Here is a 72,089-nt window from a genome sequence, read left to right on the forward strand (position 1 = left end):
CAGAAATAATAGACAATCCAATGTTCAAACAAAGAGAGACAATTGTGTAATACCTACAGCCCACAAACAGAATCCAGAGATAATATTGCTTGGAAGATATATATATATATATATATTGAAAAATTAGTATTTCTCGATAAATGATCAAGATGGGGAGTCAGAGCAACAATCTCGTCCACCCCAGGTGGAGAGAAGCCCGTCCCTTTCTGGAAGTAAATGCTGTGGATGGATTTACAAGGGAATAATGTATCAATGTATTATATTTATCATGATTTTGCTGTCGCTGACAATTAGAGCTGCATTTTGTATTGGTGTACAACGCGTTCCAACCCCAGTACATCTATCTGATGTTGCATACATGAAACCTACGAAGGCACCCAGACCTTACATAGTCATTCCAGTCCCTAGAAGATCTGATAATGAAATGAGTGAACTTGAGATGGATGTGATTAGCAATGACACACACACACTTGTGGTAACAAACAAATCGAAAAGCCGGAGACAGGGTCGGCAGAGTGTGAATGTGGAAAGCTTACTGACAACCACACACATGTAAACATTGAATGCACACATGCCAGGCCTAGTGTCAATAACTGCAGAACCACAATCCGATGCATGGGAGAAGAAGAGACTGCCTACTATGAGAACTTCCACTACAAGGGAAGTGAAAAGACAAGGGGAGAAAAAGTGAACTCCCGAAGAGAAAAGAGGAGGTGGAGAATAAACACACAGAGACAACATTGCCAAACACATAGGTTCCAGTGAAGGGGACAAGTAAAAGTTCTTCAATACAGTCATATACTGGACCGATGCCAGAGTGCATATGGGCATTTCTAACCAGAAGAAAAAAGATGCAAGAGGACAAGGAAAGAACTGCCAGACTTCTGTCTACTCAAATGGCACAGATGAGAATACCTGCACCATGGACCAGGACACATGAGAATCCTCCCGAAAGAAGGAGCCATACAGATGCATTAAAAGATGTAGTTTTAGCAAACTACATGAAAACTCTAAGGATCAAGAGAAGCATACACAGAGATGACAGTGAACTAAACGATTACTTGAACATCAAAGCACATTTGGGAAACAACATCTGGTAACAACACATGAAAGAAGTGGGAAGACGAAGTTCAGAAGGGGAATGCTTTGTTTGTGCACTCCTACCGTATAGCATGGGGAAGTCCAAGATCTTCGTAGCTGTAGAAGTTGATGTCCAGACAGCACGCTGTCTCTCACATGTAGCAATATGTAAGGCCAGAGGCCAGTTCATGGGAAGGGATGCCTCATTGAAATGGGCAACTGAAGCAACTGATCCTGATGAAGATGATTATGTCCAGGACACAAACACAAGAAACAGAGCTCATACTAAGAACCATGTGATCAGGTACGAAAAACCTGGAGTGAAAGGAGCTGAAATCAGATGGGAAGTGAACAAGATGCTAAATTTCCAAGGGAAAACTCAAGAAGAGGCTTGTGGATGGAGGAACAGAGACCAAATGCAAGTTTGGGGAACAGTACTTTCACCAGATGGACGGGAAAAAGGGGTAGTGATTTGCAGAGCATGGATGGTCTCTGCAGCCTGCAAGGAAGCAATTGAAAGTTCACAAATGATATGCAAGCCGTTATGGCCAAAGATTGCAAAACTATTCACATGGGTCGAAGACAGAGGAGGACCCTTACAGAAAGTGCCACTGGAAAGCTCAAAACTATGCTACAGGAATAATGGCACAATGAAGAAGGCAGAGAATCAAAACTGTGGACAAGTTTTTGACGCTTCAGGAATGACGCATGGAACTGCAGTAATTATAGACCATCACTGCGCATGCAGATCCAAGGCTTACATCAGACTTCCGAAAAACTGGGGACGTATATGCACCATAGTGAATGTCCATGTTCCAGCTTTGGTGATCCCGAAGAGCGACCTGAATATTGACAGTTTCCCGAAAGCAGATGCTTACCTGAGAAAGAAGAGATCTGTGGAACTAATAACTCAAATGAAGAGAGAGAATTACTTTTCTGCCAAATCGGAAGAAGCCTTTCATGCAATCCCATATGAACACAGACTGTTCAGCCTTACCTCATCCGTGTTCACAACAATTTTCAGACCAAGATTCCAAGTAGGAGCAAATACTAAATGGTTGCAGATAACCAGATGGGAGTTACTGCAGACCATCAACACAACCATAAAACAATTCAACGCCATAAAGGAAGAGTTAAGGGCGGGTCGATTGATGACGCTCCAGAACAGATATGTCCTTGACATGATCAGACCTATAGAGTTTGTGCAAAAATCGGAGAATCATGTTGCACATTCATACCTTCTCACGATGAAGGAAATGGAACTCTAACAGAAGCCATAGGTATGCTGACAAAACTACAGAATCAAATGATTGATGAAACTGACGAAGTAGACGACGACAGTTGGTTAGGATCACTATTTTGATGGGTTCCACAATGGATGGCAGATGCATTCAAGTTGCTAGGAATCCTGCTAGTGATGAAATTGCTAGGATTCTGTGTTATCAAGATAATAATCTCTCAGTGCCAGAAAACTGCGAAAAAAGCTATAGGGATGAAGATCATGATTGATGTCAAGCCAGGTTGGAAGCCCAAGGACCTGACTGACGAAGAAATAAGAGACTTTGTGAAGGCCAACATTCATGCACCAGAAGGAACAAAGTTCCGATATCTCAAGAAGCACAGAAATTATGTGGGAAGGTGGGTTTACTGCAGCCCAAATGGACAGTGTCAACTGATGACATGGAACAAAGACGAACACGTGAAAACAGCAGGTATTCTAAAAGGAGTCATAAAGATATGGACCCCAAAGAGACATTTCTTCAAACCATCATGTATATATCATGAAGATGAAGAAGGAATAGACTCAATCAATGAAGCAAAAGAGAAACTGAAAGAACTGAAGAAAGAAGGGAAAGCAGTCAATGAATCCCCCAGAGGGGGGAGTGTAGAGGAGGTCCCAAGTATAGCCCGTGCTCCAACCGTCCATTTTGAAGTACCAGGAACGTTCATTCCAAAATATGTGATGAATGATGAGCAAATAAACCAGCAGAGAGCCGCAGTGGGGCTCTGCCCAGTGCTCAACAGAAGAACAATGCCTATTGAAGTACCAGTACCAAGGAAATCATGGACTGTAAGATCCCATTGAGAAAACCGTATCGACAAGTGAGACAGAATGACGATTGTTAGAATGTGATGCCTGAAGAAGCCATGAAAGTCCTAAAAGAGGATGAATGGTGATGTCACAAGAACATAGAATGATATAGTTAAAAAACAAAGACCTGAGAATGATAAAAGGAGACGTAAACGCCATGAATACAGGATATTGTGAATCTAAACTGAAAGGACGATGTCAAATGTACGAAGCTTGAGCCATAAGCAAAATGAAGATATGCAACCAGTTTACATGTTTACATATGCTCGGAACTGCAAGAAAGCTAAGAAAATCATGCAGCTTGCTATGCTTAGTAGAAAGGTAGTGCGGCAAGCGCCACATATACATATCTACCTCAAAAGGAGCACTTTATATAAGTATATTTCCACTTTATACAAGAAGCAGAATCAACCAAAAGGTTACTAAAAGGCCACGCGAGAAGAGTTTCACATGTAGCAAAACCAAGGATAGAGTGGCAGAAACTCAGCAGAGGCATCTCGTGCCTGGAGAACCAAGGTCATAGCTGTCAAGATGGATGAACAGTGGCTACAACTCATTGAAGCAAAGAACAGAATTTACTACTTTGAAGGGACAAGATAAGAAGCCGAAGGCAGGTGGTGGGTGAAACAAAAATAAGAAGAGGCAAATTCACGGTGTCTGAATCACGTGACCAGCCATGCAAGCAGAAGTAAGCCTTTCACACCTACACATGGACCCTTATCGTAACCATCCTCCTTAAACTTTCTCAGACCCAGAGGCGGACTCAAGGCCCACTACAAAACAGTAATTGACACATAGCCACTAAGGCGGTGAATGGCTGTAACATAAATTTGAGGGGGAGTGGGGGGATCCCTGCACCGGGCCTCATTATTCTGCATACTGCTAAAGCGAAGCGGAAAAATGCAGGTGAGGTGATGCCCACCCAATCACAATGGACCAAGTGATCTAGGGTCCTATAGTTAGTATAACCAATGAGACGTCATACTTTTAGAGACGTCTGCAGTAGCTAATTTGAAGGTAGGGCTTAGATGCCCCAATTGACATTGTTTACCCAATCCCCTTACTCCGTTACCATATACAGATATATTACCTATAGTAAAGTTACCTTTCCTGAACCAATAGAATTGTATGCCAACTTTTAAGCGTTACACGTCAATGGTGACTAGTTTTTAGTATATATATTATGATTTTTATGAAGTTCGTTGGAGTTGTGAAGCAAGAAGGAAGATCACGCATCCGCTGATGTTCATGAGACCGCCCGTTTTTTGTACTTGTCATTAAACAGACTCCCTTTGCCAAACTGTCGAGTTGTCAGTATTGAATTGGTGTTGGAGTATTTAATTTGCACCCCCATCCATCTCATGGGTGCTGCTATCTCGTCTTAAAGTGCTTCTGGGAAAACCCCGACTCTATGGGCCAGTTGGGGGTCTCAGAGCACATTACCATAGGGCTTTAGTAATTGAACTAAAACCACGTGGCTGCTTACGAAATGCTTAATTTGTAAAATAAATAAGTGCCAGAGCCCAAATCTTTTCTAGCACTCTTGTGACACTGTGGGTGGGTACCAGTGCGGCCACCACACATAGCTGCTTATATGTGTCGTCATATTTGGGGTTACACTACAGCTCAAACCTGCTCATTGTGGTTGATGGATGCACTGACTATCACCACTTCATAATTAAAGTGAGTGTGAGACAATAAGTGCTGTGGCTCAAAAATAAGTGCCTGGGCTGAGCTCTGGCAAACACCCCCACAAATTAGGCACTGCATCAAAGAGATGCCAGGATCTTGTACCCTGATGTATAGCAGGTCGCACCCAAAAGCTTTTTGTTGTTGAGGGGTCTATGATATAGATGGGTGGAGACGAAATTATATATATGCAAATCACATTCTACCTCTTTCTCCTGTACTCACCAAAATTGTAAACCCAAATCAGGCACACAAAGATTAGCACATTTATCAATGTGTATAAACCAAACTCAACCACTGCGTGTTTTCACCCAGGAAACTATAAATGTATTCATATTACAAATGGTTTCCTGCGTTCAAAATGTGTCATTCAAAAAATAATATAACAACATAATGGTATACAAAATCACAACCAACGAATACTCTCAGTCTGCATGGGTAAGTGTATTTATAGTTTCCTAGGTGAAAACATCCAGTGGTTGAGTTTGGTTTATACACATTGATAAATGTGCTAATCTTTGTGTGCCTGGTTTGGGTTTACAATTTTGGTGAGTACAGGAGAAGGAAGTAGTCTGCGATTCGCATATATGTGGAATCCTGTAACCTCCACTGCCAGCAGACACCAGACCTCCTTTCCCTGCTTCTGTGGGCCTTTTATAACTCACACAAAACATGTGCTGTGTACCCAGATCCCATGCCGTTGCTGTCATCTTAGTCTAAACCCATCCCTTAGATTCAGAAATGTTTTGCCCCTCTTCTATCCTGATGCACAATTGATTTGACTGACGGTTTGCAGATCTTGGATAACAGTGCACAGCGCTGTCCAACGATGTGCAGTTTGTGTCAAGAGGAGTGTCTAGTTTAGCCACAGATGTACAGATTGAGGGTATGCAGAGAGTTAATAAGGGTAATAATAGTGTATTTGTGCAGAGTATGGCTTAGAGGATACAGTGTGGGAGAGAGTGTGTTTGTGGGTACTAAACGTGTGTGTGACATAATTGTTTACAGTGCTGCAATTGCTGGATTGTTGTATGTGGAGGAGGTGATATTCTTGTTCCAAGCCAGAGCTCTGTACCTTTAATGACTGAGGAGGTGGCGTGATATCAAAAGTTAAAACCTCCAATCCCGCAAAACAGCGCAAAGTGTGGCAGAAGTGTTTACAGTGTTTCCAGAGTTGCAAGGGTGCGCTATTTCAGAGCGGGTGAGTGCAAGATTTGTGGTTTCCTTTGTGCTGCTCGAGAATGTATGACCTGCGCAGCAAACTACCATCAGGCACTGCTTCAAAAACTGTGAGATCCTCAACCACCAGAACCCACCTCTCACTCTGTGCCATGTCTGATCCAATTAATCTAGAGGATCTTACCCCAGAAACTTGTTTTCAGTAATTGGACGGGCTTCTTACTGACCCATTTGTTGTTCAGTTAAATATTAATCCTGCTAATTAAAATGAAAAACCTGCAATAGTCTTGGAGGGTAATGACAAAATCAACGCTAAATTACTCTCTAATGAAACTTATCATTCAGCAATTAGAGGAAGCAAATGTCCTACATGAAATTAATCCTGATGACTCTATTCTAAGAATTAAACAAATGATCTTAACAAAATGTGCTTTTCTCATACAACACCAAACACTTTTTTCCATGGTCGGCCCATGTTAGATACCTTCAAGGTATCAGACTATAATATAAAACAACACAGTAAATTAAGTTTGGTGGTGAAAGCGGAAATCGACCCAACATCAAGTCCCTCTACTAGTATCCATCCTAGTCTCAGGAGACCCGCTCCAGCCCTAGTAAAACAGGAAGAATTATCAGATCATATTTCTTTATTAGACAAGTGAACCAATAGAAGTAGACCCCTCTTCTGAGAAAGAAGAAGGGGTGTTTTCCTTCATTGAGCCATCAGGTAGAGACCATGATACAGTTCAGTTTGAACACAACATTTACTTATTTGAGGGAGAAGGTTCCAGAGAAGATAGGGAAATGGTGACCCTAGAAGACATTTTAGCCCAGTTTACTACCCGTCAGGTTCAGGCAGAGATTAGATACCAAGGGGGGCTGGATAGAATTGTCGCAACCTCCCACAAACCCATATTACCAAACTGGATTTTACATCTCTGTAGAGAAGGGGAGGACCTAGGGAATTTCTTTCTTAATTTTGAGCATCTGGCCTGACAATTTCATTGGGAGGATGAATTAAAAACCTGTTACCTAGCTACCTATTAAGAGGAGAAATTCAAAATTCCTATCACTTATTAAACCCTGCAATGATCAACCCCTTTTAATGAAATCAAAGAAGGGTTGTTGAAAAAGGTAGGCCAAACAGAAAATTGTTATAAACAGAAACTCACAGTATTGACAGTATTGGATTAAACACAAGTAGAGCTATCAGTTAGAATACAGAACACCGTGTCTCTATGGCTGGTAAAGAAATCCTTAACAGAGGTGTTGGAGATCTTAACCATAGAACAATTTGTAAACTCAGTAATACCACCCTACTTACAAAAAGCTATTCTACAATTGAACAAACCTAGTCTGACTTTAGTTATTGAAACAGGTCAGAATTTTGCAGAAGTCAATGTGCAAAGTCTTCATAAAGTGGAAGAATTTAAAAGGAACCCGAAATGGCTTTCTCACCCCCCCACCCCCCTCTGCCTTGTAAACAAAGATAAAACATAAGCTAGTTCATGCAAACCTCTAGCAAAATAATTAATTAAGGGGGAACGAAGGCCCATTATAGTTAAAGAAAAGAGTGAGCTAAGAACTGAAGAAGGACAAATCCTACCTCATTGGTGTGTTTTTAATGTGGCCAGCCTATGGTGGGGCAGGATTGGGAGGAAGATGATTTAGATGAAGAAGACACAGAAGATACCACAAATGTATCCCTTGCTAGTAATACTTTTAAGACTCACGATTCTGCAGTACATAACGGGGTCCCAGTTAGAGCCATAATTGATTCTGGGATTAAATAAGCCGTAAAATCTGATTTTATATCCCCAAGAAATCGGAGAAAAGGGACTCCAATTGAAGTCACCTGTGTACATAGCGATGAAGAAATTTACCTTAGAACCCCAGTCACTATTAAAGTTCAAGGAGGGGCTACTAAGATACAAGCTGCTGACTTTCCAGGGCTACCTGATGAAACAATTATTGTTATAGATTTCCCTAATTTTGAAAGAATCCATAGAAATACTTACAAAACACCCCTTCCACATTCTATAATTTATTCATGGCAAAAAGAAGAATTTCCTTTAACAGGCCGAGTTTCGGATTGGGAGATCAAAACCAAAGAACCTCTTTCTGATATGGGGGAGGTTTTCAACAAACCAATGAATCTAGAGTGGGAGGCCAGATCTTTAGGGGATGGGCATGTGATTAATCTGGTGGAGTGATCATGGATACCCAGCCAAAGATCTCCTCCCATGTGGCCAGGGGACAGCAGCCGCTACCTGATCCTGACCGTGGGGTTGGTATTACCAGGGAGAATCACATGGGAGGAGAAGGCTGTCGGAAGATGTGATGACCCCATCGAGAGAGACACTGAAATGAAGACCTCATAATTCCTCAATTCTTAATGGCTTGTTGTAACTTTTCAAGTCCCTCTCATTGAAATATCCAAAAAACCATTCTTGCAGAACAATTTGATCAAAACACTATTCATACTTCATGTGCACATAATACTCACTTAACATCTCCTGTCTCTGATGTTTTTGATTTAAACAAAGATCCAAAACAATGTAACTGTAAAAGACCCAAAATTCCTATGGACTCTAGCTCCCATAAATCCTCGAGGAAGGACTCAATGTGGATTGAAGGACACACCAAACTAAACCTGCAGACTAGTTGTTATAATGGAAATCAGGTGCACGCAACATTTAAACATGGTGAACACCTGCAATTAAAAAGTGATGGTGGAGAAGAGAGATGCAGAGCAAGCGAAGCAGGAAGCAGAACCGAAGGCAGAAGCAGATGCACAGAGACAAACCATGCTGAGAGAGACAGACGCTTCCAAGCAACCGCTTAGGAGCAAACTTTTCCGGAGAGGCGGGAGACCGGGAGAAGCGCAGCGGGTGTCTTGGAAGGACAGCTGAGACACTGGCAGCAGCAGCGAGGTTGTTGGAGACATAATGTCTTGTTTTTTTAAAACAATTTTTATTGATTTTATTTCAACAACCAACACCAAACAAACTTACAGTGCATGTTATAATATTAAATACACATCTCTTTATCCATGTCCACTGTTTCCCGTCCCTTAACACACACCCTACCGAGCCTACTCTCTTTCCTGTTCTGTTTCTTCATCTTGCAGTAGCGATTCCCTATCAATGGTTTCTGTTGGATCCCGGTCACTTGACCCGTCATGCGTGGGTCCAAATAATTCAGCTATTAGTTGTTTCCAAGCTATCAAGGTTCCAGCCTCCTCCTCCCCCCCGACATTACTTGCCTCTTGCCATACTACAGTTTCCGTCTCTGCCCATTTCTGTAGGTCCTTCCACTACACTTCTATTCTTGGTCTGTGACATGCTTTCCACCCCATTGCAATTTTCCTCTTTGCTAGTACGTATGCCAGGTCTTTCAATTTACTCACATGCTTAAGTTTATGTGGTCTGGGGAACCCTCCTATCAGGCAAGCCCAAACTTTATCTACCTCTATTTTAATCCCTTTGTCTTCCATTTTATGTGCTAATTCTCCCCAAAATATTTCTATTATTGGGCATGACCAAAACATATGTACCATTCCGGCATTTTCTTCATCACATTTGGGGCATGATTGTCGTCCTGCATTTTTAAATTGAACTATCCTTTGGGGCGTCATATATGCCTTGTGAGTGATATATAGTTGTATCTGCTGTAATTGAGCATTTCTTGACACTTTTTTGTGATATCCCTGGCCACGCTCCCACATCCCATCACTCATAGGGGCCCCCACTTCCTCTTCCCAGTCTTGTCTAAGTTGTACCACTTCCTTTCCCACTTTAGTCATCATCAGCTCATATATTCTTGATATTTCGTGCCCTCCCTCTGCTATATCATATATTGTGTCGATGGCGGCATCTGGCTCATCTGCTAGTATTACTTCAGGCCACGTTTCTTTAATTCGCTGGACCACTCTATAGTATGTGATATACTGCCCCGTATGTAACCATGTTTCCCCCATCAGTTCCTCAAAATCCTTTATGCTCCCCTCCTGCCAAATATCACCCATCGTCGCTATCCCCACCGGCTCCCAATGCTTCCTAATCATTAGTCTTAGTTGCTTTTCTTTTCCAGCCAGAGTGACCAATGGACCCTGCGGGGAACACAGGGAAGGGCTATCCATTATCTGACAGGCTCTCCGCCCATATCTCCCACCCAAGTGCCATCATTCTTGGGCGCCCCTCCATATCCGATCTAGGCAACCACATCATTTATTTTAGGAAGAATGGGGTGCAATCCAATTGGAACAGCCTGGATTCAGAGGTCAGGTCCTCAGAAAGCCATTTAGCTACATATTGTAGTTGACTTGCTATGTAGTAAATTTCATAATTTGGTAATTTTATACCCCCCTTCTCGTGTGGGTTTTGCAACTTTCAAAGAGCCACTCTGTGCCTTGTCCCCTGCCAGAGGAATTCCCTGCATATGCTATTCATCTTGGCAAAGAATTGCCTAGGTATCAAGTATGGGATGTTCCCAAAATAGTGCAGCAGTCTTGGCAGGACCACCATTTTAAGCAATGCCCCCCGTCCCACCATCGCCAAGGGAAGATTCACCCAGAACTTCATACTATTTTCGATATTCCAGATAGCTTTCTCAGTGTTGTATTGATGCTCTTCTTCCACCATATGGTATATATCTATTCCAAGATATTGAAACGTGCTGACCTCCCATGGTACCTGAAGGATCGGTAATTGTTCTGGCGGGATCCCTTTATACTTACCCAGTGGAAATATACACAACTTTTTGGGGTTCACTGCTATGCCTGAAAGCCCTGCAAATCGCTCCATCACTTCCAGAACATATTGGAGGTTTTCTTCCGGGTAGCGCAGATACAACAGCATATCATCAGCGTACAAGGAAATTAGATGCGGTTCCCCTTTTATGGTGATGCATATTGTATCATGCTTCTGTTTCAGGTATATTGCCAGAGGATCTAGAGCCAAAATGTACAGCATGGGGGACCACAGGCATCCCTGCCTAGTGCCTCTACCCAGTTGCCACATCTGTGATATAACTGCCCCTGACTTCACCCTAGCTAGCGGCGCACTATATAGTAATTTGGCCCATTTGAGATATCCCGGCCCTATTCCATAATTTGTTAGAGTCGCAATCAGCCATGGCCATCTGACCGAGTCAAAAGCCTTTATTGCGTCCAACAAAACTATTGCCATCTCACCTGTCTCCCCGTCTGCATATTCAATGACTCGGTGGAGTCGTCTGAGATTGTTAGATATGTACCTGTTGGGGACATAACCAGTTTGGTCAGGGAGTATTAATTTGTTAATGACTCTCCTCATTCTATTTGCTAGGACCGCCGTCAATATTGCTGTCCTGGTTCAACATCGACAGGGGTCTGTAGGAGCCGCACTCACAGCCTGGCTTGTTTGGTTTAGAGAGCGGTATGATGACCGCTTCTTTAAGGGACTCTGGTAGTCTTCCGACTTCATATGCCTCATTGAGCATCTTTGAGAGCGTGGGAAGTACCTCATTTTTATACATCTTATAAAATTTGCTGGGGAGTCCATCAGACCCTGGGGTTTTACTAGTCGGTAGCTGCCTCACCACTTCTTCCAATTCCTCTAGCGTGATCAGTGCATCTAGCTCCTCTCGCTCCTCAGCGCTAATCCGCGGCAATCCAATATTCTCTAGTATTTCACTAATTTCCTTGCTGTCACATTCCTCTGCATCTACATACAGGATACGGTAATAGTCTGAAAATTCTTGATTCTCTCCCTCCTGAGTATCTGCTATACTTCCATCCTCTTTCACTATCGTCCTGATCGTTGGTCTGGGATTCCCGCTTTTGTATTGCCACGCCAGAATTCTCCCTGGTTTGTCCTCCCCTGCATGCTGCCTCTCTATGTATTTTTTGTAGTTAAGGTTGCACAGCCTTTCCCAATAGCCCACACATCTTTGCTGCAGTCTAAATATTGCTTCATTATCTTCTCTAGTGTTCCCTCCCCTTTTCAATGCCACTTCTAGCTCAGTTTCCACTCCTTGCAGTTCCGCTAAGATCCTGCCTTGTAGCCCTTTGGATTTGTACTCCCGTTGACTCCACGCTGCCAGTATTAGTCTCAAAATAGCTTGTTATTTCCTCTCTCATGTCCTCGATAAAAATGCTATCTTTCAACGCCTCCGCTCGAAGGCGCCATATCGGTATCCTCGCTCTAGGGGGTCAGTATTGCCATACTAATATCAGCGGCGAATGGTCCGAAAGGACCCTCGCTTTATATTCTGTCTGCGCTATTTTTGTCATCAGTTCATGAGTGACGAACACATAATCCAGTCTAGTGTGTAGATTCTGGGGGGCTGAATAATGTGAGTATTGCCTGTCTCATACATGGTGTGACCTCCATGCGTCCTCTAACCCGAAATCCGCTAACAGAGACTGCAACGTTCTAGCAGCTGGGGTTGGTCTATCTATTTTGGTATCTGATCTATCTATTTTCAGGTCTAACACACAATTAAAGTCTTCTCCCCAAATCACTGCCCCCTCCAGGCTCACGCTAAGTTTGCTATATAGTGGTCTGAAGTATGCCGCCGTATACTGATTCGGGGCGTATGTATTCATAATACATACTTCCCTGTTTTCCACCAACCCCTTTGGTATTACCATCCTCCCATCCGGTTTGACCGTGGAGTGTAGTATCTGAAACGGCATATGATCACCCCTCTAGCATAAGATGAGTATGCTACACCCACAACAGCCCCTCTCCATTTCTTCCGGACCACCTCCAGTTTTTCTTGCGTTAGGTGAGTCTCCTGCAGAAAGGCTATGTCTATTTTCTGCCTGCGCAAATACATCATTACCTTGTTCCTTTTTAAGTAGCTATTGAGCCCTCTAACATTCCAGGTAACTACCTTAAGGTCCCCCATAATGTATCCGGTTCCCACTCCTTACTCCGCAAGTACAGGTCAAGTCTCAGGACATCCCTTCTTTCACATAGGCTCGTTCCCCATTACAAACTTCCCTTAACCATTAACTCTTTCCCTTTACCCCGCTCTCTCCCACCCCCCTCCCTTCCCAACCCCATCACACTCCCCAACTCTTCCCCAACTCCCCCCCTGTCCCTTCCCTTCCTCGTCCCAACAACTCCCTCTCCCTCCCCCCCTTCCCCAACTGTTGTCCAGCTCCATCCCTGGATCTCAGGCACCCTTGCATCTAGCCCTTTTTCGGCTATTGTGGTACTCAAGGCTCAGCAGGGATATATCGCCCTAGTGGCGGTCCCACATTTGTAAATGTCTCGTGTTACAATGTTTCATTACTAAGGCTGCTGGCCCTGCCATCATTATCTTCCCTACTATTTCCCTTCCCAACTCCCCCCGCCCACCCCTTATCATGCTTGGCTATATAATCACTTATCGTGTTCATCTCGGCCTCGCTCCTCATCTTGTTGCGGGCAGCCATTTGCGTCCAGCCATGCCACCACGGACTCCAGGGTGTTACAAAAGTACACCTTGCCTTTGTGGAAAATCTTAAGTTTTGTAGGATACAAAAGCATGTATTTAAATCCGGCTGCACGCAGTCTTCTCTTGATCGCCACATAGCTGTAGCGCTGTCTCTGCACCATCATGGTGTAATCAGGGTATGCAGTGATGGTCGCAGATGCTCTTGTTATTGTCCCTCCCTTCCGGACGTGTTCCAAGATCTTCTCTCTGTCCCTGTAATTCAGGATCTTTGCTATAATCGCCCTCGGGGGGCGGGGAGGGCTCTGGGTTGCGGTTTCCTCATCAGGGCCCTGTGCGCACGTTTGACTACGAACCCCTGAGAAAGCTTGCCTGCTCCTATTTCTTGTATAATCATATTCTCCACATAGTCTGTGGGGTCTTGGCCTTCTTCCCCCTCCGGCAGGCCGACCACGCGTATGTTGTTGCATCTCGCTCTTCCTTCGGCTTCTTCAGCTCGGTTTTCCAGGTTTGCTACTTGCTGCTTCAGTATGTGGACTTCCCTGGCATTATTTGTGCTAGTGTCCATGTTGATTTTCACTGTGCTCTCTAGGCCACTAGTTCGCTCCGCAAGCGCTCTCGCGTCTTGCCTCAAAAGATTGACTTCTATTCCCACAGCATCTATCTTCGTTTCCAGCGCAGTCCTCAGATCTGCATCGCTGTCCCCCACAAGGCCTTCAGTTCCGTGATGGCTGTTAGGATCAAATTGTTCTCGCTGGATGATGTCATCGCTGCAGATGTAACAGCCGTACTCTGCGTTGGGGTGGTGTGGGACTGTTGTGGTTTAGCAAATATATCCATTGTGGGCTGCTTGCCCTTAGTTTTGCCACCCATCACCGACATTTTCTGCTCTGGGTTTACCCCAAAATTCGTTTCGTGTGACTTGCAGGACTTGTGCCTCCTCGCTGTTTATTCTTGTGGTCGAAGACCGCTCGTGTTGCGGCTCGTGCGCTGTTCCTGTACTTCTTCGCGCCCGGTTCAGTGGCTCCGTTCCTCTGTGCAGTCACTTAGCGGCAGCTTCTCCATAACCGATCCAGGGCAACGATCCTGAGCAACTGCGCTGTCATCGTCTTGATGTTCATCTGGTGTGAGCTGCTTGCACACCTTCCATGCCCCGATAATGTACTTAGTTCCTGTATTATTTAATTCAGTCTCTGCTGTGGGGCCAGTGTATTGTTTCACTAGCCAGTGGGCTGAATGCCAGTTGTTGGCTGGGGGCCTTACAGTGTTTGCTAGCTCTCTGCCATGGGGTTATTTTCTTTTATTCCATTCTCTTTCCCCTCTCGTTTGGTCAGTATAGATCTCAGTGTTGCCTGAGACTTCTCATTCATTCCATCTTCTTCTCAATTCCGCTGTCTCCGTCCACTCTCCCTCTTACAGCTCTCGCTTATCCTGGGCCTTGTTTCCTTCAGGACAATCAGCCTGATGCCATCCAATGTGCTCCTTTTGTTCTTCAGCATTGGGCCGTGTATCGTGCATATAGATCTGCCATTTTGGCTTGTGGGCAGTGTTATCCATCTAGCTGTGTGCGCGCTTCGTTGTTGCTGTTCCCAACGCCATGGGCGCACACCTAGCTGAGCCCCCCCAGCAATTTCCCATGCTCCAGCGAGCGTCTGCCAAGTCCCTTGCAGCTGCATATTAATTGCAAACTCTATGTATGTTCCCCACGTGTCTCGTAACCGGCCCCCGCTCCTTTGTCATATGCGCTCGTCTTGTCCAAGCAATTCGCTTGCTTTTGCTTATTGCCGCATATTAAGACTACCGCTTGTGCATCTGGCTTCCTGCGTTCATTATAATATAACCGCTGGTCCCAGACTTGCCAATGCCTTTACTTCTCACTCTGCCCGCCTCAACGTGCTACGTGCAGCTGCTCATGGTGCCGGGGAGGGGGGTGACAGTCTGTATCTTGATTGTCTCTGGGGGCCGACCCCGCTACTCCCAATGTTGGGTCGGTCTCCGCACCCGACGCGTCTGCTCAATGCACTTCGCAATGAGCCTCTGTCTGCCCGATCGGCATCCCCGATCTGGCTATCTTGTCCACTGCCTTCCGTGGGCATTCATGTCCCGCTTTTCCGACCACTCTGGGGCCCGCGCTCCTGCGCTGCCACAACTGTTTATATGAATGCGGTGGCTCTCCGGCTGTCCTTCTTCCCTTTAGCAGCTCACTCCTCCGCTTCTTTCTTTGCCGCCCGGGGTCTCTTTGACTTGGGTCACCGCCATCTTGTTGTTATTGCCACGGCTTGCGACCCGAGATTCAAAGTGTCTTATCTTCTCTACTCTTAGCACGATTTGCCCGTTGATGATCATACCATGGACTCTCCTTCTTCACGCACCTTTGGTGCTATTTTGGGACTTCAATCTGCATTCTGGTAGCATACGCTTCCACGAATCATCTGTCGGATCACAGAGCCCTCTGGAGTTACAGCCTACTCCATGGTTGCCAAGACATGCTCCTACATATTGTCTTGTTAACCAGCCTCAGTTCCACTGGCAAATGAATGTAGAGCTGGTAGGGAAACTGAATGAGCACTTGTGTATAGGTGCGTTATAAATGCCATATCATATCATATCATATCATATGCAAGGCAGGCAAAGCCTTCCCAGAGTTAAAACCTCACTCCACAGCGTGCCCCAGTTCAGAAATGCCATAAAACACCAGTGAGTCTGCCCATAGTGACTCAAGACCTTCCTTTTTGCTTCCGCTTTCTCTCTTCCTCTCACCTGCTGATGCCCCTGACTGCTCCACGCACTGGTCACCTGCTTACCCTCTGAACTCGGGCCCAGACTCCTGTATGTCCAGTTGCCCTTGCACTTCCTCCAGGATCCCCAGCACTTAAGAGTCTGTATCTGCAAACCTACCGTCCCTTCTCTCAGCACTTAAGAGCCACCTGCTGGCTGCACTTCTGAGTTAACTGCACTTCCTTCTTCACCACTCCCCTGAAACTTCTCCCTTTCCCTCTTCGCCGCACTTGTGCGATCTGAATGACACAAGGCCTAGTAAGATCGTTATTTTGTCTTCCCTTGTTTCCCCTCCTTGTCTTCTTGCGCCTAGAAACACTTGTGTACAGGCGCGTTACAATAGCTAGATCATATCACAATATATCCTAGGTGTTGGGGATCCCGGGGGCGTGCCGAAAGGCATATGAACAAATGAACACTTATTTTGAAAACTGACCCAGTAAATTAGAAAGACAGAATTTACACAAATCCTCATATTAGAGAAGTCAATATGGGGAAAGTTAGAGTAAATATTATCATCAGCAAATGAACATTAATGAAGAAGTTGAAAGGCTAAATGTGTACAAGTCTCCATATATGAGATGTCAATTTGGGGAAAATTGGAACAAGCATTGCCACGAGCAAATGAGTACCAGTGTAGAAGTTAGCAGACAGAACTTGAAAAGTCTCCATATATGAGATGTCAATTTGGGGGAAGTTGGAATAAGTCATACCCCAGGCCAATGAAGTATAAACAGTGAAGGAATAAAACTGTGTTATACTGAAAGAGAATATTGTAGGAAGTCCTGATGAGAGAAGCACATCAGGCAGTGAGCCTTTGGGAGAAAGATACCTAGCAGGGGAGTATACCAGGGGTTCTTAAACACATAGAGGGGGGTTCCTGGCAGAGGAGTATACAAGGTAATCCACTATGAATATGAGAAAGAGAACCTTGTAAGAAGTCCTGCGTGAAAGAAGCACATCAGGCAATACACCTTTGGGAGAAAAAATACCTGGCAAGAGAGTATTCCAGGGGATCTGCAAAACCCAGGGTATTCCAGGAAACCATCCTTAACAAAGTGTTGTGTGAAACAGACATTTCTACTAATCTTGAGGAATCATTGTTTGAAAAGACACTTTCGCCATTCTTGAAAAGTTGTTGTGTAAAAGAGACACTTTTGCTATTCTTTAAAAAACAATTTTTGCCATCTCTAAGAAAGTGCTGTATGAAAGAGATATTTCTGATACTCTTAAGGAAGCATTATATGAAAAGGACAATGCGGGACATTACGAGGTAGAAGGTAACCATGCCGCTATTAGTGGCATGGCTACCCCCTTACCGGGTACCTGGTCCGGGGTCCTTGAATGAGGAATTACCGGGCCATTCCGACGTTGGAGGGCCCGGTATTCCCTCATTCAAGGAACCCATCCCCATTCCCATTTGAGCCCCCATAGGGCTCAATGGGAATGTGGAGGGTGCTAACAACGAGCCCGTTAATAACAGGCCCGTTGTTAGCACCCTGGTCTGCTCACGGGACCCGCTAAGGACGCCTGGTTTATTTAGGCATCCTTAGCGTGTCCCGTGAGCCGAACTCGTAATGAGGCGATAAGGGGTTGATGGCTCCGGCACCTTTACCGGCGCCGTTAACCCCTTACCGCCTACCTCGTAATGAGGCCCAATGTCACTATTCTACCTGAAACATTCCAGGGGAAGGGAACCACGTCTTGGATTCAAGGATTATTTGTTGAATTTTCATATTTGATTTGTACACACTTTTTGCTAAATCAAAACAGAGACACTTACCTTGCATCTTTGATTGTTCATTTTTAGTTTTAGGGCCAGATATATTTTGGACACAAGGACAGTTTGCATAATTTTGACGACAATACTCAGCTGATCTTTAGTTTTAGTTTCCTAGGAAGGGAAACTCTCTTTAGGATAGGGACAGAAAGGACTTTATCCAACCCCTTTTCTTTGATAAAAATGTCTGTTGTTGAAAACATTGCAACTTTGTATCTGCCTCTCATTTCTGACCCCTCACAGTAGTCGAGGATGGCCTTCTGGAGGCCTCTTGACTTTGGTCAATAATACGATTGTGAAATAAATCCACGTTATTGATAATGATTGGTATGGTTTGGCCGTGGTGAAAATTACCCTGAAAGACTTGTCTGCCCCTCTGTTTTTGCTGTGTACTGGAATGTCATAGTTCATATTTTGGACTCTTTTCTAGAGAACGTTGTTTGTGAAAGGATTATGATTGAAATAAGGGGGTCAATATAGTACTCTTAGGGGATCTGAACGCTGACAGTAGGAATAAAAACTGTGTCACAGCTGCTCGGGATTACAACACAGGTATTGGCAAGACCAATGGGAAGGAATGGATTGAGTTTTTTTAAGGTGTGGGATCTGAGACTCGCCAATGGAAATGTGGAAAGGGATATATCCTCAAGACCAACCTGGGAAGGGTGCAATGTGATCTCTTGTTTAGATTACCTTGTACTAGTCTGGGGATGTTTGGCAGTTGTATAGTGCTGAATGTTTAAGATAGGTTTTGTAGCGTCCATCATTTGATTAGGGGCAGTTTTAGAATTACATCTCAAACTGTGGATCGTGACTCCCTTGCCAATCTGACTGTTAGCACTAATGGCTCTCGGATCATTAGGCAGTTTGATAACAAAGGTGGCTTTTTGCAATGGGTGTCAGGTGCTTTCAATGTAATTACATTGTAGGAGAAAATGCTACTATACTTTCCCTCAACTTTTGCCCTCTTCTTATTTAATTTTAGCACCCCCCCAGTCTAATACTAAATTCGGTTCTGGAGCGATGAAGTGCACATTTAATTAAGAGATACAATTGAAAATGAGAAATTTGCGGCGCAAAGGTACGCATGCTGCGTCGCTTAAACCTGCCACCAAATGAATATCAGAGTGTGGTTAAGAAAGCACGCAGGTTGCATAAATCCTGTTTATAATTATGTAAGGTGGAGAGGGACTGTATTGAGGGTGAAGTAATGCTGCAGTCTGTAGTATCCAAGAATTCAAAAAAAGCTTTTATCAATAATTAATAATTCGGATTATTTACAGTGCAGCCTACAAACTAATGCAGTTAATGAGCTTGCTTGGGTTCACCATATTTCAACTTTGTATCACCCATCGAGTGACTCCGCAGAGGTGCCTTGGCCAGAGTGTGATTGGGTGTTAGGAATGACAGTGGATGATATTGAGACCTTGATCAAGAAATCTTCAAACGCCACTGCAATAGGCCTGAATGATCTGAAATTTTTTAAATGAATTCTAAATTGTTGGCAAGGATTTTATATCTTTTGTTTCAAAATATTGTCCACCTTAAAGAACTTTCTCTGTGATGAAATAAGGGTATAACCATTCCAATTAATAAAAGAGGGGATAGAGAGGACCCAGCCACTTACAGACTGATTACTCTCCTAGATCTCGAGAGTACATTGTTTGCTTTACTAGTTTTAGCCCAGCCAGAGAAATGGACATCGTTCAGCTGGTCTTTTAAGTAGTGCTCAAACCGGCTCCCGGAAAGTTATGGGCATGACGGTCAATGGCTTTTTGGTTAATTGCCTGCAAGAAGTACTAGTGAGTGGCGGTGGATCTGTGTTGTATGTGGCAGCTATAGATTTCAGTCAAGCTTTTGACACAGTGAACCACAAGCATATGTGGCAGAAGCTGTGGGACTGGGGTATACCTGATTATATGCTTGCAATTTAAATGGCTATACACTCTAATACGTCAGTTCAAGTGAAATTAAATAGCTGCAGTGTCCTGACGGATAATATAAGAACTCAGCGGGGCTTGCCCCAGGGATGAGTCTTTGCACCAAGCCTTTTTAATCTATATTTGGTGGCCTTGCGCCCAAGACTAGAGGTGTGGCCTTCACATCCCCTAAGGTTACTAATCTTGGAGTTTGCTGGCTGTCCTATGCAGACGATGTGCTCTTGATTGATCAGACTCTGGTAGGGCTTCAGAGGTTGATGAATACCACTATTCAGATTTCGGCGAGAGTGATCTGGTCATCAACAACATAAAAACCACTATTATTAGATTTTCCAGCAAGACACACAAACCCTATAGCTTCACTTGGAGAATTAAAGATACTGAGATCTCCCCATTGGATGATATGAAATATTTGGCAATGTGATTCAATTGTTATCCATCAAAGGGTACCTTGATGACAAGTCTAAAAGAAAAAGGGCTGCAGCTTGCTGCACAGTTATTATGTCTAAAACATAGATATTGCCTGTTTACAGTGATTTCCATGATAGATTTTTATAGATTGAAATTTGTAACACCGCTCTTGTATGGCCAGGAGGTATCACCTAGTTTGCATGAGGTTGATTGCGATTCAATAGAATCTTTAGTTTGGAAAAAGGCCCTCACACGGCCTGCATGTGTACCAATTGCAGCATTACGGTTCAAAGTAGGATTAACCTCATGGTGGTAGTGGAACATTGTTACTTTGTCCCTCCCTTCCGGAAGCGAAAGGTAATCCCCTGTAGGGGTCACCCCATTTGAAATGTTGAAAATGGAGCCTTCTCAGTGTGGCAATATGAATCCATTGGGCCGTTTTTGCGCATTTGCCATGGATATCCTTCTAGGGTTTAACACTGTGCCCTCTACACTGAATGCCGCTCCTAGCCTTGTTAAAAATTGCTAATCCAGAATGACTGGTGCAATATGATTGAATAAATGAGAACATATCGTTTGTACAACAGCCTATCCTGATGTGATAAACCTCTAGGTACACTGCTGAAATATCTCACCCAATTTTCTCACCATTACTGGCGGGACATTTTTTGGCATTTTAAGTTGAATTTATTACAAACTGAAGAAATGGTTTCAATCAGAAGGTGGGACAAGTCGGATTTGCAAGAGTGTACACTATGTAAGGTGAAGGGCACACTGCACAATGAGTAGCATTGCAAGCTAAAGGATTTTATTATTTTGCAAGATTTGTTCACAACATTTTAGTGGCTGTGGGCTCTGACTTCTGGGCTGGGTATCCAGCAGCCAAGAAGTGAACCTTGACCATTGCTGAATCTTATCAAGAGTCGATTTATGAAGACTTGTTTTTACTTAGATTTAATTATTTGCTATCTCGTAATGTGGTAATTCTGTTTTGATGGCATGTCTTATCATATGAAGTATGTCGTCGGCTTTTAATGTGATCAATGATGTAATTTGTATTACTTTTATTTTCATATGAATTGATATTACATGGGTAATTGTATTTAATCTAATTTATCTGAAAAGTGTTTCTATTATCTTTTATTATGGGTGTATGAAAGATTATTATTCGGTAAAACGTGTTATTGTTGTTAAGGTTAATGTTTGTTGGTTTATTCATAATGTTAAAAAAAGAAATAATAACAAAAAGAAATTCAGGACATCTGTATTTCCTCTCCCACACAAGTCACATAGACCCTAGAATTTCTACAACACACAGTTTCCTGTGCAGATGCACTATCATAACACACACCTACACAGTGACATTCATGCAGCAAACAGAACACCAGTCCGGCTATGTTCCTAAAACACATACATCCCTGTGCAGTGTGTTCTTGGCCATTACACCCATCTCGTGCATTTCAATACTGCTACAAAGAAGTTCAAGCGCCCATGCTAAGCCGTTTACCCGGGTTAGGCTACTATGCTAAGGTAATCTTAATGTGTATGCTATTTTAGGCAATGGATGAAGTTATGTTGCTAAATCTTGTTAGCTGTGCTATGGTGCCACGTGCTAGGCTTCTTTTATGTTACGCAGTGCTGTTTTGCTGCAATATGGTTGGTATTCGGTGTTATGCAATGCTTTAACATGCGATATCGTACCACGTTCAGCTAATCCATGCTATGCTAGGGGACCGTATGTGATGTTTGTTATGGTGTGAATTGTATATCAATTTGCAAGGTTTGTGTTTCATATACAGCGCTACACGGCCACGCCAATGGCTTTACAAGTAACAGTCACAGTGACAGTGTGCAATGCTACGCAGTCATGCTAGGTGGGATGTGCCAGGGCGTTCCCCCCGCAGCGCTTCGAGGTCATACCAATGGCATTAGGCGCTATACAAATGCCATATAACATAACAGGCTGTGTTTTGTTTTGGCTTATTGTGTTTCCTGTGAAAAGGGGAAATTTGAGAAATGGGGCAACATCTCCCTAATTATGGAATAGCATTCATGGTTAATGATTTTTGAAAATGCCAAAAAAAGAAAACATGCAGGGTGCAGGGGTAAGGCGTGCCAGCGGAATACTCGCTGAGTACAAGATATATGTGGATGAAGAACACATTTAGAAATTTCAAAAAAGGGTAAATATGTTACCTTTTTCGTGGCAAACACGTAGAGACACTCTGTTATGGTATGCTGTTTCCTATTGAAGTGCTATGTTGTTGACAGATTTTAGGTTGTATTGTTATGCTTCCCTGAGCTATGATATGCTGTGCTATGTTCTGCAGTGTTGCAGTGCTTGGCCTCTCAGCTGAAGTGCTTATTACCTGTGACCTTCTGACAACTATATGGAATAGGTGTGAAATGTCATGTTTTAGGTGGGTAATGATGGCCGGATGCTTGAATAAATGTTATCAAATGTTGCCCCGAGTAGTTAACCCAGTCCAATCTCTTAGCTACATTCCTGGTATTTTCTTCGAGATCAGAGAGAGAAACAAGGCCTCAGGGGGGGCTCATTTTCACTAGGACCCGAGGTCCATCCAATGAATTCATGTTGACGTCAGCACACACTGAAGGGAACAACGGGAAGGGCAGGCTGCATGCAAATGTACACCTGATTTTCCCTTTTCCCCACTGTCTGCACATCCCAGTTAGCATGTATATGTGTTGGGGTGCGGTGGATTGTGAATGCACTTGTGTTGTTTCTCTGCTGCATTTGGATACCAATGACGCAATAAAATCTCCCAACACAACTACAACTTGGATGCTGCTTTCCCCCCACACAGTTGCAATTGCTTCTCCAAACAACAGCATGCTACCCCACAAATATATGAGAACACGGTGCCCTGGAGGCACAATTCCCTTATGGAGAGAGTCCTGTGTGGGTCATGTGGTTGGTTAAATAGTGTGTTAAATTCCCTTTCTTATGTAACTGGACTGTCATGCTGCTAGTGAGTTTTGTTGCCTCACCTGGGAGGGGTTTTAATATTATTCTGCCTGTGTTTTTGAAGGGTGTTTAAGTGTGTCAGCTGCATAATTGACCACTTTTCTGCCAGCTGTGGAATGCTCCCTTCCTTTTACTGTGTTTTGAGGACATTGATTGTGTTTCGAAACATTTTCTGCTCCGTTTTTACCCATTTGAGCTTGGTTGCAGCGAACCTGGGTATTCTGTCAAATAGAGCATTCACTGTCCAGAAATTCAGTGCAATATGCAGCGCACTCAGCTTTCACCACCTCATCCAACAGCTGCACACGCAAACACACACAGAAACACACACACACACACACACACACACACACACACACTGAGCTGTTTCCTCTAAGAATCTGTGTATCATGCTTCCTCCCACCTGTTAATTTAAATTGGAAACTGAAGTTTTTACTGGATTGTGGAGTATGCACTTACTACAGTTTTACTTTGAAGCATTACCACATTTTAGGGTTAAAGAACGTCATGCAATCATGGTTAGTTGAAACATGTGAGTCTTTATGAAAACATGGACCCAATAAATGTTCTTCTACCTTTCAAATCATCACATTATTTGACCAACACGTGTTTCTCCTAAACTTGGATCGTCTGCAGGGCCTGCCTGTATATATCTTTTGTTTTAATTAATTCTGAATTTCCTAACATCCAGGCACTCATAACGACAATCAGAGCTTTCCATTAATCGCTGAGAATTACGATCATTCCCTTCAAATAGGGATTCTCTCCTTGTTGGTGCCTCTGTCCATGGATCATCAATCATCAATCAATTTCATAAATCATTACCGTCAATTAGTGTGATCTTGTCATCTGCGATTGTTTTTAATTAAAGGTGTTCTTCTTCTCTTTGTTGTTCATATTAGGCTGTTCTGATGTGAACTTGTAAGTTAATTCCCTTGTGTGCAGTGTACACTCCTAGTGGCTCTGTTGGATTGTATGAGGAGAGCACACAGAACAACGAATATACAGGTTCGCCCCAGAACACCATCATCTATTTTGAATTCCTAACTGTTACTAATTACACTTTCCAACAGATAGTGGAAAAGAAAGGCATTAAGCCACTGTCACCTCTTTTTTAAAAAAAAACATTTTTTTTATTGATTTTGAATAAGCATACAATATTAACCATAACGATCCATCCCTCCTCCCCCATCCCTTTCCTCTCTCTCCCTACCGGATGTCAGGTTTAGTCCTTGATTTTCAAGTGATATTGAGCTACAGAATGTCTATGATTCTGATCTTGTACGGACACGTTGGAGCATGTAGTCCCTCTGAAGATATTGTAGAACGGAATCCCAGTCAGTTGGAAAGGTTTCTGGTTCTCCCTGAATCTTGCAAGTCATCCATCTAATAATATACATTTCCACACTTTCTGGATCCAGTCTACTTGTGTGGGTGGGTCCTTCTGTTTCCAGCGCTGTGCTAGTGTTAGCCATGCCGCTATGATCAGCATCATTATCCCTTTTTGTTGTTGTTTCATGTGTGTTCTATGCGTCGGGCCCCACATGCCTGCCAGCCATATTTTGTCATTTAGCTCTTCAGCACCTTGTATCATGTTCCCTACTTGTTCTTTTATCGCCTTCCAGTAGGATGTTATGGCTGGGCAGTCCCACCAACTGTGTTTCCAATCTCCTATTTGTTGGCACCCTCGCCAGCAGTTCCTGCTCATGGTAGGATACATTGTGTGAAGTCTTTCGGGGGTAAAGTGCCACTGGAAAAGGATTTTTTGCCACATTTCCCTCAATTGAATGGAGTGTGTTAGTTTGGAAATTTTGCTCCATACTTCTTTCCACTGGTTTCGTGGAATTGTGTCCCCCGGGGTCTTCTCCCACCTCTTCATGTACCTCCACTGAACTTCTTCTCCCTGTTCGTTCAGGAACCCATATAGATTTGATATTAGTTTGTGAGATCCTGTGTCTGTTGTTATAAAGGTTTCAAATCGGGTTAGTTGCCGTGTGGCAGCTGCTTTATTGACTGAAGATGAAATCCAGTGTGTCAGCTGCAAGTATTGATATTTCTCTGTCTGGATTATTCCTACCTCCTGGATACATTCCTGGAGTGACCTGACCAACGGCCCCTTATATATATCTCGTATTTTTGTACATCCCCCTTGGATCCAGCTTGTGTATGCTGTAGTTCCCATTCCCGGTGGGAAGTCCGGATTCCCAAACATTGGGGTAAATGGGGACAGGTTTGTCATCACGTTCCCTCTTTTGGTTGCTGTATCCCATGCTTCTAACTCTTCCCCCATGATTTCACTGATTCTCATGTTGGGGTGTCTGCGCTTCTTGTCCTTCCATAGCAGATCCGACAGGGGTGCTCCGGCGACCAATTCATCTTGGTTTGCCCATAAATGCTGGTGCGGTTGAGACACCCACTCTTTTATTACCCGAAGTTGTGCCGCCTCGTAGTATTTTTTAAAATGGGGAAGTGTTAGGCCTCCCTTGTTCCTATGGGCTGTTGACGTAGCCATCGCTACTCTCGGCGGTTTGTGTTGCCATATGTATGCGGACAAAGTCCTGTTTAGTGCTTTAAAGAAGGATTTTGGTAGTCGTATTGGCAACGTCTGAAAATAGTATAAGAGCCTTGGCAGGACTGTCATTTTGATAGCTGTCATTCTGCCCCACCATGATATGTTTAGGGGGTTCCATTTCGTGAGGTCTGCCTTTATTTTTGAGAGCAGGCCTGGGACGTTGGCTGTATATAGATTCTTTATCGACAGTGTCAGTTTGATCCCAAAGAATGTAATGCTCCTCGCTGCCTCATTCATATGAGAGGTGCAAGCTAGCCTTCCATTTTCCGAGCGAATCTGCCGTTAGATTCAGGATCTTCGATTTGTGTATATTGAACTTCAGGCCTGATATGGAACCAAACAGGTCTACGCGTCCAGGAGTGCCGGGAGGGACTGGGTTGGTTTCCGTTAATGTCAGTAGCATGTCGTCCGCGAAGGCCATTGTTTTGTGCTCTGTTCCGCCCATCCATAATCCTCTAATTTGTTGTAGTGCTCGCATCCTTTCCAATAAGGGTTCCAAAAAGAGTGCATATAGAAGGGGGGACAACGGACACCCCTGTTTTGTACCTCTGGTCAGAGCAACTTGGGGAGACAGGAGTCCGTTCAATGAGATTCTCATTATGGGTGTATTGTAGTTTGCCTTGACGATCTTCATGTACGATTCCCCGAAGCCCATGCTTTCCATCACATTGAATACTTGTGTTCATTCGACTCTATCAAATGCTTTTTCTGCGTCCAGTGAAACCAGGATCGCTGGGGTGTGTGTGTGTCCCACCTTCTCAATAAGGTGACTCACCCTTCTTGTGTTGTCGGCGGTTTGTCTCCTCAGGATGAATCCCGCCTGATCCGGGGCTTCCAGTGTTGGTAGGAGCGTGGATAGTCTATCTGCCAGAATCTTGGTGTAAAGTTTAGCGTCCAAAGTGATTAGGGCAATTGGACGGTACGACCCCGGGAGGGTCGGATCCTTTCCTGGTTTGGGGAAGATCACCAGCTTCACTTCATTCATAGAAGGCGTTATGTTGCCCTGTGTTTTGAAGTTGTTGAATAGGGTGGTCAGTTTCGGGGCCAGTGTCTCTCGGAATCTTTTGTAGAAGTTCTCTGTGTAGCCATCTGGACCTGGAGCTTTGTTTTTTGGCAGTTTTATTTATTGCCTGCACGAACCTCTTCTTGCTGTATGCCTTTTTCTAGTATTTGTTTATCTGTTTCAGTTATTCGGGGGAGCAGGCCATTTTCCAGGTCGTTTGGTCTTCTGTTTTTGGGTTATCCGTTTGATATAGGGCCTGGTAGTATGTCCTCATTATTTCACCCATCTCTTCGTTTGTTGTTTGGATGTTTGGATGTTACCTTGTAGGTCTTTCACTCCCAGTATTGTTGTTGTCGGACCTTTGTCTTGAAGCTATCGTGCTAGGAGTTTGTCTGCTTTGTTGGCACTAATATAGTAGCGTTGCTTAGACCTCAGGAGAGTTAGTTCTGCTTTCCTGGTTTGAAGCATCTCTATGTGTTCCTGGATGTGTTTCATGGCCATTTTTGCCTTTTTGCTGCGATTGTTCACAAGTTCTCTCTGCGCTTCTGATAGTTTGCTTTCAAGGTCTTCTTCCCATTCCATGCGTTGCCTGTCTCTTTTGGCCTTCATTGATATCAATTCTCCCAGCAGGGCCGCTTTAAAAGCATCCCATAGGATCCCCTGCGGGATGGAGCTTGTATCGTTCTTGCTGAAGTAGAGGTCTATATTGTCTTGTATTGCTTGCACCGTCGTTATATCATGCAGTAATTCTGCCGGAAATCTCCATGTCCAGACCCCTCCTTTCGGGCTCTGGAAGTTGGGAGTGGTCATTATCGGAGCATGGTCCGAGAGTGAGATCGGGCCGGTCTCAATGTCAGCCACCCTCCCCACTAGGTTTGTTGAGGCCCACATGTAATCAATCCTTGATTGTGTATTGTATATGTGGGAGTAATGCATGAAACCATGTGTTTCTCCCTTCTTCACCTGCCAGAGATCGTGAAGGGCCAGCGTCTCAAAAGCCTTCTTCAGCGTCCTTGAGGGAGCAGTAGCCTCCGTCCGTGTTGTGGAATTTCTGTCCAGTGCGGGGTTCCATGCCACATTGGGATCGCCTCTGAGGATGATATCCCCTTCTGCGAAGTCCACTAGCGCCGCAAGAGTCCCTTTAAGAAAGCCCTCTTGTCCCGTGTTGGGGGCGTATACAGAAGCTAGAAGTGATCTTTTTACCTTCCAGCGTAATATTAAAAAAATTTACCTTCCTTCCTTGTCTGCGTGGTGGTTCATGATTTGAGATTTGACTCTATCTTGTATCGCGATGAGGACCCCTGCTCTCTTAATTTCTGCGTTAGCTTGGTATACGTGTGATGCGCCCCTTATCTTCACCTGTGATTTATCGCTCTTTTTTGATATATGTTTCCTGGTACATAACAATGTCCGCCTTCATTTTCCATGCTTGTCGTTCTAGTTTCATCCTTTCTGTCGGGGTGTTCATTCCTCTGATGTTATGCGACAGAATGTGTATCTGTTTCGTAGATTTCTTATCTATGGTCATTTAATTCCGATTGGTATTTCTTGTAATGTTCCCTTGGTGTTCCATGTTTCAACAGTTCAATATTTTCCTACCATCCATACCCTCCCCCCTCCCCTTTCCCTTCACCAACTCCCTTTCCCCACTTAGGGGGGGCTAGGTTCCTAGGTGTGGCTGGACGTGCTGACCCATGCTCCAGGCCCCCTATCCTCCTCAGGATTTGGTTGTGGGGGGGTCCTAAACCCCACTACTTCCATACACGCCCTTTCTTCTATGTACATGGCCTGATTTTCAGTGTTTCGGGCTAGTCTATGCCCTTCTATGGTTTTCCAGTCCTTATGTGCTATCTGTACTCCTTCTCTCCCCGTACTCCGGAGTTGGAGGGTTTGTCAGTTCTTTTGTCCTCTGTTTTTTTTTGCACTGTTTTTCTGCTCTCCGTCCTGCTGGGACCTCTCAGCCTTTGCTGCTGTCAGTCGTTGGCATCCCCCTCTCCTTGTTGTAGCCCTAGGATATGCTCTCCCTCCTCGCAAGTCGCTATCCTGTGTTGTGTGCCGTCCCAGGTGAACAGGAGGCCTAATGGGAATGTCCATTTATATTTCACTTGGTTGGCCGTTAAGTGTTGGACTAGAGGCCCATTTTCCATCTCTTCAGTAGGGTAGATTGAGCTAAGTCCTGGTATAATTTAACTTGTTGGCCATTCACTCGCATTGGGGAGGCGTACCGTGCTTTGCACAGTATATGTTCTTTTCGAGTGTACGAGGACATTGCCGCTAGGATGTCCCTTGGTCTGGTCCCTGGTGCCGCCGTCCTTTTGGGGCCCTCTCTATGTAGTCTATATATTTGTATTTGTGGTTCCGTGTCGGCAGCCAGGATTTCTGCAAAGAGTTGGATGACTGTCCCTTGTAGATCTTTGTCGCCTACTGACTCTGGTAGGTTCTTTATCCTGATATTTGATCGCCGTGACCTGTTTTCCAAGTCTTCATACTGGAGCTCCAGTGTGGAGGATGGTACGTGCCAATTGTTCTACCACCTCGTCTGATTTCTGCGTGTCTTCTTCCACCTGCTGGACCTTTTTCTCTAGGATGTAAGTTCTTTCTTCCAGCTTTGCGACATCTATCCTGACCTCTTGGAGTGATTGTTTCATATCTTCACGTAGTGTTTGGAATTGTTCTTGTATAGAGAGCAGGTATTGGTTTTGCAATTCCATGAAGTAGGTTTGCATGTCTGATTTTGTCATCGTGTCGTTTTCCATAGCTTGCTGAGGGGAGTCGCGTGGGCCTGTTGCTGGTGCGTCTCCTTTGTTTGTCAGGGTTGGTTCCTGCTGACTCCAAAGTTGTTTCAGGCTCCTATTTTGCTTCCTTTGGTGGGGGGGAGATTATGCAGGGATCTTGGCTCTGGATTTTGATATCAATGCTGTCGGCGTAGGTCCTTTGATAACCTGTGGATAACATGTGTTTGTTCCCAGTGGTGTCCCCTAGTGTGGTGGATGTGGACATCTTGGTGTGGCGGCATCGAGTGCAGCAGCAATTCTGGTGGGTGTTATCCTTTCCCTGGTCCAGCATGGGAGAGGGGGGTCATCATGGGAAGTTTTGCGGGGGGCTAGGTGAGAAATATGGGTGGCATCCTGCCGTCCCATTCCTGTTGCTTTCTTGAAGTGTCGATGTGTCTCTGCCCTCTTGCTCCTTCGTGTAACTCTGTCTCTGCTTCTGTTGTGGACTGCCTTGTATCCCCTCGCTGGTCCGTGGTCCCTGAGTTTCTATGAGTTGTCTGTCCTGCCTTGTGGGCCGCTGTATGGGTTGCGAGATGCACCAGGGGTTCTCCTACCCCTCTCCTAGGTGTAGTTTTGATCTTTTTGTTCTGTACATGGAGTACTCCCTGTTGTACAGCTTAATGTGCTTTGCGCAGGGGCTAGAAGGGATGTTTGCTGCCATTCCTGTGTCCCGCCAAGATGTTTTTGAAGGACTATTTGGCGGTATAACCTGCTCTAAGCAATGTTTGTGTTCATCATACGGGTTGTGGGGGCTTTTGAAACCTGTTTGCTACTGCTGCCCATTGTGGAGACTACGTGCCATGCCTTTGCCAGGAAGTTGGCTGCCTGATTTGATCGGGGGTTGCAGTACTCACTGTGATGAGGTGACATTGGGGACCCCTCGTGTGCACTGTGTCCCTTTCCTTTAATGCGATCTCCATTTCAGCCCGCTTCTGCTGTAACACAGCTTGTGTTGTCCCTTGGGTATCTGGGCTGTCTGGGTGGCATCCTTTTGTCGTCCTCAGCGTATCTGGTTTTCCTTCTTCAGGTGTGGAGAGGCACCTCTGTTGCAGCCGTTGCTCGAACTGCTGTGTCTCTGCACTTGCTCCAGTCCAGTGCCTTCACCGGAGCCGGTTGCAGTGTCTGGCCGGCCGGTACTATCTCTCACCCGGGCCTGCGGGGGAGTGGGGGGGGCCCGCCAGGCTGTGGGTCTTGCCACTTTCAATGTCAGCCGTCTCCGTCGCCCTGTCCGATGGACGCTGGTGCCGGCGCAGTGTGCCATGGGGTTTTTCAGCCGTTTGTGGGTGGCCCCGGCATCCCCTGTCCAGACGGTCTGTCTGCAGCGTGTGTTACCATGGCTAAGAGGGGTCCGGTGAGTTTCCGCCTTGCGCCGCCTCACGCCACCTCACGCCGTGGCTTTTGATCACCCTGCCGGCCTAGGAGTCCTATGCTCGTTCCACGAGTCATCCAAGTTTCATACACTGTGTCTCCAGATGTCGGATGCGGTGTGTGTGTCTCCGCTTCTCCGGACGTTGTATGTTAACATGCTGGTTATATTTATTAGTTCTTGGGCGCAGACCCATCGGGAATGCTTCTTTGATGAGATTGTTTGTGCGGTCCGGCGGGGAGAGACACTTAAGCACGTCCTCCTCTGCCGGCCGCCATCTTGGAATCCCACTTTCATCTCTTTTAAAACATCTTTTATTTGTTAGAAAACAATAAGAGAGATCACGTTTTGCATGATCGTGAAAATGTAAATGTTCTTCTCTGTACAATTTGTTTTACAATTTAAAAGGATCCTGCAAGTCATTTAGATTCACAAAGAAAGGCCCCTTTCTTGTTTTTAAATTGTGTACATTTTGGAAATGTGGCAAATGGATATTTCGTTTCAAACTTGACCACAGAAAAATATAACATTCATATAACATTCAAACATATCTCACTTGTTTGAGTGACTATGTAATAAATTATTGGAAGCGCTTTTGTAGATGCTTACATTTAGGCCAAACCATAGTAAAACTAAACTAAAAGAGTGCATAACAGAGCACAATTCAGATATGTAAAATCAAAAACACAAATCCGGTTTTGCCCATTACTTACACCATGAATATTATGGTGGGTTTGAAAAAAATCTAGGAAAAACTCTTCAACCAGTAATTTTGGAGTAGAAAGGTCCATGTAATCCACGGGTGCACAACTTACGACCCGCGGGCCAGTTGCAGCCCACCATGCTGTTTTTTCTCACCACCCAGCAACAAAGACTTTCCTAATGGAGTGCGGCCCGCAAGCAGCATCAGCCGCCCCTCCGTTAGGAAAAGTCTTTGTTGGTCTTCCGGGCCAGACAAAACACTGACCCTCATTGGCTCACTGCACATGCACCACATAGCTCCTACAAGGCACGTAGTACATGTACACTGCACCAATGGAGTACCTGCACTACGGCTGGTGTGGTCAATAGGTCTTGATGCCGGAAGGCATTTCAGCCTTGCCACGCCAGCCGTAGTAACACAAACCTCTCCAGCGTTCCAGCTAGCCTGCCTTCCAGCATGTCTGGTAAGTAGGGGGTCAGGTCGGGTCTGCCTGTCTGTATGTTTTTGTGTTTGTGTTGAGATGCGGTGGTGGGGGGGGGGGTCGGGTCTTCCTGCGTGTATGTTTGTTTTTGTGTGAATGTTGAGATGCGGTGGGGGGGTGTCGGTTCTGACTGCCTGTATGTATGTTTGTGTGTTTTTGTGTGTATGTTGAGATGCAGTGGTGGGGGTGGCGGGTTGTCGGGTCTGCCTGCCTGTATGTTTATTTTTGTGTTTGTGTGTGTATGTTCAGATGCAGTGGTGGGCGGTTATCGGCTCTGCCTGTATGTTTGTTTGTGTGTGTATATTAAGATGTGGTGGGGGGTCAGGTCTGTATGGCTATGTATGCAGGGTGTATGCTTGTTAGTCTGTATGCTCGGGTGGGGGTTTGGGTCTGTATGTATATGTATGCATGGTGTATGCTTGGTAGTCTGTATGGTGGGGGTTTGGGTCTGTATACAAAACGTAATATTTTCATTGTGGAAGGTGTACATGCCAACATCTCTCAACAAGGTGCAAACAGACCAAATGAAGAAAAACGCAGCCACATCTGTCTCTTGGCAATGCGATAAAAAAATACTTGTGAGTTTGGAAGTATGTCCATGACTTTCCCAAGTGCCTCCTTCCTCGCAAACTGCATAGAGATTCTGGTAACGTGTCCTAAACTGTTCCCTCCACAATGAATAAAAATAATGTCTGGATGGTGGAGCATCACCAAAGTGGCACAAAGAGGAACCATATTCAGCCACTTCATTCCACGCACTCCATACCAGTGCACATCCACATGATGGAATCCAAGATGTACAGCCACTCCACAGTGCTCTGCATTCACCTGCAACCACGTATCCAGGAGTCCACCAAAATCCATACACTATGCCTCCTGAAAGACACAGCTATAACCATAGCCATGTGCACTACTCTCAGTAAACAGACCTTCTGACAGTCTCTCCTTGCACATCACACCCAGGAAACCTTATTGGCCAATCCCCTGGCCCCCACAGTCCCATGTCTGCCATCCTCAAAAGTCCCGGATGTGGCACGCTTGATCTGCAGACTACCACAGTGTCTGTGGACATATTGTGAATTGCACAGTGGTGGGGGAACACATTTCAACCAGGGTAATGTATTTCTTCTTTAATGGTGGCTCTGAAAGGCTTTTTTTATAGGTGCTTAAAAAAACACCTTTTGCGTAGTCTATCCACAAAGAACTTCAAAACAGGAATCAAACTTTGGGCACTAATGTACCCCAAATATTCTCCTCCACAGTGCATCAACAAGATGCCTGGACTACCAAAAGTAGACACGTTTCTACAAAGAGAAACCAGTTCCTCCAAAGTGCATCCAGGCACACTCCACCACAAAACATCCATGTCTGGAAATCCAAAATCTGCAGAAACACTTCTGGATTTTGCATACCTCTCCAGATCAGCAAAACACCTATCACCAAGTAACTAGAGACAATATCATGCCATCTTCACCATACAGCCAACACAGCAATGAAAAATGTATAACCGCCCTCCTACAAAGCACACCCTTAAAACCTGATTGGATAATCCCCATAGTACACTTCCATTTTTCATGCTGACAAGCCCCGGATGCAGTACATGTGATCCGCGGACTACCGCGTTGTCCACGGATCTCAAAAGACAGGAGCAGCACTTCTTCCCTTTCCACTTCACTCTCTGCACCACTCCCTCATTGGCTTCTTTTAAGCACTCACACAACCACCCACCAATCACATACAAGAACTATACATCTAACTCTGTGATCACAGTTCAGCACTTTAGATGTACTGTTGAACACTATGAGTACAAGTCTTCTGTGATTGAGTACTGCAAAAATATCCAAGATTTCTGCTTCCAGATTCATCCACAACTCCATTCATCAACACAAAATACAGGTATGAATATCTTTTGTACAGTATATTTGCAACTCTTTTATAAATGCCTATGAACAGGGTACCTGCCACTTACCTTGCATAACCTACTCAAAAAGCATACTGCCATTTGCCCCATCACCTATCATCAAGTGGCACTTAAAATGCAATGTGCTTTGAAAGTTTTCATTTACCCATACCACCCATTGTAATGTGCAAACTGTTATTCTCTTCGTTCCTTCTGTCACTTTTAACACCACTTCCCCCACTAACACACCTGCTATAAAATTCCTAGAATGCACACAGAAAAGGAAAACTGCATGTATTTTACCAAAGTACATAGATTGCATGCATTTGAACAGGGTGCCTGCCACTTACCTTGCACAGATGACAGAATGCACCATTACTTAAAAAGCAAGGACATGCATGTGTACATTGAGAACATGTTATGTGCCGCCTCGGGTCCTGGTGCATTTAGCCACATTTCCGCATGGGAAGACGATAGATGTCCATTACGCTTCTTGCCTTAACGGTCTAGTATATCCACGCGCGTGGACAAAGGGCTTTTTAGCCATGCCCCCTTTGTCCGTGTCGCGTTGCAACCGCTTTGTCAGCTTCTCTGACTTGTTGCTGCTTGTGTTGCTGTACGCTTCTCCTATTTTTTCCTTCCCTATTTAACCGTCGGGCCGCCTATTTCCTTGCTGCCCTCTCCTCTCAGCTCACCTTCAGTTTTCCGGAGCGGATTTCTCCCTCCGCTCCTCTTCCTTCCTTACAGTCGCTGCCATTGGCTCTTCCGTTCTTTGTCTTCCCTTCTCTAGGGTTTCTCTCAGACCTATTTGCTCTGTCTTTCTCCAGTTTTCCTCTTTTTTCCCTTTGTCCGTTCTCACCATTGCTTCTTCGGATTCTGCTGGAGCGATTCTCCCGGATTGTGTCCGGTTCTAGGTAGATCTGCATTCTTTTCATCACGGAGCCCACTTGCCAGACGGATGTCACCGGCAGAACGCATCCTTGGGGTTTTTTGCAGCCACTGCTGGCTTTTCCCCCAACTTTTTCCCCTCTCGGGAGGGAGTCACCGGGAAGGCTCTTTACTAAGCCTTCGCTGTGGCTTCCATTCGAGGGAGGAGTAAACCTCGACCTAAAAAAGATAAGGATTACAGAGCTAGAAGATCCTTGAGGAGGAGGGTATCTGGGAAACTCAGGAACTACAACCATCAGAGTTTGACAGAACAGTGCCATTTGTAAATGTGGATAAATAAATCAAACAACAGAAATTATTTCTCCACTCGTATAGCAAGCGTCTATGTGCAGAAAAGTTAATGGAATTCCACACACGGACACATTCTCCTTTCCAATTTGTACATCTTTCCGAGTTTTTTTCTCACCCTACTACAACTTGCAGTAATCCATTTGCAAACTAAATAGTGCTACATCAACACACATACTTGCAAAAGTGCACCTCATAGGTCACACTTATAAATAAACCACTGACCCCCTTAGCTACGATGCTGATGCTCCCAAGTCGCCATTCATATACAAAGCTGTCCAATTTCACACACACTAACAGGCCGATTCATGGAATAAATGTGCGCCGAAAATCCCGGCGCAGAGGGGCCAATACGTGCGCTGCGCCGAAAATTAGCGAAAAGCGCAGGGAAACCAGCGCACGTCGATTCATGGAAGTCCGTGCGCAAGAAAAGCAGAGGACGTGCGCTGAAAAAGCGCGCGGCGCAGGCCGGCGCACAGGTCAACCAACGTCGTGCGCCACGGCCACTGCGCTATCACTCCGAGCGCAGCGCACAGCTCTAAAGTAGGCGGAACACAGGGCGGGACACTCGGAATGGGGAATAAAATGGGGCACAACACTCGGAATGGGGAAGAATGTGGGCGGCACGGGGAAAGTTTAGGAGGCAAGTGCGCGGAACGCCCACACGCTCGCATACAACACGTATTCATGGAATAGAATAGGGCAAAAAAGCGCACGCTCAAAGCAGCGCACAGGCACAAACAGGCACAAACACGACCGCCACAAGAAAGCAGGCGGTAGCGTCTCTGTGCCTGCAAGAAATGTGCGCTAAAAGGTGCGCCAACAAATAGCATACAGACATGACATGATCAATGTCCAATACTGTGGCCCTCCAGGACAAATGACGTACAAAGGGGTACCCACAAACACAGACACGCGCTGAGAGAAAAAATAAACGTGTGCGTGTATACCGGGGTGCGCGGGAAGTTGCACACGCGATATGGCCGGGTACGTGGATTTCAGGGGTGCGCGGGAAGTTCCACACACGATTAGTCAGGGTACGTGGATTGCAGGGGTGCGCGGGAAGTTCCACACGCGATATGGCCGGGTACGTGGATTTCAGGGGTGCGCGGGAAGTTCCACACGCGATTAGTCAGGGTACGTGGATTGCAGGGGTGCGCGGGAAGTTGCACACGCGATATGGCCGGGTACGTGGATTTCAGGGGTGCGCGGGAAGTTCCACACGCGATTAGTCAGGGTACGTGGATTGCAGGGGTGCGCGGGAAGTTGCACACGCGATATGGCCGGGTACGTGGATTTCAGGGGTGCGCGTGAAGTTCCACACGCGATATGGCCGGGTACGTGGATTTCAGGGGTGCGCGGGAAGTTCCACACGCGATATGGCCGGGTACGTGGATTCCAGGGGTGCGCGGGAAGTTCCACACGCGATTAGTCAGGGTACGTGGATTGCAGGGGTGCGCGGGAAGTTGCACACGCGATATGGCCGGGTACGTGGATTTCAGGGGTGCGCGTGAAGTTCCACACGCGATATGGCCGGGTACGTGGATTTCAGGGGTGCGCGGGAAGTTCCACACGCGATATGGCAGGGTACGTGGATTGCAGGGGTGCGCGGGAAGTTCCACACGCGATATGGCCGGCTACGTGGATTTCAGGGGTGCGCGGGAAGTTCCACACGCGATATGGCCGGGTACGTGGATTTCAGGGGTGCGCGGGAAGTTCCACGCGCGAATAGTCAGGGTACGTGGATTTCATGGGTGCGCGGGAAGTTCCACACGCGATATGGCCGGGTACGTGGATTTCAGGGGTGCACGGGAAGTTCCACACGCGAATTGGCTGTGTGCTCCCAGGCATTACCTGTACACCCTCCACGGCCCCTGCAGGCAGCACACACCACAGGGAACTACCCTGCACACCTGCTCATGTCTCCCACCACCCCCACCCCCCATCCACCAGGGACACCCTCCACCAGGCCCCCACCCATGTCTCCCACCACCCCCACCCCCCATCCACCAGGGACACCCTCCACCAGGCCCCCACCCATGTCTCCCACCACCCCCACCCCCAGCACTGTGGGGAACCTGCCAGCAGGCCCCCACCCATGTCCAACCCATGTCTCCCACCACCCCCACCCCCCATCCACCAGGGACACCCTCCACCAGGCCCCCACCCATGTCTCCCACCACCCCCACCCCCCACCCCCCAGGGACACCCTCCACCAGGCCCCCACCCATGTCTCCCACCACCCCCACCCCCCATCCACCAGGGACACCCTCCACCAGGCCCCCACCCATGTCTCCCACCACCCCCACCCCCAGCACTGTGGGGAACCTGCCAGCAGGCCCCCACCCATGTCCAACCCATGTCTCCCACCACCCCCACCCCCCATCCACCAGGGACACCCTCCGCCAGGCCCCCACCCATGTCTCCCACCACCCCCACCCCCAGCACTGTGGGGAACCTGCCAGCAGGCCCCCACCCATGTCCAACCCATGTCTCCCACCACGCCCACCCCCCATCCACCAGGGGCACCCTCCACCAGGCCCCCACCCATGTCTCCCACCACCCCCACCCCCCATCCACCAGGGACACCCTCCACCAGGCCCCCACCCATGTCTCCCACCACCCCCACCCCCAGCACTGTGGGGAACCTGCCAGCAGGCCCCCACCCATGTCCAACCCATGTCTCCCACCACCCCCACCCCCCACCCACCAGGGACACCCTCCACCAGGCCCCCACCCATGTCTCCCACCACCCCCACCCCCCACCCCCCAGGGACACCCTCCACCAGGCCCCCACCCATGTCTCCCACCACCCCCACCCCCCACCCCCCAGGGGCACCCTCCACCAGGCCCCCACCCATGTCTCCCACCACCCCCACCCCCCATCCACCAGGGACACCCTCCACCAGGCCCCCACCCATGTCTCCCACCACCCCCACCCCCAGCACTGTGGGGAACCTGCCAGCAGGCCCCCACCCATGTCCAACCCATGTCTCCCACCACCCCCACCCCCCATCCACCAGGGACACCCTCCACCAGGCCCCCACCCATGTCTCCCACCACCCCCACCCCCCATCCACCAGGGACACCCTCCACCAGGCCCCCACCCATGTCTCCCACCACCCCCACCCCCCACCCCCCAGGGGCACCCTCCACCAGGCCCCCACCCATGTCTCCCACCACCCCCACCCCCCATCCACCAGGGACACCCTCCACCAGGCCCCCACCCATGTCTCCCACCACCCCCACCCCCAGCACTGTGGGGAACCTGCCAGCAGGCCCCCACCCATGTCCAACCCATGTCTCCCACCACCCCCACCCCCCATCCACCAGGGGCACCCTCCACCAGGCCCCCACCCATGTCTCCCACCACCCCCACCCCCCATCCACCAGGGACACCCTCCACCAGGCCCCCACCCATGTCTCCCACCACCCCCAGCACTGTGGGGAACCTGCCAGCAGGCCCCCACCCATGTCCCCCTGGCCCCAGGTCCTGACGATACACAATCATGGCAGTAATGGCCAGCATACCCAGCACAAACACCCAGGCAAGGATTGCATGCACCCACATAGTGAATGCAATCACATGACACAACCCCAAAGGCAAGTATGCAAAAGAACACATGTCCGTCACACACACATACACAATGGGTGCAAGTGAATGTCAAAACCCATATCATGACATGTAAGAAACCAAAGAGAAAATAACACAAGTGTAAGATAATATAAAAATGTATTAAAAACAAAAAATAAGTAAACTAATAAAACATACAACTATGTGGCAAAGTAAATAAAAGGTCCATGTCCGAGAACAAAAATGATAAACCAAAAAACAAAGGATTAAAAAATCAATAGAATTTGTCCAAAGCAAAACCATGTAGTAGGAAATCAAAGAAAAACCATTACGTCATGGTGTAAACAATAAGAAAATAAAAAAATGTATCTCCCAAAAAATAACAATATATACAGGAATGTTCCAGGGTCCATGAGCCCAACACCACAAATGAAACCTAATACTAACTAATAAAAAAAATATGTACAAAAAAGTGGCCATTGTCCGAGCGGTCCAAAATAATAAAAATAAATAAAGGAAACCTAGCACTAACTAACTAAAAAACTATATACAAAGGCAGCGGGCTAGTCCTGCGGCTCACTTGGTGATGCTGGCCAGGGCATCCTCGAACTCCATGTCAATGTCCTGGAGGCGGGACTCTGTCCTGGCCCCGAGGTCTCGCAGGGACAACCCCATGTGCTCACCAAAATCCCTGCGAGCCTCCTCGAGGCACTCAGCCCGCCTCAATGCCCGACGCATGGAGATCTCCGCCCTGGCCATGGCGAGCCGCTCCTCTTCCGCCCGCTGCCGCTCCGCACCTATCCGCTGGCCAAACTCCTCCCACACGGAACACACCGCCATGCCAGGGTTGCCCTGCCCTCCGGCCGATGCCTGCCCCTCTGATCTTGATGGCCCTGAGCCATGATGCCTCCCACGTCGAGCCCGCTGCTGCCTCCGACGCCACTGCCTCTGCCAGCACGACGGCATCCAGGCTGATGGTAACCACCGACGCCGTCGTGCACGTGCCCTGCCCGATGATGCCGGCACATCTTCCATCTGCTGGGGTCCACTTGCTGTGTTGTCCACCCCTGCTGGACCTCCGACTCCCAACTGTGGCAGGGATGGGATCCCCATCGAGCTGGCTGCATTGGTCGGGGCAGGTCCACAGGGGGCCATGGTGGCATCTGGGCCGGAAGACGGCAAGGAGAACGACCGGTGGATAGCCTGCACAGAGGAGGAGAGGGCCGTCAGATTGGCCAACACATGCAGGAACCCCCCGAACATGGCCGATCCCAATTGGGCCACGTCGGCACGGTGCACTTCGTGATGACGTGCGTGCTCCTCCCGGGAAGCACGCACGTCATCACGAATCACAGCCGTGCGCATCGCGACCCCAATCAGGACCTGCTCCACGCGGCCAGGGGTTCCCACGGCCGCAGGTGGAGGGGAGTCAGTTGACATGGACATCCCCTCTACCTGCGGACGGGCCTGGGACGGGGCATCCCTGCTGGTGCATGGTGGTGCACTCACAGGGTCAGGGACAGCGACATGCACAGGCACCTCCACGGTGACCTGTGCTGCCTCCTGCCCCTGGCCCTGGACTGCACCACTTGCACCAGCAGGGATGCTCCCACCAGGCCCCATGTGTGCACCAGTGTCGGCCTCCTCCTCCTCTGTGCAAACCACCAACCTGGATGGCTCCTCACCGTCTCCCGCCGTAGCAGGCCCCTGTGGGGGCTCACCCACCCCTTCCGCTGCAGCCGTGGGGGCATCCCCGCCGCCTTGCTCCACAGCGCCGTCTCCGCCCTCTTCTTCACTAGCCGCTGCGTAGAGGGAGACAAAGGACACAAGCATCAGGCTACTGTACAATGGTCCCCTAGACAGGAAGCAATAGCAGATGAGCACCCCTGTCAAAGTACACTTCCATCATGTCCCTCCACAACACATGGGTCAGTCCAGGCAAAACACACACAGTAACAGGCATGGTGCATGCCATGCACATTTCCATGCATGTCCAATTGACTCTTGAAACATTCAATGATATGTAACTCACATGCATCATGGCTCATGCATATCACATGCACACACTTCACCTCAGTCACATCCATCTGGCCCCAAACACAACGAACACAGGCGAAACAAGGGTAAGTTGGGTGCGTCACTGAATCTGTGCATTGTCACACACATGTGTCATGCATCCATGGCATGCACAAGTCACAGACACGCAGGTCAGGCACACAGACATGGCTACCATATATGTACCTGGCATCAGCACCCATCCTTCACCCCCATCCATGTCCAGGTACAGAGACTGGCATGCTCTCATGTCCTAAATCTGCATAGGGCTCCCCATGCCGCATTTCAACACATGCAACAACCATGTGGGTCACACATCACTGGTCGCACATGCATTACCATGATGTCCCTGCACACATACATGCATACATGGCCCATGGCACACATACAGGCAAGTATCATAGAACCAGCACACCGCAACATGCCCTGTCTCACACAGTAATGCTTGCACACTTACTGCTCAACTCCAGACGGGCCTCCCTCTCAAGGACCTGGGCGTGGAGCGCTGGGCGTACGCGTTCCAGGACCCTCTTCTGGATGGAACTCATGCGGCCCCGGCCCCCCTCCACGAGGCGCCGGGCCTTCACAAGGGTCCTGGACCTCAAGTCCTCCCAGCGCTTCTTGATCTTCTGGACGTTGCGGGTTGCCACCCCCTCCGCGTTGATGGCAACCACATAGTCGGCCCAGATCCTCTCCCGTCCTTCCTTGCTGGCGCGGGACGATCCAAAGAGGGCATCATACTGCCCCAGGACATGCTCCACCAGGACACCAACTTCGGTGGCAGTGAAGCTGGTGCCCCTCTGCCCCTCTGGCCTGGGGTTGCCACTGGTGCCAGATGTGGAAGTGCCCGACATGGCAACCCCAGAGGCAGGTGTGGGTGGGCAACTGGGTCCTGGGGCTGGGCTGTGGAGCGATGTAATCCCAGTTGGGAGTCTTCAGTTCCAGCAGGGGTGGACACAGCAACTGGACCCCTGCAGATGGCTGATGTGCAGGCACCAAATGGCAGGGCACGGTGGCAGCAGGCAGGCAGGCAGGCAGGCAGGCAGGCAGCAGCAGATAGCACGTGGGAGGCTGCTCAGGGCACTGGGGGGGCAGTAACTCGGCCTTCTGGGCAGGAGCGTGGTGTTCCGTGTGTTTTCGGGTGGCCAGCTTGATACGGAGTGATTTGGCACGTGAAATTCCTGCACGTCAGCGTGAAATCCGAGGAAAGGCCCTTAGCGCGTAAGTGCGTCAGCACGCATACGCGATTCTATTGGACCAGAGTCCCTCACCGCGTAAGCGCGTCTGACGTGATCCGCACGGGCGTTCCCCACTCAGCACGTGATGACGGAGCACACGTGGAAATACTGCACGTCAGAGTGTCATCGCGTGTAATTGGCCAAAAGTGCGCGTACACGCGATTGGCCTATGTACGTGTATTACATCGCGTGTAATTGGCCAAAAGTGCGCGTACACGCCATTGGCCTATGTACGTGTATTTCAGGGGTGCGCGGGCACTTACACACGCAAGTACGTCAGCGCACCTGTATGCCTGCTGCGTGGGAATTTCCACACGCTATTGGAGTGGGAACTAGATTCCAGGGGTGCGAGGGTCACACGCTCGCCTAGAACACGCGCAAGGCATTAATTTGCGCACTTATCAATAAACAAGCCAGATGCCAGGATGAACATACCGTTCCTAGCAGCAGTGGCAGTGGGCTACCAAAGGAGGAGGAGGAGGAGAGTCAGGGCCAGAATATTCACACCCAGAACCAGCCTATTCGGGATGCCTGATGACCAGGTGTATGGGAGGTACAGGTTTCCAGCACACATCATACTGGACCTGGTCAGTGAGTGGGAGGATGACCTCACATCACCCACCCTGTGCTCCCAAGCACTCAGCCCCCTGCAGAAGGTCCTGAATGTACTTCACTTCTTGGCCACTGGATTCTTTCAGCGGACAAGTGCCATAGTGGGTGGTGTGTCACAGGCCACGCAGTCACGCTGCCTACACCAGGTCTTGAACATCATCACTGCACGGCCATCAGTCCGCAGGCACATATATCTCCCCAGGACTCATGCAGAAAGGCGGACGTGCATCCAGGAATTCTATGGTGTGGCTCAATTCCCCAAAGTGCTTGGTGCAATTGACTGCACACATGTGGCTCTACGTCCACCCAGGGCAACAGAGCACATCTATAGAAACCGCAAGCACTGGCATTCCATCAACGTGCAAGTTGTATGCAATGCCAAGGGAATAATCACATCAGTATATGCCAACTATCCCGGGTCCACCCACGACAGCTTCATCTACAGAATGTCTACCCTATGCCGGGACCTAGAGGCTGGCCAGCATGGAGATACATGGCTGCTTGGTGAGCATGAATGCCACTGCACATGCATGCATGTCAGATACTGGGTCATGACACAACACCACTAATGATACCCATCACCACCTCCGCAGGGGACAGTGCCTACCCTATCAGCCCCCACATGATGACCCCAATCCGGAACCCCACCACGCCACCCGAGGTAAGGTACAACACAGCCCACATTGCAACACGGGGCATAGTGGAGCGCACATTCGGAGTGCTGAAGTCACGCTTTCGCTCCCTTGACCGTTCTGGCGGGCAGCTGTTATATGCTCCCCGAATAGTGTGCAGGATCATAGTGGCAGCATGTGTCCTGCACAACGTTGCAACACGCCGGGGCCTGCCCGTGGACATGGTGGTGCCCCCACATCCACAACCACATGCACGCCCGCTGCGCATGGGAGGGGAAAGGGCACGGGGGGAGGCAGCCCGTACGCAACTGGTGGCCAACTTCTTCACCTAGGAATCACAGTGCTGGCTAGTGCACACTGCTCTGGCACATACCATCTGACAATCAATGATGACACTACCTGACAATGTCACAAAATTACTTGACAATAAACTGTCAGATACACATCAGCCTGAGATTGTTAACATGGAAGTGTCACTATGTGTGCACCCCTACCTACACATACACCAGCAATGCATCACAACGAAAAGACACAACTCCATCAATCAAATATGCATTGCCACAGGCGATTCACTACATGACAACATTGCCATGTCACCCATTCCCTTCACAGTCCCGCCACTGAGGACACCATGTCATGGTATGTGAGAGCAAACAAACTGGCCATCACAACATGACACCGGTGTCACAAATAGCAGTGCCCCAAATGGAACATAGCCGCACTTGAACAGCTAACCGCGCTGGAGCCACTGCTACACACCTGTGTAAGAGTAATTTCAATCAAATTACACACCAACCCACCCTGAAGCCCACCCAAACAAGACACAATGCATGTAATCAATGGTAGTCTCATTACCTGATTCTGCTGGTATGTCCTCACCGTCCAGATGTACAGTGATGGCGCCACGCAAAAGTGTCAGTGCACATCTACCGACATGTAGTCTGACTCCAGAGAGTATGCCCGTGTGAAGAACTGTGTGAAATACCTGCAAAACATGAGCAACATATGTAAGTAGAGGCACATATCAAACCATCATGCATAGTTAGGTGCAACAACAATGTACACTATGAATGTCTACACAGTATTGACTATGGACTGGCCAACAGCTCATGGGAGTCCAATGTCACCGTGTAATTTGCTGTCACTTGGGCACACCCTTTGCAAGCCCATGGAAACGGAAGCAGGAGGGGTGTGGATGTCTGGTACCCAAGCATCGAAACCAAACTCAGGACAAGCCTGCATGTGCCCAGCCACAATACAGTGTATGCCCAGGTACCCACACAAGGCAACACTCTTGAAAAAGAAAAAAAAATTGAGAAAAAATGGCCATGAAAGGGCCGGCGGGGGGGGGGGCCACCTATGAGGTCCGAGGACAGGATGCATGCCACAATCCACCTGTGTGGATCATGGGAAACTAAAACACCCCATAGGCTTGTGGCCCACACGGCTACTCTGTTGTGGGAGATGAGTCGCTATCGCTCTGGCCAGACCCTGCAGCTGACTCAGGAGGTGGGGGAGCTGCCTCAGAAGATGGTGTGACAATGGGAGGCAGCCCACGCAAAGCACGAGTTTGCTCCTCCATGGCTGCAAGCAGGCGGGTCTGGTAGTTCTGGTTCTGGGTTATAATCATGCGGAGGTCCCCATGCAGTAACTTCCGGGATGACCTGACCTCCGCACGAGTTGCCTGCATCTCGGCCGAGAGCGTCCGTGTCAGACGCTCCAGCTGCTCCTCTGTCCTTCTATGGGATGAAGCCTCAAGCTCTAACAGGGTCGACCTGAGGTGATGGAATTCTTCCCTCAGGCCTTCCCTGTGGCGCTGGGACTCCATGGAAAGTGATTCCCGCAGAGTCGCCAGTGCCGCCCGCCTGTCCATGTTGGATGCCAACATGTCCTCCCTGTGTGCCTGGCAGATGGACTCTGTAGCCTGCTCCAGTCGCTCCATCAGCCTTTCTGGGGGGACAATGGAAGTGGCCACCCTATCCATGGCCTGTGCAATCATCTCGGATGATGCTGCCTGTTGGGTGGCCATACCGTAGATGGATTGCTCCCAAGCGGTATTGCCAGGTGACATACGGCCACCACGTTGACGGGCACCACACCTGCCTGGGGCAAGGCGGACTGCGCCTTGCTGTGCCGGCAAGGCCTCAGGCTGCAGGACTGCATTCCCTCTCTGATCTGCAGCCCCAGGAACAGGATCAGAGATTGTGTGGTGTGGCCCTGCATCCGTAACCACCGGAGGCTGAGCTGCCGACACTGACATCCCTATTGAGGGCAATGGCCCGGCTGCAGGTGGGTCGGACAGAGGAGATTCTCTCCCAAGAACACTCACCTGCGACTGCACATAGGTGTCATCCTCCGAGTCTACACCTGAATACTGCTCGGGGGAGGAACCCCCAGAGACACCCCTCGACAGCACGACCTGCAGCACTTGTGGGTTTTCACCCACAAACACACCACGTCCCTCACTTGTGGAAGGTCGGCCCGGGTTGCCCTCCTGGGACGGCTCAACCACCACATCCCCAGCATCAACAAGTGCTTCGTCCCCTGCAAAGACATGAAAGAGAAAAATGGAAACAGGCATTAGCACCATGGCATGCAACAAGGGCTGATGAACAACAGAGGCAGTAGTTCTACGACACATGTCCCACATGACTGGGAGACCTCCTATGCATTCACCATCACTGGGTCTGTAGGGGAGGCTCAGGGCATACAATGTACAGATTGGAGAGCAACGCCTGCTCACCATGCTGCCTAGCACTGCCATCACACATTGGCCGGTGATTGCCATGTCAAAGGCACATGCCATCATACACATGGCATGTGACATAGCCACCAAGTGAAGAGGGAGAGGAGGGCAACTTTTTTGGATTTCAACCACTCTGGTCCTGACATTGCATCATCACATCAATAAGTTAACATGTTGTACATGGATCTGCTAGTCCAAATTGGCCACGATGCACAGTGCCTTGTCTACATCAACAAAATGCAGTAAACAATGAGATTCCACCTCCCCATCACCTGTAAAGGAATCATATAGCATTCGTGAAGCACCGGTCCAGAAATGTATGAAGGTACAGCGGAGCACTGAGGGGTGGTGGGGCAGAAGGGGATGCCAGTCAACAATCCTACTGGTGCTGGTGTCATTCATGTCACGCAAGTGCAGGGGTGGGTGGCACAATGAAGTGCAAGGGGAAGTGGCGGCTGGAAGTGCTGTACAAGGTAAGTAGGACTTAACGTCAAGGGCAGATGGTGTTAGGCGCAGACAAGTGCTGGGGGGGGTGGCCTATAGGGGTACAGAGACAATCATGCAGTGCTGTGGGCTCGGAGGGGACAGGGGAGGTACACACTGCATCTGGCTCGGCAAGGTCCTTGCAGATTTCTATGTGTCCTGCAGAGTTGTCACATGCCGCAGATATGTGCCCTTGGATTGGGGATCTCATCTTGGTGAAAAGGGTGAGGCGCTATTGCCTTTGGAGCATGTGGCAGGCCAGTTTGCCAGAGGATGAGCATGATGCAGGACATTCCCTCTCTGCCACCCGGCACCTGTGGTTTGGGTTCACAAGATACGAGTCATGCCAGGACTCTGCATTGGCATGGGGCTTCAGACAGGTGGTCATGACCGTGGCAAAGACATCCAGTGTACCTGACATAGAGTGGAGCATGGAGTGGGCCCTGTCAGGATGGGAGTGAGCCTAAGGGGGAGCTGGATGGGGGGGAGATTTTGGCAGCATAAGCCTCGACTGACACACACTTCATGGGTTGGAATACCAAGAAGGTGTGTGACAGTGGTGAGGGTGGCTTTGCCTGTGGGGTGGTGAGGGTGAGCTGGGAGGAGAGGAGAATGTGATCACTCCAGGAGAGAGGAGTGCAGAGATGGACGGAGAGGGGAAAGTCAGATGAGATCAGAGCATCAAGAGTGTGCCCTGCAGAATGAGTAGGGACAGACGGGAGTCTAGAGGGTGAGAGGGAGTTGCTGAGGTCACAGAAAGGTCACGTGGGGGGGTCAACAAGCATGCAGGTGGATGCGTACAGCACCAAGGAAGAGGATTTCTGTGTCTGGGGACATGAGTGAGGAGGAGAGGTGAGGACACTCAGAAAGGAAGTAGTACATTTGACCAGTTTTCCCAGACACAGTACGCACAGTTTGTGAATGTCAAGGTGTGGTAGAGAGAGACGTCACACAAGCCATTCCAGAGTGGAGTAGGTCTAAGTAGGAGTGACAGTGGCAGGAATACCCTCAGGGAAGCCAAGGGCACACCCCCCCTGCACAGTAGTGGCGGGCCAAGGAGAGGGTCTCCTGAACATCAGGTAGGAGTGTGTGAAGGATGCAGACAGAGCTGGCCGTCAGACATGTTTCCATGAGACCAAGGATGTCAAGGTGCATAACCTCATGTAAGTGACAGATATCGGAGGAATGCCTGATGCAGCCGCAGTGAAAGGAGTGTAATTGTGGAGGAGGTTGACAGCCTTGTAGGACTTACGGGGAGTGCTAGAGATCAGAGGTGCAGCATGTGTAGGAGTTGGAGTGGGAGGCGGAGAAGGATCATGGGAGGGTGCAGGGAGGCAGTGCAGGATTGATGAGGAGAGAGGAGGGGGGACAGCAGGAGAGGAAAGGAAGTTGATGAGATGTGGGTAGCATTTCTCAAGGAGAATGAGGTTGGCCTAAGGGCCTTGGACTGAGATGCTCCCATTACCATGCACATCAATTGTGGCCTCTGAGGATTGGAAGGAGGCCAGGAGTACACCCCAACAGGTCCCACCATTGATGGTGGAAGAGGAGCAAGGAGAGAGGACAGGGACCATGTGAAGGGTCTATGGGACAGGCAAAGGCATGTATGAGCAGATGTCAGTGAGAGTTAGCTTTGAGTAGGCTCAGATGCACTTGTCAGCAATAGGGTGGGTCGCATTGGAGGGCAGGGTGCCCTCATTTGACTGTTAGCAAGCAGGTGTCGTGAGTAGGGCACGATGGTCTGAACTGTAGAAGTCAGGGAAGATAGACCATGAAGAGCAGCATGGAGTGTGAGGGAATGGGGCTCGAAACCAGACGGTACCAAAGCACACAGGTAGGAGGTGGATGTCAAGGCAACATCCACAGTATGACAGCATGTTGGTTGGCATTTATATACAGAGGACGCATTAGCATGTGGTATCATTGCATGTCAGGCATGTGAAGATGAAACTTGATTGGCTGGGGGAAAGTATAGGAATGGTATGTAAGACATCAGATGAATAGACAGGGGAGTATGAGCAACAATGTAGTGACAAAATGACAATTCAAGGGCAACTTCCATGGTGTAGGGCCATATGTGCACTGTTGCCAGTAGGGATAGTGCTGTGGGCAGATGGTGTTGCACTGAACATACTGGATGAGGCACATGGGTGCCACTATCAACTCTGCCACACACCCCCTTGACAGGCACCCAACATGAATGCTTCACACACACACCATGCACATGGATAATACACACATGCATGTGCACTCACCGGATGATGCCTCGTAATCAGGGAGATCTCCCACACCTTGGAGTTGTCCCTCGGTGACGTAGGATCCAGCTACGGACTCGTGTGGTGTGAGTTCTATTTCCTGTGCTGGGGACCCACCTCCAGTCACCAAGGTTGCGGCATGACTTGAGGCCAGCTTATCCTTTGCCCTGCGCTTAAGGTCATTCCAGCGCTTCTGGCAATCACTAGCTGTGCGCCTCACTACTCCAAGGGCACTTATTCTGTCAGCAATGGTCTGCCAGTGTGCCTGGCGTCTGGCATGTGTGGTCTTGGACCCTGCAACGATGACCATTTCCCTATCATGATCTGACACATACTGAACAAGTGCATTCAGTTCGGCGTCTGTGAAGCTTGGCTTCCTTGATGGGCCGGACTGTGCAGCCGTGCCTGGGGCATCAGCCTGTGCCGGACGTGCACTCTTCCTCTTGCGCTTGGAAGGGGGTGGGGATCCAGAGTGTCCTACGCCGCTGTGGACACTAGGGGCAGGAGCCGTGGTGGACTCAGTACTGGGTGTGTGGGATTGCACACTCAGCATGGGAGTAGGTGCAGGCATTGGGGGTAGAGGGATGGGGTCAGGCCTGATCTGAGGTGCATGAACTAGGACCGACACAGTCTTGGCAGGGTGTATGAGAGGTGGGGTGGATGGAGCCACACCCTGGCTACGGGGGCCAGCAGATGACCTATCTGGCATAGATGCGCGTGCCCTGATGACACCAATGTGCACCGGTGCACGTGCAGTGGACCTGCTGACCTGGATGTCAGCGATGGGATCACCCTCGGACAGGTCTGGTGCCACAATGGGCTGGTCCGACAAGGGCTGATCAGGGTTGGTATCAGCCACATGACCCTCAACTGGGGGGGGGGCATGGGTGTCCCTGACTGGTCCTCCAGACTGGGGGGGACAGGGGCACCCTGCAAGTCACAACCACGTCCCCTAGTGGATCCTCCACGGCCACCACGTGTGGCTCGCCCACCTTTGCCACCCTTACGGCTTGCACGCCTCCCAACCATGGCACTGATGTTATTGTGCGTATGGGAGTCGGTGTGCACAATTGTCCTGGGCAATTGGGTGTCAAAGGGGTTGGGTACCAGATGGTATTCGTACCCTAGTGCAGTGGCAAGGCTATATGACACCCCTGGGGAAAGATGACGGGTCACGCAACGCACAGGCACCCCAAAAAGTTAAGGAACGTGCACAATACCCCTCCTAGACCACGTGTGCTGATGGAAAACCCTGCACTACGCTGTGGCATCCAGTAACACTAAAATGAACGTATGCGTGTCACACGCAGCCTAGAATGACCTCTGAAGGGGTAGGCTACACACGGGGCAAGCACAGAAGTTAGATACGTGCGTGACTCACCGTCTGCCAGGTAAAAGAGCGTGAAAAATGAGCGCGTTTGGTTGGCAACACCCCCGCCAAAAGAAGATGTGTACGCTGTCTGAGGAGACAGGACAACAGTAGAAGGGGACACTGTTTGAGGGAACAGGCCCAGGTAAACCAGTACAAGAGGAAAAAGAGAAAAAGCTGTCAGAGGTAACAGGGAGTACGAACTGGAAACGCCGTGAAGTAAATCGCGTGTGAAACGACAAGAAGTACAGAATTCACCCACTCGCTCTCCACGAAAAGCACGTACAAGGAAATGGTGTTCTACACTACCTTATATACAGGCCCACACGTACAGCGTCACTTACGGCGTGTACGTGCTTGGCCCATGTTCACCAATCACACGCTTTGTCACTTCTGCGTGTGGATCCTTTTTCACCAATCACACGCTTTGACACTCCTGCGTGTAGCTCACTTTTCACCAATCACACGCTTTGTCACTCCTGCGTGTAGATCCATTTTCACCAATCACACGCTTTGTCACTCCTGCGTGTAGATCCATTTTCACCAATCACACGCTTTGTCACTCCTGCGTGTAGATCCATTTTCACCAATCACACGCTTTGACACTGCACGTGCAGGTAACTATAGACGCACATATGCTGGTGACGGGTTTTCGCGCGATTCGCTGAGTGTGGGATTTTCACGTGCAAAATCACTCCCTATCAGGCTGTCCACGCCTTCAAACACGAAAGACCACGCTCCTGGCCAGGAGGCCAAATTACAGTCCCCCAGAGCCCTGAGCACGCTCCCACCTGCCATCTGCTGCTGCCTGACTGCCTGCTGGCCACGTGCCCCACAGTGCTGGTGGGTGGGGGTGGTGGGAGACATGGGTGGGGGCCTGGTGGAGGGTGCCCCTGGTGGATGGGGGGTGGGGGTGGTGGGAGACATGGGTGGGGGCCTGCTGGCAGGTGCCCCTGCACTGCTGGGGGGTGGGGTTGGTGGGAGACATGGGTGGGGGCCTGGTGGAGGGTGCCCCTGGTGGATGGGGGTGCAGGGGGACATGATCAGGTGTGCAGGGTAGTCCCCTGTTTTGTGGGCTGCCTGCAGGGGCCGTGGAGGGTGTACAGGGTACACCTGTGAGGGCCCACCCAGCCTATTCGCGTGTGATAATTCCCGCGTACCCCTGTAATACACGTTCCCTGGCCTATCGCGTGTTCTACTTCACGCGTACCCCTGTAATACACGTTCCCTGGCCAATCGCGTGTTGAACTTCCCGCTACCCCTGTAATACACGCACCCTGGCTGTTCGCGTGTGATAATTCCCGCGTACCCCTGTAATACACGTTCCCTGGCCTATCGCGTGTTCTACTTCACGCGTACCCCTGTAATACACGTACCCTGGCCAATCGCGTGTTGAACTTCCCGCTACCCCTGTAATACACGCACCCTGGCTGTTCGCGTGTGATAATTCCCGCGTACCCCTGTAATACACGTTCCCTGGCCTATCGCGTGTTCTACTTCACGCGTACCCCTGTAATACACGTAGCCTGGCCAATCGCGTGTTGAACTTCCTGCTACCCCTGTAATACACGCACCCTGGCTGTTCGCGTGTGATAATTCCCGCGTACCCCTGTAATACACGTTCCCTGGCCTATCGCGTGTTCTACTTCACGCGTACCCCTGTAATACACGTTCCCTGGCCTATCGCGTGTTCTACTTCACGCGTACCCCTGTAATACGCGTTCCCTGGCTGTTCGCGTGTGATAATTCCCGCGTACCCCTGTAATTCACGTTCCCTGCCTAGTCGCGTGTAGAACTTCCCGCGTACTCCTGATTTGAAGATTGCCCGCTTTGCTTTCCTTGTTTGCCTGCCCTGTGAAGTGGTCCAGGGTTAGCGCAGCCCTTAGCGATGATTTAGCGATTTTGATGGCTTTTCCTTGCGCGAGGGCGTTCTTGGGGGCTTTACTGGCGCTGCTGCAGGCTCGCTGCGATTCTCTGCGCCACGGCTGGTTTGGGAGCATGAAATCCATGAATACGCTGTGCGCGGAAATCAGTTTTAGCGCACGTGCCTGGCGCAGACTATCGCAGGCGCACGCTGTGCGCCAGCCGCGTGCGCTACTTGTGCGCTGGATTCTATGAATTACCCTGTAACTCTTCCTGCCAACACATCCGCCTACAATTTTAAATAATGTCTTCTCCAAGTGCAATTACTGTGCCATTAACACACATGTATACTAACTTCCTTCATTTGCAATTACAGTTAACTCCACTCTCTTGAAAGTCAGTGGCATCTTAAGTGGAAAATAGACCCCAGAAGAAACCTAGTCTCAACATCCAACAAAGTAAGTGCAATACTGTCGTAGTGTTCTGCCTGTTACTCAGACAGTGCAGTGTTCTTTTATTATAGGCTACACAATTCTATCAACCCAACAGCATATGCTTCACTATTACTCATTGTACCTCAACAGGTATACACTTCCTATTGTCTTCTGAATGCCACTATAGTATCACACAGATACCAATACAGCCTTCCCAACCTAAAGTAACAGCCCATTCCACAATCACACACCTCTATATGTATGTCCACCCTCATATTCAGACACTCATGCGCAGTGCACACATATACATTGCACAACCTCCAAACCGACACTTTCCTTTTTTCTTCAACAGACACTAAAGAATGCCTACCAAAAAGCAACTTTGTAGAACGCAATGCAGAAATAGAGCAGATCAAACTAAAAGCATGCAAAATAGCCTTCAGCCTCTAGCAGAATTTGTACAGAAAGCTCAAACAAAACAACTAATACAGTCACTAAGGAAAACTGAAGAACCTAACAGGAATGAAACTGTAACTCCTCTTACAAAATGTCAAAATAAAAAGAAAGAAGATTGCAAATACCACTAGTGCTAACAGTGCACCTACAAATGAAAATGTAGCCACAACAAAGCATTCCAAGAAATTAATTTTACAAAAAATGTGCCACCACAGAGTCCTTGAAAACCTTATAAAAACAGGGGAGAAATCACGCTCAACCCTTAAAACTTACCACGGAAAACTGATCCTGGAAGCTCTCATAGACAGTGCAATGCTCCTCAAAAGGAAATTCTTGATATTAATTTTAAATGGGATGAAACCACTAACAAAATTAATTTTCAAACTATAACCAGTACTTCGTAACTGCTTTCAAGAATATCACCAGCAAACTTAGCATCAACTCTTCATTCTACCGAACCAATACGCCCCATCTACAAATGGCCGTGCACATCAATGTGAAACGAGCCCCAACAATCTTTCAAATCTTTGCAGCAGTTCCTCAATCAGTATGTCAAAGCCAAAGACAAAGTAAACATTAAAATACTACAAACGGTGGACTCCTGTCCAGTGCGCAAATACACAGGACTACAAGGACATTCATTAGCCTGCATTTCTGGACCTGCTTGGAAAGCACCTTCCTCCAAATCAAAATGTTAGCAACACACCATTCTGCTGTAAGAAATCTTGTTCACAAACTGTACTATGCAAAAAATCCTGCTTTAGCACTGGAGCATTTAAATGACATTCTCGTACATGGTGCAGCCAGAAAATGCTCAAAGAAATACACCACATCCAAAGCAAATTTTGGAACTGAAGAGCACTTACAAAATCCAGTAACTTTAGAAAAGAGTAGCGACAACTTTGCAGATGTCAACGTTCTATTGCACACATACAAAAAAGAAATACCAAAGTTTCAAAGCACATCTGCTGAAGTACCAAACCAAGTATGTGTGTGCCGGAAAACTGTAGATATAATGTACAAAATAGAAGACAATGAGGAATCCGAATGGTTCCAATTAACTCTCTACCTTATAGCAGAAAACAAATACAAAATTACTACCCCTCAATACTGTGCACATATTGCACTGCAAAACTTGACAATTACCAAATGCCTTCACGGGCTATCAGTTGTAACTTGGAAATATTCCCACTGCCAAAACCACTCCAACAGCTTACTTTTAATGAGACCATTATAATCCAAACAGTGCACCCATATCAAGCAATAATATGATTTCAACCAAAAACAGCGAAGTTGCCTCGCTCTGAATTACTGAAAGGCATTTGTGGCAAAGTAGTTTATTTGCCATTAGATCTCAAAGAAAATGTAGACAATGCAATGGCCAATAGAACAATCTTTGATTATCCTGTTGAATGGTGTAGCTACAAAAGACAAAAAATAAATTGGCAGCAACTAGTGGACTTAAACAAAGTTTGAGAAGCTCTGCAATATTTTAATGACAACAATGAATACTACAAAGAAATAAACATTTAAGAAAACCTGAGGGAAACCACCGAAATAATTCAGGACTCCTCAGCAACGGGCCAATTTGAACTTCTAGATCCTACTTCAGCCTCCAATATTTTAGACCACTATACAATTCACCCACTGCACTCCAAAGACACCATAGACGATGCACTGGAAACATATCAAATGCGGCAAGCCAAAGGATCTCCAATCAGCATATGGGAGAAAAGTGTAGAAGCACAAGTCTTTCCTCTACTTTTTCATACTGGAAAAGGTGGAAGGCACGATGAAAGATGCACACAAATAACAGCATCAGAAGACCGCTCTTTACAAATGTATCCTGAAGACCCCAGATTCAGACAAAACATTGAATACATATTCCACCTCCTCTTTGCATGTGAACTAGCAACTCTATGTTATGGATTTGCACACACATTGAAACCAGGTTCCAATTTTCAAAACATGTCTGCTACACAGCTACTTAAAAAGGTGCAAGAGAAAAATGAAGTTTTACAGTCAAGTATTACAAATCTCTTGGCAAACATGCGTGGTACGAAAGAATACTGGTTGCGACGGCACACAGATGTACGGTGTATGCTTGTTAAACGAATCTTCACGAGATCGTGAGTTACCTCTGCTTCCTGTAGACCGTGGAGTTGAGGCTGCCAGTATGTCGATGTATGATGGCCGATGAATGGGTAACGCGAGAAATTAGCCCAATCCCCTCCTGGCGATATAACACAGGACGGCACTGAACCAACTCCCAACGCCACGGGTGGCACTTCTCAGAATTTGCGTGACGTCGGAACAGTGTTTCCACTGGCTGAGAAGGCTTGATGAAATCACCGATGATAACAGGGCTGAACTCAGGAACTTCCAAAAGGCAGTAAGGCACAGGTACCGGCAGGGCACAAGACAGGCAAAGGAAGGCAAACTGCAAGAAAAGCAGTACTGACAGGAGAGTCCCCACTTCAACTAGGAACCCAGACAGGACCTACTCTACCCTAAACCAGGGATAGGCAAGGTAACAGAAATAAAGGGCAGAAAGAGTAGGAGGACCAGGAAGCAAGATGGAAATAAGGAGATGAGGCTGGACTAGGCAGAAAAAGTTAGAACAGGGAACTGGAGGGCTGGAAAACAAGCGCCAGGACTCCAGCAGCGCATACACAGTAACAACCGCGTTGAGAGGCGTTGTCCCTGTGTATGCGGTGCCCTTTTATGGCCCGGGGTCAAAGCGAGGCTTGGAACGCATGTTCCGACACTGCGCATGCGCGGGACGTCGAAATACTGGCGATCCGCGCATGCGCAGATCCTCGCAAGATGGCGGCGTCCACGGCGCCCATCCGAACCGCGGGTCGGCGTGAGGAGAGACGCCACCGCGGGTACAGTCTCCATGAAGGAGGAGACCGCTGCGGCCGTGGACCAGGGACCCCAGGACAGGTAAGTGACGCCCGCGAGCGAGCGCGCGGCGTGACACCATACCCCCACCCGGACAACCCCGGAGCACCGGGTTTCCAAGGGTAGCGGAGATAGAAGTCCCGAACCAGGCGCGGTGCATGCACGAAGGAGCGCGGTTCCCAAGTACGGTCACAAGCAGGATAACCCTTCCAGCTGACCAGAAGCTGCAGAGCACCTCGCCAAATCCGCGAATCGCATATCTCCTGCACCTCAAACTCAGGGACCCCCCGAACCAAGACCGGGGCAGGACGGGAACAGGTACGACCCATAACATCGGGCACGTAGGGCTTCAGAAGGGAAACATGAAAGACAGGATGGATCCTCCAAGAGCTAGGCAAAGACAAACGAAAGGCAACAGACGAAATACGCCCTGTGATGCGAAAGGGACCAAAAAAGCGGGGGGCTAGTTTCACAGGCAAATTGCGTACCGGTAGATTCTTGGAGGACAGCCAAACCATGTCCCCAACATGAAGTACAGGCTCAGAGCTCCGTCTCCTGTCAGCCTGCTCCTTCATATGTACTTGTGCCGCTGCCAAGGTACCGGCCGCCAGACGATGTTGATCGCGGATCAGGGACACCAGGGCATCTGCAGATGGAACGGCACTGGAAGATGTTGGATGAACAGGCAGCAGTCTGGGATGAAGACCAGTAGAGCAAAAAAAAAGGGCTCAGTCCGGTAGCGGAATGAACAGCGTTGTTGTAAGCTGCTTCCGCGGTGTCCAACCATTCCGACCAGTTGTCTTGGGTAGCATTGGCATAACAACGTAGGTATTGCTCAAGGGTCTAATTGGTACGTTCCGTCTGTCCATTAGTCTGCGGATGATAGCCGGAACTCAGGGCTCGCTGAATGTCCAAATGCCGACACAGTTGGCCCCAAAAGGAAGAGATGTATTGAGACCCCCGGTCTGACAATATCTTCTCCGGAAGACCATGAAGACGATACACCTCGTGTAGAAAACATCGTGCCATCTGGGATGCAGTGGGCACCTTAGGAAAGGGCAAGAAATGAGCAGTCTTGGTGAAACAATCCACCACCATTATACACGTGAAACCACCAGACAGGGGCAGGTCAACGATGAAATCCGTGGCGATGGTATGCCAAGGGTACGGAGGTGTTGGCGTGGGTTTCAGAAAACCAATGGGCCTTTTGCGAGGAATTTTGGTCTGGGCACATACAGGGCAAGAGTCCACGTAGTGCTTTACCAATGTAGCCCATCCAGGCCACCAGTACTGTCGTGCAACCAGTTCTTGTGTTGTGCGGACTCCACGGTGACCGCAAACGACGGAATCATGACAATTCTGTAAAACGATTTTCTGGAGTTCCAATGTGGGAACGTACAGACGATCCTTGAAGAACAACAAGCCGTCACGTTCTCTGATGTCAGCACGTTGTAGTATCTGTGTTCTTGAGGGATCCGTTCGTGTGGCCTCAGTCAACTGTTGGAGCTGGGGAGTCACCATCGATAGAAAATGTTTGGACGCTATCAGAGGTTCCGGTTCCTTGACACCATCAACGTTGTTTTCCAGAGACCGAGACAAGGCATCAGCCTTAGTGTTCTGGGAACAAGGAATGTACGTGACGGTGAAATCGAACTGTGAAAAGAAAAAGGCCCAACGAGCATGACGGGAGGTTCTGCATTGCAAAGAGCGCAGGAACTGTAGATTACGGTGATCCGTGCGAACCACCACCGGGTACTTCCCACCCAGCAAGTGATGTCGCCATTCCTCGAAGGCAGCCTTTATCGCCAGTAATTCTTTTTCTATCACTGCATAGTTTCTCTCACTCACTGACAATTTCCTCGAGTAATATGCCACCAGGTGCTCCATTCCCGTGACTGCACCTTGCTGTAGTAAGGCCGCCCCAATTGCGTAGTCCGAAGCGTCAGTTTCAACCACAAATGGTTTTACATTGTCTGGATGTCTAAGAACAGGAGCCGACATGAATGATTTTTTTAATTCCAGGAATGCCTCCTCGGCCTGCGTGTCCCAGAGAAACGGCACCTTGGTACTGGTCAGGCGGGTTAGACTGTTGGCCAGTTGAGAAAAGCGTGGAATGAAACGCCGATAAAAGTTGGCAAAGCCCAAGAACCTTTGAAGTGACTTCACGCCATGTGGCGATTTCCATTCTTGTATAGCTTGCAGTTTTGCGGGATCCATCTGTACTCCTGTGTTGCTGATCACATAACCCAGAAACTCCATGCTCTCCCTATGAAATTGGCATTTTTCAATTTTGGCATACAGGCCGTTGTGTATTAATCTTCGGAGGACTTCCTGTACATGCGCCACGTGTGCAGTATGAGTGTCAGAAAAAACCAGAATGTCGTCAAGGTAAACCCAGACAGATATTCCAATAAGGTCAGAAAAGACATCGTCCATGAACCGTTGGAAGACTGCCGGGGCGTTGCAGAGGCCAAACGGCATCACCCTGTATTCGAAGTGACCAATAGGTGTTTTGAAGGCCGTCTTCCACTCATCTCCCTTCTTAATCCACACCAAGTGATAGGCCCCTCTTAGATCCAGCTTGGTGAAGATCTGTGCTGATTTCAGGGATTCGATGATGTCCCGGATGAGTGGTAACGGGTACCTGTCCTTCCTCGTGATCTCGTTTAGTTGACGGTAGTCGATACAAGGACGCAAAGTGCCCTCTTTCTTCTTGACGAAGAACAACGGGAATCCTGCAGGGGATTTGGACGGCACTATGTAGCCCTTGTTGAGGCAATCCGTAATGTACTCCTGTAAGATGCCTTTCTCGAGGTGAGTCAACGAATAGATCTTGCCGTGGGGAATGATCGCACCAGGCAGGACGTCAATGGAACAATCAAAGTGCCGATGGGGTGGTAGTGGTATGTCCTCAGGCTTGGAGAACGCCTTGTGGTATCCGGCATATTCATGAGGAACCGATTGAGTGGCACATAAACGAGCAGATACATCAGCAGGATTGAGGGACTCCAAAATTGCAGGAAAGGTTTCGTGAAGTACAAAGTCACGAGGACAACGTGTCGAAGAGAACACCAGAGAGCGAGCGGTCCAGTCAACCTGGGGATTGTGATACAACTGCCAAGGTAAACCCAGCACCACCGGAAATGGGGGAGACTTGATGACGTCCAATGAGATACGTTCGAGATGCCCTTCCACAGAGAGCCACAAGGGATCGGAGTGTTGGCAAACCGGACCAGAAGACAAAGTAGAACCATCGATCACCTCGACCACCGTTGGTCGTTCCTTGTTATGTAAACAGATCCCATTGGCAATCGCGAACGAGGCATCGATGTAGTTGCCAGATGCTCCGCAATCCAGAAGGGCCCAGGTCTTCACACACTTTCCAAGCCAAGCAACACCGACTTTCAGGATCAACAAGGGTACTGAGTTCATGGGAGGAAGGACGGATTCAGAAGGGCGGCCCGCTGCTGCCTTCGCCTCAAACAACGGGCCTGTTAGTTTTCCTGTTTCTTCAGAGGACGTAGCGGACAGGTGCCTAGAAAATGGCCAGAACCACCGCAATACATGCACAAGTTCTTCTGTCGTCTTCTTTTCTTTTCAGTCTCGGATAACGGACCTCGGACGGCACCCAACTGCATGGGTTCTGGACCTACATCGGTAGAAACAGCCGGTCCGGGGTTCTGTGCTGGAAGAATTGGTTGATACCTGTCAGATCTGCGGCGTTCACTCCGTCGTTCGGTTAACCTGTGGTCAATGCGTAAGACTTGTTCCACCAATGCAGGCAACGTTTCTGGCTCCGGAATGTGCAGCAGTTCGTCTTTGTACTCCTCTCGTAGTCCCCGACGAAACAAGGTTTTTTGAGTGATTTCGGGCCATTGTGAATCGGTTGCTAATTGTCGAAACCGACTGATGTAGTGGATTATGTCACCTGACCCATGCTTGATCTCCATTAATTGATTCTGGGCCATGGCTGCCAAATTGGGCGGTTTGAAGACGTCCAAAAAGGCTTTCTCGAAGGCAGCGAAATCACCCAACAGAGGACTGTTGGTAGAGACCAAAGGTGCGCCCCAGGCAAGTGCATTGCCGGTTAGATTTCCAAGGATATACCCGATCTTAGCCTTGTCTTGAGAAAAATGAGTAGACCTGAATTGGAAATGGATCCGACAGTGAGTACAGAACTCTGCCACTCGACACGGATCACCATCATACTTCATCGGAGTAGTGTAAGCCATGGAGTTCTCAGGCGGTGTGACAGGTTGTGCGGGATTAGCCAAACACCGATCCAATGCTTGTCTGAGGGTGTTGTTCTCCTGGCGGAGAGTGGTCATTTCAAGACGCATGGCACGCATTTCTTCACGTAGTTCCTGCATGTCATCCATGTCGGGACTGGGGGATAGGCGTCTCAATCTGTTAAACGAATCTTCACGAGATCGTGAGTTACCTCTGCTTCCTGTAGACCGTGGAGTTGAGGTTGCCAGTATGTCGATGTATGATGGCCGATGAATGGGTAACGCGAGAAATTAGCCCAATCCCCTCCTGGCGATATAACACAGGACGGCACTGAACCAACTCCCAACGCCACGGGTGGCACTTCTCAGAATTTGCGTGACGTCGGGACAGTGTTTCCACTGGCTGAGAAGGCTTGATGAAATGACCGATGATAACAGGGCTGAACTCAGGAACTTCCAAAAGGCAGTAAGGCACAGGTACCGGCAGGGCACAAGACAGGCAAAGGAAGGCAAACTGCAAGAAAAGCAGTACTGACAGGAGAGTCCCCACTACAACTAGGAACCCAGACAGGACCTACTCTACCCTAAACCAGGGATAGGCAAGGTAACAGAAATAAAGGGCAGAAAGAGTAGGAGGACCAGGAAGCAAGATGGAAATAAGGAGATGAGGCTGGACTAGGCTGAAAAAGTTAGAACAGGGAACTGGAGGGCTGGAAAACAAGCGCCAGGACTCCAGCAGCGCATACACAGTAACAACCGCGTTGAGACGCGTTGTCCCTGTGTATGCGGTGCCCTTTTATGGCCCGGGGTCAAAGCGAGGCTTGGAACGCATGTTCCGACACTGCGCATGCGTGGGACGTCGAAATACTGACGATCCGTGCATGCGCAGATCCTCGCAAGATGGCGGCGTCCACGGCGCCCATCCGAACCGCGGGTACAGTCTCCATGAAGGAGGAGACCGCTGCGGCCGTGGACCAGGGACCCCAGGACAGGTAAGTGGCGCCCGCGAGCGAGCGCGCGGCGTGACAATGCTATGCAGCCTTGGCCTGTCCACATGGTTTGTCACTTTAAGCTGTGCATGGGAAGACTTGCACGCTTGCCTACGCATAGCAAACAAAAACAAAGCAGGTATAGACATGAAGTCATCAGGAGAACTCTGCTCTCTTGATCCTGTAAATGTATCAAGGTACTTCTATCATTGCTTTATTGCCATGCTGCATTTCATTTGTAATAAAACACTTCCTCCCCTCGGAGAAGTGGAACACTTCTTTTGGAGAAAATAATATCAACCCACAGGAGCACCACACATCCACATGCTTTTGTAGATTAAAGATGCTCCTAAATTTGGTCATTAGAGTGACGCAACTGTTTTGCAGTTCATTCACAAATATGTCACTTGCGAAATCCCATGAGAAAGTAGACATAGCAACCTACATGCACACATTTTGCAGTTTCAAAGACTCAAGTGTGGCAAGTATTGTCGGTGCAAATGTAAAAACAAAGGCAAATACTACACCAAATGCTGCTTTGGTTTCCCTAAACCAGTATCAGCAACAGAAAAAGTAAACAGCTTCATGTCTTCGGTTAGACACATTGTGAAAGGCAGATCACCTAAGACCACAAACTGCATAAAAAGAACCAAAGCATCAAAGTACATCAATGATTACAATGCAATCATTGCCCTCCTATGGAATGCAAATATAGATGTGCAGTCCACTGCAGTTGCACGATATGTCACAGCCTACTTAAACAAAGGAGAGAAAACAGAGTTGAAAGACCTCTGGGATGACAAATCATCTGATAAAAAACTGTCACAGAAGTTGTACACCTTAGGCATACAAATGCTCTCCCATAGAGAATGTGGCTGCTAAGAAGCCGCAGACCATTTAACCGGCACCGCCTTATGTGGGAAATCTGAAAACATAGTCTGGCTAAACCTTGGTCCTGCTGCATCCAGAAAAAGAGTTCTCAAATCGTACCAATACATAGAAATAATAGCCAAAAACGATCCCAACAGCCAGGACATTTTGAAAAACAACTTATTGACTACATACTACCCAAACAGGAGTACTGATTTAGAAACCATGTGCCTATACCACATAACCCAAAACTTCTCAAACAAAAATAATATTAAACCAGATGAGAAGAAAGATAAATACATAGTGGAAAGTTATGAGGGAAGCCTGGTTAAACTTACTAAACGCAGCCTCATTAATCATATGAAGCTCTCATTAAAAACTCCTCAACACAAAGAACTGTATTACACGGCCCTACTGCAACTTTTTAAACCTTGCAGAAAAGAAGAAGATGTATTAGACACCCATGCCTCCTATTAAGATGCTTTCAATGCAAGTGAAAGCACTATAACAGATATAAACTTTACACAGTACAAAACCATGTTGGACAATGAACGCCAACAAGAAGAAGAACTTTAAGCACAACTAAATATAGACACTCCTGAGAGCAGTCAACCTTCTATGACAGGAAGGCAAGAACCACTTGGGCAGCCACTCATAGCAAATGAGGCAGAATTAGCCATTACTGAAGTAGTAAACGCCATGTTTCAGTATGAGCAATATGCAGAAGACTTTGCTCTACTGAAATCACAACTAAACAATGAGCAGCGTATCATTTTCCTAGAAGTAACTAAAGAAATTGAACATGGTGTGCAGCACAAAACTAAAACTTGTACCTGTCAACACTATAAACCTATAATGCTATATGTAAGTGGTCAAGTTGGTTTAGGCAAAACATACTTATTAAAACTCATCAGCAAGTTCCTCCAACAATTAACAAAGAACACGCTTTCAGCTGTTGTAACTGCCCCCACAGGTTTAGCTGCCTACAGCATAGGTGGTGTCACTTTACAGTGATTGCATTTGGATTGGTGTACTATCTAAGGAAGCACAGTCTATCCTAAATACCAGATGCACCCATGAGCTATACGGGCATAGCACATATGCTACTGATGTCATAGCACAATAAGCACACAAAAATGTCAACTGTATGTCCTTAATGCCAACTCGAGGAAGCTGTGCACAATTCAATGAAACAATGCCAATGACACCATGAGATGACTAGACACCTCCTAACCCAATGTGAAGAACTGGACACAGAATACAAACTAGCGTATGAAAATCACTGCAACCCTAATTTGGACTTGTTCTGGAGTGAGCTGTTTGCTGCTAAATCGTCGTTCTTAAACCACACAGCATTCCACGTATGGGAGTTAATTACCAAAGAACTAGCCATAATATAGAAAGAAAACACACAGTGACTTTAAGTTCATTGCACCTGAGCAATCTATGTATTAAAATGGGTTTTAACATGATTGTAATGTAAAATGTGATAACAAAATTGACACTTGATTTTATTTAAGTGTGAAAAAGATGCTAGTCATCTAATAACGCATTATAAAGGAATAAAAAAAAGAAACAATGCTGAAAAAAGAAATGCAACCACTAGTGCAAATTTACTCCACAGACAAACTGGACATGCACGGTATGACAGTACCTATGTGTGAACAAGCCACCGCATGACTAAATACCTTAGAATACTCTATCTCTAGCACAGCTGATTTGGAGAAAATGTTAGCATTGTGTTTAAACTGTAGAGTAATGCTAAAGCGTAACCTTGACGTGGAGCAAGGTTTAGTTAATGGAGCACTTGGTACAGTTGTTGGCTTCCAGACATACCCACGTGACAACAGCATTCAGTTTGTCAATATTCAGTTTGACAAACTTTCAGAAGTTAAAAGGATAGGAAGCTCAACAGCCTAATTCCTTCTTTTCAAAGACATGTATGTATGCAGAGAACAGTTTTCTCTGTCTCTTGCATACACAGTCACTATTCATAAATCACAAAGTCTACCCTTAGATCAAGCATTGATTGATGTTGGTAGCACAGTCTTTAAAGAAGGCACAAGTAATGTAGCACTGTCATACCTACATTGAAGGACTATTTCTAGTCAATTTTGATGCAAGTTAAGTCAACGCTGACAATCCTTGCATCTTAGAGTACAATTGACTACGTGCACTCTACACGCCGAGTTCAAAATGGACCCTGTTCCTCAAAAATACAAACTTTGCAAAAGAAAACTAGTGCAATCAGAACTAATACATGATCTCCTAACAGTATCACCAAAGAAATTTAAATCAGCTCTATCTGTTCTATTCCAATTGCCACCAATTATTGAAAACATTTACTTAAATGGCTCGGACCAGTTGTGTTTACAAATGCTACTCCTTCACAGAAATGCACAAAACAATCCTGAGGACACTTACAGTGTCTCAGGAATGAGGCAGGAATTTGACTACTGTGCTGGAATGGTGAGATTCACTATAAACCCACAATAAGATCCACAAGAATTTCTTACTGCAAGTACTGGAAAGCAAAAACATACCTATAAATGACATTTTCCAGATTTCATACATGTGGAAACATACATGCACGCTCTGCAACCATGTGATGCAGTAACAAGTCCCTAATGAGTGCTTTGTCTATGTATCTATACCTGACTGTGAATCCATTCCACTTCAGCAGCTCATACAAAATGGAAAACATAGCATATTATGTACTACTTGCAATTCCAATAATCGTTCCACCTTACAGATACAATCACATAGCCAATAGGTAATAATAATGCTTTTAAGATCCAATGCAGATGGTACCAAAAACAACTGCAAGCTTACTAGCTTCACACATGGACAAGTATTACTTGGCAAGAAAACCTTCACAACAGTAGGTATAATCTACTATACAGGTGCCACAACCAGTGCAGGTCACTATACTGCATAGATTAAAAAGAAATGTGGATGGTTTGAATGCAATGATACTTCCATTACTATGAAGCGGAGATTACAAGCAAATCTTTCAAATGCCTACTTATTATTCTTGAAACCAAAATGTACTCACTGATATACAAAATTAGAATAACCTACTGCCCAACACCCACCAGTACATATATAATTGCAAAAAAAAAATAACCTTCTACTATGTGAAACTGGAACAACTTAGCATACAGCAACTATCCAACAAAGACATCAGTTGCTCTGCTATACAATTTTTTCCCCAATGACACAATGATTATAGTCACAGAAACAACAAGTGTTGAAAACACTAATATTGTTTCCTACATAGTACTTAAAAAAAGTACTGAGTATGAGGGTCTACAAACTGTCCTCCGTAACCTCTGAAAGCACCAACTAGTAGAATAAAGCAACAGCTGTCTAACAATGCCCTTACCAATGCAAGAAATATGCAAATATCAGTAACTACACCCAATGTGCTGCAAAGGCACTTCACAATAGTGAAAAATATAAACGTACCAACATAAATGAACGTGCTTGAAAACATACCCTGCGAAAATGAGAAACTATAAACAGTTAGAATATGCCAACTGGTATCTAACTGCAACCATAATACTTCAATATTACTTGCAACAGTCAAACTGCCAAACTCAAACCTCAGCAACCACAGTGCTACAAACATACCCTCAACAACTTCCAAACTATCAACAGTTAGAATACACCAACAGGTATCTAACTCCCCCCACAATTCTACAATATTACTGTGCAATACTACAGTACTTACAAAACATCATCAGCAACCAAACACATAAAGAAATACTGCTAAAAAGAGGAAACAGATAAACAGTTTTAATATGCCAAATGGTATCTAACTGTAACCATACTACCACCACTTCCAAAAGGAAAATCATACACCATTTCAGTTCCTCCTACCGCAACAGTACACCTTAAATATTACTGTAACTAGTTCCGGTCAGTCAAACAAGTTTATTCGGAAATATAAAAAGTTCCATTAAACAACAAAAATACAATCATTCACATATCTAAAATTTACAATTATACAAAGAACAGAAAGAAAAAGAATCAGTGGATATTACATTGGACAAAGTGCAATAATTAAAAATTAACTATCACTTGATTACAAGTAAGGTGGCCAGATTAAAATTGAGAAATAAAATCAAGCACAGGACAGAACTCAACCAATTAACCCAATATACAGAGTTTTGTATAATTCGTGGCACTAGCTGCCACCGCCTTGCAGTTTTAGTAAGCTCTTTCTGAAATACATCGCTCTTTTTAAAAAGGTCAGCAGAGCTCAGGATGTAAAGACTGTCTCGGCACTCAAAAGGAACAAAAGTGCAACCCTGAATGAGCGGATCTCTGTTTTCTTAAGGGCAGGGACCAGAGTCATTCTGCGTAAACCAGTATACCCTGTACAAAAAAACAGCAAATGCGGAAGGTCCTCGCGCTGATAGCCGCAAACTGGGCAACCCGCGAGACTAGGAAAGGCTTTCCAGTTATGCGTGTTTCCTTGCAGCCGAAGAGAATCAAAACGTGCCCTCGTGATCAGCCATCTGTCTTTTTTAAGGGGGGTCCAAGTCAAATAAGGTTGGATTCCAGTGAGTCTGCTGATCCTAGAGTGAAATGGGCCACGTTTCTGAACATACTCAAGGAGAATTCTTTTCCTTACTACAGTTTCTCCCAGTGTAACTTTGTGAGCTACCCCCTCTTGCTTGGTTATTAGAGAAGCAGGCGGGAAGAAGGCACTTAAATTAGCCTCCCCCAAATTAGCCGAAACATATGCTAGCCAAGGAATTTTTTTCCATCCAGGTCTACCCAACACTGTGCGTATTATAGAGTGGCAAAGATTGGCGTATTCGTTGGCCCACAGCCAAACCCAGAAGAAAAGAGGTGCCATCGCCCACTGGTCCTCCCAAAACCCTGCCCCCAGTTCTCTGTGGATAGCTATTCCAGAGGCACTGGTCGGGAGCCCCAACAGATTTTTAAAGAATTTACTCTCTTTACCCTGGATTTCAGCCACATTTTGAAAACCCCAAACGGCTGCACCATACATGGTGGTAGCCATAGTTTGTGCACCATAGATTTTCATGATCACATCAAGGGGCTGAGCCCTACATTTTGACATAAATCTGAATAAATCACCTATCTGTTGACTCAACTTTACCGACTGCTTTGCCACATGGGCCCTGCCATTTAAGGCCTCCGAAAAACTGATTCCAAGATAGTCAAACACCTTGACTCTAGGGATTATTTCCCCTGCACATTGCATAGGTTTCATGGGTACTGAGCGTTTTCTTCCAACGCAGGCCATTACTGCAGACTTCTTAGTATTTATTTTTAGGCCCAAATTGTTCATAAAGGTTGCGTAGGCATTGATCAAGACCTGTAGGGCCCTAGGTGTTCGCGCTAATAGGACTGTATCGTCCGCATAGGCCAATACTGGAAAACCCCTTCCCCCCAATACCAAAATGTCGGCCATTACATCAATGAGGTCCCGAGAGAGGCCATTGATATAGAGGCAGAAACAAATGGGGGCCAACACACACCCCTGCCTTACACCACACCCCACCCTAAAGCATGCCGTGCAATGCCCACCTGGCCCACTACGTACACCAGCCTCATTGCCAGTGTGGAGATCGACCAAAGCCCGCAGAATCTCCCCAGGGCACCCTAAAGACCCAAGCACCGCCCAGAGCTTGGCTCTGTCCACTTTGTCAAAGGCCGTGCTTAGGTCCATAAAGGCCAGATAAACTGACTCGCCCTGACAAAAAAATTAGTTGGCCACTAAAATGTAGAGATTGAGACTCTGTTCAATTGTACCCACTGCAGGGCGAAACCCAAATTGGATGTCCGAGAGAATCGACTGTTCCCCGATCCAGGTTTCAATTCGGGCCAACAGAATTCTCCCAAAGATTTTAAAGGATGAGTCCAACAAGGAGATTGGCCTATATGCACCCGGGCTGGATATATCCCCTTTTTTAAAGATTGGAAAAATGATTGCCTTTTTCCAGGACGGGGGATACTTCCCTGATTTTAGGCAGGCATTAAATGCCACTGTTAAAAGCGGTGCCCACAAATCAACAGGGTCCTGAAACAAGCCTGAGGGGATCATATCCAGTCCCGGGGCTCGGTTATGCGCTTGAAGCTTTATAGCCTTTACCGTCTCCTCCACCTCAAACTTCAAGCAGGGACCTGCATAAACTATGTCAGCCTGTGCACACTCTGACCCAAACAAATTCCCAAAATGGGAAAGCCAAGCCCCTTCTTCCACATGAGTGCCACTTCCCACGTTGGTCCCGCATCCCTCTGGCCCGCTTTTTTTACATAAGCCCAGAAGGCCTTGTGGTCCCCTTTTCGGGCGACATCCAAAAAACCTTCCCAGGCTGCCCTTTCTATCTCATGTTTCCTTCTCTTTAGTTCCTGTTGGCAGATTTTCCTATCTTGGGCGATCGCAGATCTGCTACTAGTCGGGTCCTTTAGTGTTAGTAGCAGAGTTTTTTTTGTAACTAGTTCCTGGTTCCCCTCCCTCCTCCTTCCTCCCGCATCCCAGGCCCTCCCACCCTGTCCTGATTGGCTAATCCACTGTGTGCTCGTGGGTCTAGTGCCCCCGTGCAAAACCCTGCCTCCATTTTCCACCAGAGTGCTGCAGGTGAGTGAGGCTCCCTGAGCGACCCCATATTGCATGAAAAATCGACAAAAAAGGGCATCCAGGCCCTGTGTGCCTCCTCTGATCCTGGCTCCTTCTTCCTGGTTCCCCTCCCTCCTCCCACCTCTCAGGCCCTCCCACCCTGTCCTCATTGGCTAATCCACATTGCACGGTGAGTGTTGCCCCTCTTTTGGTGTCCCCATTTAAAAAATTGCTGAGGCCCCGAGGCCCAAAACATCCCCAGTGTTGCCCGCGCCCCCTTCCTGCTTCCCTGTCCTTCCCGCCTCCTGACCCACCCACCCCCGCTCTCATTGGTCCCTAAAACCTGGTCTCCATGACATATCCAACACTTCCAGGGCAGCCCTCTGTCCATGCAGCCCTACAATGAAGGGCCCAAGGCAAAGGGTGTCACCAACAGAGGTGGCTCCAGATCGTATCTGCAGCTATCTGCAGGAGAAGCAAGAAGCCAGTAGCTTGCCGTCAACCAGCACCAACAAAAACGCAAGTGTGGCAAGGGTGGGGACTGAAGCAATCACTTCACGTCAGAAAGCCCTACCGCTCTTACCGAAAAAGTTTTACTGTGTTACAACATACAGTCACATATTAAGGTCCAATGATTATCCGCACCCTATTAGTGTCACTGCACTGTGTTAAAGTTGAATCTAGAAGGTACTCCCAACATGATTGAGTGTGCCCTAATAGCATCGCTGTGTTAAAGCTGAATCTAGAAGGTATTCTCAACATCATTGAGTGTGCCCTAATAGCATCACTGTGTTAAATCTGAATCTAGAAAGTGTGCCCCATTAGCGTTACTGTGTTAAAGTTGAATCTAGAAAGTGTGCCCTAATAGCGTCACTGTGGTAGAGGTGAATTATGATGGTATTCCCAACATCATTGAGTGTGCCCCAACAGCGGCACTGTGTTAAAGTTGAATCTAAAAGGTATTCCCAACATCATTGTGTATGCCCTAATACCGTCACTGTGTTAATGTTGAATCTAGAAGGTATTCCCGACATCACTGAGTGTGCCCTAAAAGCATCACTGTGTTAGAGTTGAATTTATAAAGTGTGCCCTAAAGCGTCACTGTGTTCAAGTTGAATCTAGAAGGTACTCCCAACTTCATTGAGTGTGCCCTAATAGCGTCACTGTGTTAAAGTTGAATTTAGAAAGTATGCCCTAATAGCATCACTGTGTTAGAGTTGAATCAAGATGGTATTCCAAACATCATTGAATGTGCACTAATAGCGTCACTGTGCGAAAGTTGAATTTTGAAAGTGTGCCCTAAAGCGTCACTGTGTTAAAGTTGAATCTAGAAGGTATTCCCAACTTCATTGAGTGTGCCCTAATAGCGTCACTGTGTTAAAGTTGAACTTAGAAAGTATACCCTAATAGCGTCACTGTTTTAGAGTTGAATTAAGATGGTATTCCCAACATCATTGAGTGTGCCCTAATAGCGTCACTGTGCTAAAGTTGAATTTAAAAAGTGTGCCCTAATATCGTCACTGTTAAAGTCGAACTTAGAAAGTATGCCTAATAGCGTCACTCTATCAGGCGAATTAAGAAGGTATCCCCTACACCATTGTTAAAGTTGAACTTAGAAAGTATGCCTAATACCGTCACTCTATCAGCAAGATTAAGAAGGTATCCCCTACACCATTGAGCGTGCCCCAATAGCGTCACTGTGTTAAAGTTGAATCTAAAAGGTATTCCCAACATCATTGAGAGTGCCCTAATAGTGTCACTGTGTTAAAGTTGAACTTAGACAGTGTGCCCTACTAGCGTCACTGTGTTAAAGTTGAATCTAGAAAGTGTGCCCTAATAGCATCACTGCGTTGGAGTTGAGCATGGAGAGTGTGCCCTAATAGCGTCACTGCGTTAAAGTTGAACTTAGAAAGTGTGCCCTAATAGCGTCACTGTGTTAATGTTGAATGTAGAGGGTATTCCCAACATCATTGAGTGTACCTTAACAGCATCACTGTGTTAAAGTTGAATCTAGAACGTGTGCCCTAATAGCGTCTCTGTGTTAATGTTGAATTTGGAGGTTACTCCCAGCATCATTGAGTGTGCCGTAATGGCATCACTGTGATATCGTTGAACTTACAAAGTGTGCTGTACTAGCGTCACTGTGTTAAAATTTAACCTAGAAAGTGTGCCCTAATAGCGTCACTGTGTTGGAGTTGAGCTTGGAGAGTGTGCCCTAATAGCGTCACTGTGTTAAAGTTGAATTTGGAGGGTATTCCCAACATCATTGAGTGTACCTTAACAGCATCACTGTGATAACGTTGAACTTAGAAAGTGTGCTCTACTAGCATCACTGTGTTAAAGTTCAATATAGAAAGTGTGTTCTAATAGCGTCACTGTGTTAAAGTTGAATCTAGAAAGTGTGCCCTAATAGCATCACTGCGTTGGAGTTGAGCTTGGAAAGTGTGCCCTAATAGTGTCACTGTGTTAATGTTGAATGTAGAGGGTATTCCCAACATCATTGAGTGTACCTTAACAGCATCATTGTGTTAAAGTTGAATCTAGAAAGTGTGCCCTAATAGCGGCTCTGTGTTAATGTTGAATTTGGAGGTTACTCCCAGCATTGAGTGTGCCGTAATGGCATCACTGTGATATCGTTGAACTTACAAAGTGTGCCGTACTAGCGTCACTGTGTTAAAATTTAACCTAGAAAGTGTGCCCAAATAGCGTCACTGTGTTGGAGTTGAGCTTGGAGAGTGTGCCCTAATAGCGTCACTGTGTTAAAGTTGAATTTAGAGGGTATTCTCAACATCATTGAGTGTACCTTAATAGCATCACTGTGATAACGTTGAACTTAGAAAGTGTGCCCTACTAGCATCACTGTGTTAAAGTTCAAGATAGAAAGTGTGTTCTAATAGCGTCACTGTGTTAAAGTTAAATCTAGAAAGTGTGCCCTAATAACATCACTGCATTAAAGTTGAACTTAGAAATATAATAATAATAATAATTTAGAATTTATATAGCGCTACGAACCATCAGGTATCTGAGCGCTGCTTATTATTACCCATGGTGTGTGGTGCTCATTTATCGACCTCGGAAGGATGAAAGGCTGAGTTTGGCCCTGCCGGGATTCGAATCTGCGTTAGCAGGCTCTGCATGGATGTCAATGCGAGGGCTCTACTCGCTGTGCCACTTGACCGGCTAGAATGTGTGCCCTAATAGCGACACTGTGTTAATGTTGAATTTAGAGGGTATTCCCAACATCGAGTGTACCTTAATAGCATCACTGTGTTAAAGTTGAACTTAGAATGTGTGCCCTAATAGCGTCACTTTGTTAATGTTGAATTTAGAGGGTATCCCCAACATCGAGTGTACCTTAATAGCATCACTGTGTTAAAGTTGAAC

Source organism: Ambystoma mexicanum, chromosome 2q, assembly GCF_040938575.1.
Source record: "Ambystoma mexicanum isolate Mex_15411 chromosome 2q, UKY_AmexF1_1, whole genome shotgun sequence".
Classification (NCBI taxonomy): domain Eukaryota; kingdom Metazoa; phylum Chordata; class Amphibia; order Caudata; family Ambystomatidae; genus Ambystoma; species Ambystoma mexicanum.